The 72,089-nt window shown below is 34.6% G+C and overlaps 5 protein-coding genes and 1 long non-coding RNA gene across 6 annotated transcripts; 2 read left to right on the forward strand and 4 right to left on the reverse strand.

The window, feature by feature from the left end:
- The first annotated feature begins 7,951 nt into the window (after positions 1-7,951).
- LOC123545459 (uncharacterized) lies at positions 7,952-9,369 on the forward strand. The gene is made up of 2 exons (XM_045331778.2): positions 7,952-8,200; positions 8,847-9,369. Exons 1-2 carry the CDS (start codon positions 8,133-8,135, stop codon positions 9,220-9,222), a joined length of 444 nt encoding a protein of 147 aa, XP_045187713.2. The 5' UTR covers positions 7,952-8,132; the 3' UTR covers positions 9,223-9,369.
- A 14,557-nt stretch (positions 9,370-23,926) lies between these two features.
- LOC123545458 (uncharacterized) lies at positions 23,927-28,478 on the reverse strand. Its single transcript, XR_006685357.2, has 3 exons — positions 27,617-28,478; positions 26,828-26,926; positions 23,927-25,224 (listed from the first exon to the last, which is right to left on the reverse strand). It is a non-coding gene; the product is annotated as an uncharacterized LOC123545458 (long non-coding RNA).
- Positions 28,479-29,037: 559 nt separating this feature from the next.
- On the reverse strand, positions 29,038-30,390 carry LOC123545457 (uncharacterized). The gene is made up of 2 exons (XM_045331777.2): positions 30,205-30,390; positions 29,038-29,536 (listed from the first exon to the last, which is right to left on the reverse strand). The coding sequence occupies exons 1-2, from the start codon at positions 30,270-30,272 to the stop codon at positions 29,161-29,163; spliced, it is 444 nt and encodes a 147-aa protein (XP_045187712.2). The 5' UTR covers positions 30,273-30,390; the 3' UTR covers positions 29,038-29,160.
- Positions 30,391-35,084: 4,694 nt separating this feature from the next.
- LOC123545455 (uncharacterized) lies at positions 35,085-38,538 on the forward strand. Its single transcript, XM_045331776.2, has 2 exons — positions 35,085-35,452; positions 38,031-38,538. The coding sequence occupies exons 1-2, from the start codon at positions 35,382-35,384 to the stop codon at positions 38,404-38,406; spliced, it is 447 nt and encodes a 148-aa protein (XP_045187711.2). The 5' UTR covers positions 35,085-35,381; the 3' UTR covers positions 38,407-38,538.
- An 8,843-nt stretch (positions 38,539-47,381) lies between these two features.
- Positions 47,382-52,103, reverse strand: LOC123545454 (uncharacterized). The gene is made up of 3 exons (XM_045331775.2): positions 51,775-52,103; positions 50,498-51,180; positions 47,382-49,877 (listed from the first exon to the last, which is right to left on the reverse strand). The coding sequence occupies exons 1-3, from the start codon at positions 51,860-51,862 to the stop codon at positions 49,506-49,508; spliced, it is 1,143 nt and encodes a 380-aa protein (XP_045187710.2). The 5' UTR covers positions 51,863-52,103; the 3' UTR covers positions 47,382-49,505.
- Positions 52,104-56,505: 4,402 nt separating this feature from the next.
- LOC123533168 (uncharacterized) lies at positions 56,506-66,321 on the reverse strand. The gene is made up of 3 exons (XM_045314805.2): positions 66,207-66,321; positions 57,607-57,791; positions 56,506-57,065 (listed from the first exon to the last, which is right to left on the reverse strand). Exons 1-3 carry the CDS (start codon positions 66,258-66,260, stop codon positions 56,576-56,578), a joined length of 729 nt encoding a protein of 242 aa, XP_045170740.2. The 5' UTR covers positions 66,261-66,321; the 3' UTR covers positions 56,506-56,575.
- Positions 66,322-72,089: the final 5,768 nt, after the last annotated feature.

Consider the following 72,089-nt stretch of genomic DNA (forward strand, 5'->3'; position numbering starts at 1 on the left):
GATTTTCTATATAGAAATAAGAAGGGCATGTACACATTTTACTTAATAACAAAATTACTAAAAATAAGAAACCTTAGGTGCAAACATATTACCAAAGTTCAACATTTGATTCATCACAAGATTTTTTTTAATTAAATTTTATCTTAATTTTTGATTCGTTCTTCGCATGAAGTTTGATGCCATCATTTCGTCATTTTTTCCCTTCTTTGTTTCCATATAAAATGTGCAAAAATCTCATACATGCGTTTCTTCAAAGCATTTTTTTTTGTATAAAACCATTGATATGAAAGCTTAGGTGCAAGAACTTTCCTACTCTCATTGAATTTTTCTTTTGAATGATATTTATTTCATTTGTGAAATAAAATTTGATTTCGTTCGCAGACGGTTTATTTCCACTAATTTCGAAGAAAATTAACTTCAGCGCGAAGTTGTTGTTGTAGCGTCATAAGCAGACGATATTATAGTATGCCCCGTGAACATGCGGTATTGTGATCAAAAGGTTAAAGTAATGATTTAATCATTTAATGTAATTTTACTTCGCGAGTAATTCATTTTGTGTTAATATCACAAAACAATATAAGATAAATATTGCATTTTAATATTTCGGTTCTAAAAGAAAGAGATGCGCATTTCTTCTTATGTTGTTGTTCTCACCTTATTTCATATACATTTAAATATCAAGTGTCAATTATGCCAATTATGTCAATTAAACATTAAAAGAGATAGCTTTCCCATCGACCCTTGGATCACAAATGCAACTGTCGTAAAAAGTAAAATACCCGAATTTTTGTACATATTTTACTTAATAAATTTGAGTAAATAAATTAAAGCTGGAAAATATGTCCGGAGCATTTTTTTTGTGTACAAGAATGTTTTGCAATGCGAATAATATCTGCATTTAAAACAGAATTGAATTTTACTTCAGTAACTTAATGATATATTTTTGTTTCGTGAACATTTTACCTGGTTTCATGATCTTTTCAGTTATCATAAATGTCGTCGTGATTAACTTACTTTCATAATTTATTGTACATGTTCAATTCAAGATAATTTTACATGAAACAAATTTCTATATAGAAGTAATAAAATGCTGTATGCATCACGCATTTAATACTTTTTATTGGACTTGTAATAAAACTTGCCAATTACCTCTAATAAGGAACGTTAAAACAACACAGACGATTATAATACTGATAAGGCTATAATTGCGTTTGAATTTAATACGGGTATTTGTTTTGTAATTACAAGGTAAAATTATCATGCGATTTTAATCTTTTGCATATTTTTATTTTGCAAACAGTTTTCATATATGGTGGAATATGTGTAGTTATATTAAAATGAATAATGTCTGCCTGGATACGGCAAAATACCTGTACCACGCTGATTGCCACTATCTTTTTTTTTTTTTTTAAATTTTACAAACATACCATAATTTTCGATTCATTAAACTTCCTATTTTGTCTATATGTTAAGAATTACTGAATTGATATACGTGTGATGTTCAACCATTTCAGATTAAAATAATTCAAAACCTACACCTGTGTAATTATAAATTGTAAACAGCTGTTTAAAAAAAACAACAACAACAAAATAACTTACGTATGTATTTTTGTGACATAAGAATGGACGTAGTAGTGGCAGCAGGTATAATACATATCAATCAGACAATTTTAAAATATATTCGTCAAGTTTATTAGTATTTTATGACTTCCCTGTTTGATATTTGTCTTTGTTTTCCTTTTTTTGGACAAGAATGTGTTATGGCCGTAAAAGTTTTAAAATCGGATAAAACATGGTTCGATCTTCTTTTTTTTGTTGTGTGTGGATGGGGGGGGGGGGGGGGTGAAGGGGCGGGTGGGTACCTAGGTCTTTTACACAATTATACTTAAAGACAGCGTTATTTAAAACAATGTAAAATCAGATCATATTTCTTAAATATATATGTCAGATTTTATTTTTCAACGACAGCATATTTTATATATGGGAGACGCCGTAAAAATATCAATGCTAGTGCTATATAAATATAAATATGTCTATGGGTACGAACCTCCTTTTTTCTAGAGATTAAGGGTCATTTACATTTCAGATTGGTTGAAAATGAAAAAAAATAAATAAATAAAAGGACTCATCGATATTTTGCCTTTAACTTGAATCTAAATGGTTTACCAGTAGCAATGTTCAGCCGATTTGTTACATTGTTTTTCGAAAACATGTTAAAATATACATTCTTCTTATAAAAGAATATGTATGAAAATAATTTTATATGAAAATATGGTTTTTATTGCTGATAGATATGATCTATTGATATAAAAATAAATTTAATTATTATAAAATAACATGTTAAAAATGCTATGGTTCAGAAAATTACATATTAAATTCTTATGTATTTTAATTCTAGGTATTTTATTAACATTGTGTTAATAGTTTTAAATTGACTGATAGGTTTTAATTATGCATTGTCTCTTGTAGCTCTGTATAGAGCGGCTGTGTACTTTTTATTTGTTAAATAATTGTCTATGTTATATGTATATGATGTATACAGATGAGACGTAAATAAAAGAATAAATAAATATTAAACATTCATTTGATAAAAATGACTTCTTTTATTTCTAATGAAAAATCCCTTTTCCATAATTTGTAGGAAGTGTCTAGGGGTACGGATCCGTACCTCTAGAATCTGATTCTAGAGGTACGGATCCGTACCTCTAGACAAGCCTGTTGGGGGTTTTCTAGGGGTACGGACCTCCGATTTTCTAGAGATTAAGGGACATTTACATTTAAAATTTTGTTAAAATGAAATAACAATTAAGGATTCATCAGAATTCACCTTAAACTTGGATCTAAATGGTTTACAGATAACAACGTTCACCCGATTTGTTACATTTTCTTTCGAAACGTAAATAACCGAGGAGCACCGATTAAATCATGAGGATTCGAACTGGCAGAAAAAAAAAGATATAAAGATTAAACAAAAAAAAATGTTAAATATCTTGGGGAAAAGAACTATTTTTAATGATAATTAACCCTTATGGTATTTATGTTTTCCACACATTTGCTAGCCGTTACGAGATACAAGGGACGTTTTCACAAACAGCTTCTTTCACTTAATGTTGGTTAATTGATTATTAAACAATCAGTTCCGTGCCGATTATCATTATATCTTGTTAAATAACAAAATAAATAGGTGCATATTATTATGCTTAATTTATTTTTTTTCTGCTGAATTTCAAATAGAATTCATTTAAGGGTTACAAGCACTCATTTATCTGTTATCAACAGTTTATTTTACAACAAACTTATCGGCACGGAACAGTTTATTCATTTGGAGTTCCTCGGTTATTTAGGTTTTGAAAGAGAAGGTAAACAATCTGGTGAACACTGGTATCTGTAAACCATTTAGATCCAAGTTTTAAGTGAACACTGGTTAAGTCTAATTTTATATTTCATTTTCAACAAAATTTAAGATATATATAACCCTACATACCTAGAAAAGGGAGGTCCGTACCCCTAGAAAACCCCTAACAGGTTTGTCTAGAGGTACGGATCCGTACCTCTAGAATCAGATTCTAGAGGTACGGATCCGTACCCCTAGACACTTCCTAATTTGTAACTCCAGTGATAATTGAAGCTTGTTTAATTATCTTATGAAAAACCTTCCCTTTTATTACACTTGATATTGAAATAAACATCCAGGTGACAATACCCGGAGGCAGTAGATGTCGACATCGCAATACCGGTCACCTGTTACCAATACCAAATAGCTGTTGTCTCCCCTGATATCGATTTTCTGCAATATCGGTCATGAGGTCAATTCTTCCTCATGAGATGGCAATAAATAGTATTTTGTTACATTTCAAAAATATTTCAATGCAAGGAACTCTAACAATTTCCTAGTTTCCGTCTCTGTTTGTTTTGGGTTTAACGCCTTCGTTTTTAACAGTATTTCAGTTATGTAACGGCGGGCAGTTAACCTAACCAGTGTTGCTACCCGCCCGTTTAGCTCAATAGGGAGAGCGCCGATCTACGGATCGCGGGATCGTGATTTCGATCCTCGGGCGGGCCGTATTTTCTCAGTGACCAGTGTTCATGGATTCAGTACCCCTACAAACCTGTTCTCTGCAAGTCACTGCCAACTTCCCACATGAATTGGAGGTGGATGACGAATGACTTCAGACACAATGTCTTTTATCAAGTTGTCACGGAGAACATGCGCCTCGACCGAGGATGGAACTCATGATCCTGCGATCTGTAGATTTGCGCTCTTCCTATTGACTTAAACGGGATGTCTCTGTAGCCTTACAATAGAACAGGATGTCGTGGGTTGTTCCCTGGCCACGTTATATCAAAAGGCGCTCAGCATCGGGATGATGTAGGTTCGCTCCACGACTGCTTTAAAATTATTATACAGACATGGAAATGGCGTGCAGCTTTACAAGAAAATTTTTCTTCTTTTCTCTTTCCTCGTAGCGATGTATACCAACAGGAATGTGGTGTCGATTGTGATAAATTTAAGTTTCATAATCGATATCTTATTTATACTATAACAAGCACTTTTCCGCAAGTTTGTTTCAATGTATGGAACTCTTTTATTTCTCGGTTGTGACTCGATATTGTGGGAAGGCTGCCTGGATACGTTATACCAAAAACGTGAAAATTGCAATAACAACAACAACAACAATAACAACAATTACTTATTATATTTATTTGCAATCAGGTTACATAATAGTAACAACATGATTAAATACATTCTTCAGACTGTAGGGGTGTATTACAACAGACATATAATATTCAAAAAATATTTCGGACAGACAAAGGTGTTATACAATATTTAAAATACAATACACACACACATATATATATATGGGGACAGTGGTGTTCTTTTAGCTCATCTACATAGAGGAAAAATAACTAAAGCAACGAAGTTAATCAAATTTGGTTGTAAGGTAACATTGTCAAGTATATTTATTTAGTTTTATTTCTTTCTTTTTTTTCATAAGCTAGCTATTTATTGAGTACTAGTAATGAAAGTTCCAAGCCATATTAATGATTGGACGTTAATAGATAGCGGAATTTAAATCACCAAAGGGTCTTCAGAAAACAGCATATCAGTATCTAGCACTTCAAAATTTGTGAAATATTTAAAACAATTCCCTGTAGCTGCAATATAATCTATAGTGTAGAGGTATCTCTAAATGTAAATTTTCCAATTATACAATCTATTGCATTTGCATAATTCTAAAAATTTAAGACCCAGCGCATTTGTCTTGGTATCTTTAGGTGTTCTTTTTAATGGAATATTCTCACTAATCAGGTAATCAATCTGTAGAATTAATATCGCTCATAAACTCCTCGTCTAAATCAAAATGTTTTTCAAGAAAATCATCAAAAACTACAAAATCAGGAAAATTTGTAGTATGTCCATTGGCATCGCCGAGTATAATACAATATTTATAACTACTACATTTAACAGAAACTTCAATTTCAAAATTAAAAAATTCATCCTCAATATAAAAACGTGATTGTTGCAGGGGATATATATAGCCCCGAGAATCAAATCGTCACCAAAGTTACTCAAGACAGATTTTCCAAGTTTCATCCAAAAAACAAATTCGCAGTCAGTTTTTAAGATTTCTACAAATTCTTTGATTGAGTTTTTAACAAAATATCCAATACCACCAGATTTACATATATATGCCTCATTGCGTGGTTTTGAATAAAATGTATAACCGGGGATTTGTATAACGTCATAAAGAATCAACTTTAGTTTCGTAAATACAAAAAAATAAAATGTCGTAGTTCTGTATCAATTCAATGAATTTTGGGTAATTACATTTACTTTTGAGACCGCATACATTTAAACTTCCAATATTTAAAACATTTTTACCTGCATGTTTCCCAGTATTAATCTTAATACCTGCAGATTCGCCAATATCACTGTTATTACAGGTAGGATTCCAAGTATCAGTATTGTTGCCAATAGAATTGACAATATCAGTATTATTGCAAGTAGAGTTGACTATTATAGTATTATTACCAGAAAAATTGCCAATATCAATATTATTACCCGTAGAATTGTCAATATCAATATTATTACCCGTAGAATTGCCAATATCAATAGTACTGTAGCAGTTCAAATCTACATGACATGTTTTGCTTTTACATAGCTTTTCATCATTCATAGAGCTTGGTAAATCAATGCAGGTTGCTGTAGAATAGTTGATACAAGTAGTATTTCTTATTTTGTCTTTCCCGAGTTGATATGAATAATAGTCACACATTACATTTCTAAAAGAACAAGGCTTATTTAAACACATTTAACATAGAAACACATCTCTGGTGTATGTACTGTTTTCAGCGCTAAAATTTCCATTAAAAACATTATTGACAATAACTGTGCTCGCGTCGGTTAACGAATCAGTGCAAGTAGGCACTGTCCCCGTCACGTACTAGTCAAATGGACTCCTATCATCTTGCCTGGGTTCTATAGCCTCTGTGGCTACTACTGGATCCAAATTGTTCAAAAGTGGATTCGAGGGCACGATCTCGGAGGACCCGGTCTTATTTGGTACGGGACCCTTGTCGCGGGCTGATGTAGAGGTTGTCGTTACCATGGGTGCTTGTCCGACAGGTTGATCGTCTGTCAAGCATGGCAGTGATCCACTACCAAGAGGGGATGGTGGTGTGTTGCGCATAGAGTGCGGATGTGTAGGGCTAGAGCCCGGATGAAGGGTGGTCATGCTGGTAGTAGCCTCCTCTTCTAGAGAAAGATCATTCGAATCACTGCACATACTATTACAAGGAACACTGGCTTTTTTTCTCTTTTAACCTTGTGGCGATTGAGACCGTCGAGAGTGATCTATTTATTTTATAATCGATTTGATCTAAACTGTATCAATTAATCTCCATCATTTTTATTTTAATACATGGGACTATTATCATATTTCCTTTAATGTTTTCCTCTTGCCATTGTCATAGTTTGAATTTTCGATATGCAAGAACGAATTTTTTTTAAAAATACAAATTTATTCCTATACCTGAAGTAACTTCATTGATAAAAACGGAAAGAAATGTTCATTAATTACATAATTTTATATGTTTTATTTTCAACATTATAATTCTTTGAACATGTGTAAATAATATTTTGTTTTAATTTTAGGTTGTTACAAATATTTACGTATCAACTAATGCTCAGGAAGCCATCCAGCTGTGTTACAGAAGGCCGATGGTTCTATCCAGACGCCCGCCAATGGAGACGTAATGCATGGAGGGCACCTGGGATCTTCCTCCGCCGTCAAAGGCTAGAAAGTCAGCATATGACCACATGTCGATGTGACGTTAAACAGAAAACAGACAGAAAAACTGTTGCCCATTCTAGAAAACAAGACTTGCTCAACTAGTATAAACTAACATTTTATGTAACTTATTAAAAAATACTTAGAATAAATATATTTATAAAAACACAGATATTGTTGCTGTTGAAAATAGGTTATCTTGGTCATCATTCTAATGTTAATTGATTGCTTGTCCAAACAAGAACATATTTGGGGTCTGTGAAACACAATGAATGTATGTTTATCAAGTTTAGATTTTCTAATATTAGGGGCAAAGTGAAAGACTTCGAGTACACGTATGGTTTCTGACGTCAATCTAAAAAATAAAAATATAATTTAGAACAGGTCATATTTACATATATTTACAAAGTCCACTATATACTTAAAAGCATAGTGTGAAAATCCAATAAAAGTAACCGCAAACAAATAAAAAAAATCCATAAAAACAAACATACCATAACTAAAACACGCCTGTATGACCTATAAAGCCAATATTTTTATTCGTTAATTAGATACACTCCATCATTTTCTACATGAGTGAATCCCGTAAAGAGGAAAGTAAGGCGATAATTGTTGATGATATTGCGGTTGACTTTCGATCTATTTAAATTTTAAAGGAGTAGATTTAGTCAGTACGTTACCAAAATCCGGAATTATGTCCGTATTTTTTACGTATTGTTACGCTGCGTCGTTGAAGTTAATTGGTTACAAAGTATATAAAATGTAAATGAAATCTCTCAGAAAACATTGAATTTCAGACCTCTCTCAAACGCAACTACCGTCAAATTGCGAAAAAGAAAAATGAAATACATATTAGTGATCGCCATTTTCTGTGCTGTTCTTAGTTTTTCTGCTGCTGATAGGAAAAGGTAGGCATCTTATTTATGTTTTATGTGAAATGAACCTGCAAGATGATTATTTCGATACTTTATTTTTTAAATTTATCAAAATACTAATTATTTTCTATAAGAAAAAAGTATATATTTCCAAGCGCATATAAAGACTTATGCTTTTTAAAGTAGAAATGGAATAATTATGAATATCCAAACATTGTAAGAAAATTCATGGACTCGATTTAATTTTTTGTTTCATAGTGGAACACTTTCAATGCCCTGTTTTGCCGTCTTCTTAGACGAGAGTTAGATTGTTAATTTTCTAAACTTTCAACATTTCATCGTTGATTAAATTGATTTTTTCCTGAATTAATTGTTTTATATGTAATCAAACATATTATGACAATGATCAGTATTAAAATATTAATATAGATCTACGTATCACTCACCGGAATAAAACACTGCCACGGTTCTGTATGAAGCATATTCCAAAAAAAAAAACATTGGATAATTTTATTTTATAACAATGTTGTTTACACATGTAATATTTCTGTCCCGCTTATTAACTGAATGTCATAATTACTTAATACAAGCACAGTCTACGTGGATGATTTGAAACATTTTACTTTTATTACTATTTTTGAAGTTCTTGACTTTTATATTTTTTCTTGTCTACTTCCAGATGTTTTTGCAAGGCTGTTGCAGCCGACAATCACAACAACGTCATCCATGATTTTAGCACCATTGCTGAGCATCGTAACTGGTTAACTGTTGGATGCAGACGACTTCACGGCTGTTCTAGTAAATGTGACCAGAAAGTGAAAGAATGGGTGTGTAACCACCAAGCAGAGTGCAAAGCAAAGGCTATGGGCAAGCATGTTGTTCCTTACTATACAGCCAGTGTATGTGGACATGGAGCAGGGAATAATCCCCGACCATGTGGATGTAACGAAGGCGGATTTAACAAAACAAGGAGGTGTCAGCTACAATGCATTAATAAAATATTCTCTCAAGGACACATTGCATTTCTGGACTGTTTGAATAAATGCATCGCATAATAAATCCATGTTGTAATAAATTGTCAAACTGTTACTTTTTAAACGAATGAAATGTTACTTATTTTGTTGATAAATTGTCCATTGTCGATGAATAAATTCTATTTTTGTGAAAAAATTTAGTCCCTTCTCAATCAAGGATTATTCCGAGCCCCGAAATTAGAATTATCCGATTTAGTACTATTATTAATGGTAGAAGTTTAGGTCGGAGAACTATCCCATTCTGACCCTTACAGTATGTATGTTATAAGTTATAAAATTAGATTCAAAATCAATACAAATAAATGATACTTAAAATGTTATATCATAGCCTTTAAGACCATAACTTTGTACAAAATATTATAATACACAAATCTCAAGTACAAAGAATGTTGCGTTCCAGCAGTTTCCATCGCCTGTTCTAAAAAAATAATTTGGTTCTTTATCAATACGGTTTTACGTAAGCACGGAGGTTTGCAGTTACACTCGGCTGTTTCAAAAAGGTGTCATATATGGAAATGAACTATTTCATATAAGTTTTTTAGTCATTTTTAGAGCTTAGCCGTTTTGAATGAAATACGTTCTTGTCCCAAGGGATATGTTTTGTAGTTACAAAAAGGACATATGCTCTTCAGTGTTGAACTCTTGCGGTATGCATCCTTCTTGCAAAGTATACGTGTTGTCAGGGACAACAGTGGGGCCTATTCTGATGATACTTTAGATTTCTACATCCTGAGGACGGCCGTCCAGCAAAGAAACAGAATAGATGAGAATAACACATCATGAAATATTTTTCAGTAACTTATATTCTAATTGCGCTGAAGGAATGGATTGTGACTCTAGTAAGCTTGCACTCATGTGTGAAAACTCGTGATTTTTATAAGTACTTTATTTGTTAATGAATAGTGGAAATTAGGTCTTGAATTTCTGAACTAGCTGAACTTTTTTCCTAAACTGGCAAAATGCCTTTTATAAAAGTACCAGAATGTGTGTTCAAATCTGTTTTATTTGTTTTATGATTGACAAGATGGCAATGATATCGCTTGAGTACGAAGATTGGGTCAAATCATGTTACATGATGGGTGAAAATGTTGACTTGTGGGGTAAAGTGTTGATTCTTGTGATGCTCGAACCCTCTACTTCCGGGATGAACGGCCGACACCTTAACCGCAAGACAACCGCTCCATTTACCTATATTTTCTTGACGAGTAACTTCCTCACAACAAAAATGTTCTAACACTCGAAGGCTCTGGCTTCGTATGTGAACAGGATTAACATAAAAGTATCACAGCAGAAGACTTTTGTTTGGTGATTTGACCATGTGCGGTCAAAGCTTTCAGTTGCAACTGAAGTAATAATTGTTTAGAGGTAACTAGTTGTTCATGCAAAAGATGATACATATTTGTGATCATGTAACATCTCTAAATAATGAAGTATAGCAAGAAACCAGTAAATAAAGATATAATAATTAAATAGAACATTTTAACTTTTCATCACAATAAAGCTTTTCAAGAAATATGGATTGACCATACTGATACTTAACTATATCAAAATAAAACAATTTGGATGCAATGTTTTTTCTTGAGTTTTTCACATACAAAGAAAAACAAAAGAACAAAGCTTATTTTTTTATTTTAAATATGAAAAATAGAACCATAAAGTCCCCCAATACAGCTTTATTTCAACTGAAGGATAAATGGAGTTGCGATTTGCATGTCGTCTTAGAGCAAACATTTGTACCAAATAACGAGTGGGCATGAAATGCTGCCTTTATATCATTTGATCTGAAGACAATGTACAACCATACATGTGAACCGAAATGACTGAATGTTGCATTCCACATGTGGTCTCATAATGACTAAACATTTGTGGCAAGTTATTTTATAATCCTTCTAGGGGATAAAACTATACAGAGCGGACACGATTTTGCGACAGACGGACGGACGACAGGAACAAAAAAAAAACATATCTCCCATAAAAATTTAGTCAGACATACTCATCACCTCTAGGTCAATAAAGAATGAAGATCAAACAGAACATTACATGGTTTATAATGTATGTACGCAAAAGTGTACTGTTTAAAAAAGGAAGACATTTTTGACATAAGTCCAGACGGATGTACAGACAGACCGATATGTAACGTTACATAACTCAATGCAAATGCATCACTTGACCCTGTGAGTAAGCATGAATCAGTTTACACATAAACATGTTTCTCGAATGAAATAAAGAATAAGTTCTAACTAAAATAGCTATTTGTCTTAATGGCGGCCAGTTTAACTGCTCTAAATAAAGAATTCCAAATAGCTGTGACCTTGGCCTTTACAGCCAAAAGTTTTATATTGTCCCAAGCTACTGTTGTACAAAACTTGATACTTTGGTCCAGCCTGTCTAGATCTTTCGAATTTTGTACTCTACTAAATTGGTTTTATGAGCATTTACTCGTCACAAGATAAAACAGAGTTATATACAGACTAAACGGCATATAGCATTTAACTACAAATACCAACATTTTAAAAACAACTCTCCATAGTTATTTGATTTTACGTTGTTGTAAATCATCCCACCCTGTCTGTCACTGGGTTGGTTATTACCACGAGTGTCATTGTACGAATTACCACCATTTATTTAGTTAAAGCCTCCACGCCTGTCACTGTTTCCCCGAACACTACACTATTAGAATCACTTTTTTTAAACACGCGCGAACCCCTTATCACCAAATTATTCTGATTTAAGACAATTAGAATGGTCCGGAAATCGTCTAACATTCTTCGCTCAGACAAAGACACATCATGGTTAATAAAAACATTGCTATACTGCCGACTTTCTTCCAACCTCTTCTTCCGCTGCATAACCTTGCGTTTGTCACTATGCAATTTGAACCGTGCGATTACCACACCTGGTTTCCTTGAGTCCCGGTTCTTTATCCGCTCCGCTTTCTCACATTCAATCCCTATTACCTTCAAGCCACCTTTAAATATAGCATTGACTTTGTTGACAGTGTTTTCAGAAGCAGCTGATTTGAGCTCCCGGAAGACAGCATTCAAAGAAATGTCCTCCTGGTCATTAGATTTAGCAGATACACTTGAAATTTTGTCATCATTATTGGTCAATTCTGCTGCTACCTCAGCATGAATATCACGCTCGCTTAACATTGTGTGTATGTCGTGAATATAAAGTGTTTATCTTTAGTGAAAAAATATGCAAGCAAACAAGACGGATGTCTAGATAATTTTATTTTGCAAATGTTTAAAATGTTAATCAAAACACTTCACAATGAGTTCAGTAACAACACCTATTTAACATTCTCGCATACCAGGGGTCTATCATGGTTCCCTACTTCGTCTCGGGATTTTGACGAACCTGATGGATGGCAATGATATTTAAATAATGCTTTGACATTTTTTAAGAGATGATAAATGATTTACTTTCAACTTATTGCGAAATCTTTATGAAGCGAATGCAAGGCTGTGTGCCATGTTCCGAAATAATTAATAAAGGATATTTGTTTATTTTATTATAAGATCAAAATATATATTCACTGTGTAAATAAAACCTGTTGAATGAATATGATGTCGTCTTCACGAGTGAAAGACATTGCCGTCTTACATGTACACTAGACCGATTTTCTTTTTATAACATATATTTTAATGGTTTACAGAGTTACCCCTTATTGTCACATGTATTTTCCAGTACTGCCTCGGAACAGGATGCTGTGGGTTGGCTCCCTAACAATGTTATACCAAAGACATAAATATGGAGTTCAGCATCTCTGTTGACCTAGTAGTGACGGATACCACCAGGAATGAGGTGTCGAGTTTCATAATTGATCTAATTTACAGATTATACTGTATCAACTTTCTTCCAGCATTTTTACTTCAGTGCATGATGAATTCCAGTTATTTCCTGTATGATTCCCCTTTTGCAGTTGTCATAGATATATTATACTTATATTTGATTTAGATTCATAGATAAAACGAAATGAAAATGGGTAGTTAATTCTTATTATTTTTATAGATTTATTTTTCCACTTTATAAATCTAAATTATAAATAAATTGAACGTGTGTAAATATATCTTGTATCTTAGAAAAAAAAATTAACTCGTTTAAACAAACATTTCTTATGTACGTTATGATGTAAATCATATTAGATAAATCTCAGAATATAAATATTTCATATTTACATTATAAGAAAACAGCTTTCATTATTTATTGATGTAAAAGTGATCTTTATTTTTAGCGAATATTGATCTTCTATGCAAACATGGACAACTTTTGGGTTTGTGGAACACACTGAAATTATAATTATATACAAAATTATAAAATTATTGTATTAAAACAAATATTTTTCATATGACCAGAATTCCTTGTAATCAATTATGAAATATTATATATCCATTGTTATACCGATATTGACCACATGGTTTTAGACTACAATCTAAAAAATGTCATGACATAGGATAGGTAATAGCTGATAATACAATTTGGAAAGTTCACTATTATATTGAGGAAACATAGTGTGTAAATCCGTTAAAACAATTACAGACAAATAAAAACATTTCATAAGAAACAAAATAAACCATAACAAAAACACACCTATATGAACTGTGAAGTAAACAGTTTTGTTGATTAATTAAAACACTCCATCATTCTCTACATGAGTGAATCCCGAAAAGAGGACAGAAGGCGGTACTTGTTGATGATAACTTGTTTATATCCGGCATTACACCGCATTTTAACGTATTGATACGTTGCGTGCTCCTTTAAATTCAATTTGGTATTAATGTATATAAGATGTATATAAAAGCTCTCAGGAAACACTGAATTTCAAGCCTCCCTCAAATGAAACAACGGCCATCAAACTAGATATCATGAAAACTTATTAGAGATCGCCCTTTTCTGTGCAGTTCTAACTATTTCTGCTGCTGACAGAAAATGTAGGTTTTGTTGGTGGTTTATTTGCTACATTTATTTCAAATTTGCAATTCGTTCTGTAAAACCAATCCTGCAAAATTGTTATTTGGACAATATAGCTTTCTAATTCATCAAAATATTTATCATTTAATTAAGGAATTAAACATATTGCCTGAAATGTTTCACTCATTAGATGTTTTTTCTATGCGATAAGTCTATAAAACTAGAAAAACAGATTAATTTCAATGCCCTGTTTTTCTGTGTTTAGGTGAATCTTAGATTGTTAATCAAATTTTCTACATTTCGTTGGGGATTAAAACAATTTGTTCATGAACTAGATTTTTCCATATGTTAGCAGTTATGCCTGGCAATTATTCAGTACTGGGAAAAATAACACTGCTATCACATCGTGCTGAAGTATTTATAAATATGGCCACATTCACAAATTGTTCTCTTTCATTGCCATTTTTCGATTAAGATTTAAAAAATTACGTTTTAACTTATTTTCAGAATTTTGTGACAAGTATCTGGTAACAAAAGAATATTACGTTATTGTCAGAAATATATGTTTAATCGGAAATGAACTTAAAACCTAACATTAACTAAAAGATGTCAAAAATTTTAAGACTATTTTCCTTTTAAATTGCAATGTTTTGGCATTGCAATGTTTTGGCGATGAAAATTTTTGAAAGTTACGTTTTTAACTTATTTTCATTTTTTTAGCATACCCTCATTTTTTTCAGGTGACAACAGAATACAGTTTTTTTTAGGAAATTTATTTTGAAATTATAACAAATTGAATTAAATTACTGAAAAGAGGATCTTATATTTGTTTCAGTTAAAAGAGTTGTACCGAATATTCATTTATAAAACAATAAATGTGCAGACAACTTTTCACACTCTTAGTCATGGTGCAAACTGCCGAATATGCAGCTGTTCCGTATAAAACATACTTCAAAATAGGTATTTTCATACTATTATTCTATCGACGATTTTGTTGAAATAAATAATATTTCGATGTAAATACGAAGATAGACACCTTTCGTTATTGAATGTCATAATTACATAATTGAAGCACACATGTTTTTAAAGAGGTCATTGAATTTTATATTTCAAATTTTCGTCCTTTTGCAGGTGCTCCTGCAAGGCTGTAGCAGCCGACAATCACAATAACGCACTCCACGATTATAGCACCATCGCAGAACATCGTCACCGTTGGTTAACTGTTGGATGCAGACGACTTCACGGCTGTTCTAGTAAAAGTGATCAGAAAGTGAAAGAATGGGTGTGTAACCACCAAGCGGAGTGCAAAGCAAAAGCTAGGGGCAAGCATGTTGTTCCTTACTACACTGCCAGTGTATGTGGACATGGTGCCGGCAATAATACCCGACCATGTGGATGTAACTAGGACGGATTCAACAAAACAAGGAGGTGTCAGCTGCAATGTATTAGTAAAATATTCAGTCATGGACATGTTGCATTTTTAGAGTGTTTAAATAAATGCATCGCAAAGTAAATCAATATTGTAATGAATTGTCAAACTATTATTTCTTATACAAATGAATGTTATTTATTTTTATGAAAATGTGTCCATTGTCGTTGAATAAATTTTATTTCTGTGAAAAAGAATTCGTTCCTTCTTATTACTAAATTTTTTTCAGCCCCGAAATTAGGGTTATCCTATTTATTATCATTATTAGTGGTAGTAGAATTATTGGTCGGAGAACTACCCCATGTCGACCCTTACACTTTGTATGATTTAAAGTATAGAAATAGATTCAAAATACATACGAATGAATAATAGTCAAACTGATATATCGTAGGCTCATAATGCTTTTGTTTAAAATAGGCCGTGTGTGTGTGTTCGGGTTTAACGTCTTTTTCAACAATTTTTCAGTCATATAAATTGTAGCAGTGAGCACAATGTCCAACTTTATAGTGCTGCCACGCCATAGACACGTGATACCCAACCCAGTCACATTATACTGACACCGGGCTGACCAGTACTAGTACTATCCTCTTAGCTCCATATTTACGTCTTTGGTATAACATTGTTAGGGAGCCAACCCACGGCATCCTGTTCCGAGGCAGTACTGGAAAATACATGAGACAAGAAGGGGTAAATCTGTAAACCATTAAAAATATATGTTATAAAAAGAAAATTGGTTTAGTGTACATGTAAAAAACAAAGACAAATATCAAACAGGGAATGCCACGCAGTCTCCTCAAAACGAAACCCTCAGCACGCAGACGCGTGCACCACACACACACACACACGCACACGCACACGCACACGCACACGCACACGCGCACACACACACACACACACACACACACACAGCCAACACATTAGGACAAAACGAACAAACAAAGGAACACACACACCCACACGAAGCCAACACATCAGGACAAAACGAACAAACAAAGGAACACAGTGGGGCACCGCCTTGGAACGGTCAGTGGCCAAAACACCACTGGGGAGCTTAAACCGGTTTATGGTGCGCACCCAAGGACGGCAATGTCTTTCACTCGTAAAGACGACATCAAATTCACTCAACATGTTTTATTTACACAGTGAAATATATTTTGATCTTATAATAAAATAAACAAATATTCGTTATCAATTATTTCGGAACATGGCACAAAGCCTTGCATTCGCTTCGTAAAGATTCCGCAATAAGTTGAAAGTAAATCATTCATCATCTCTTAAAAAATGTCTAAGCATTATTTAAATATCATTGCCATCCATCAGGTTCGTCAAAATCCCGAGACGAAGTAGGGAATCATGATAGACCCTTGGTATGCAAGAATGTTAAATATGTGTTGTTACTGAACTCATTGTGAAGTACTCTGTTTTGATTAACATTTTAAACATTTGCAAAATAAAATTATCTAGACATCCGTCTTGTTTGCTTGCATATTTTTTCACTCAAGATAAACACTTTATATTCACGACATACACACAATGTTAAGCGTGATATTCATGCTGAGATAACAGCAGAATTGACCAATAATGATGACAAAATTTCAAGTGTATCTGCTAAATCTAATGACCAGGAGGACATTTCTTTGAATGCTGTCTTCCGGGAGCTCAAATCAGCTGCTTCTGAAAACACTGTCAACAAAGTCAATGCTATATTTAAAGGAGGCTTGAAGGTAATAGGGATTGAATGTGAGAAAGCGGAGCGGATAAAGAACCGGGACTCAAGGAAACCAGGTGTGGTCATCGCACGGTTCAAATTGCATAGTGACAAACGCAAGATTATGCAGCGGAAGAAGAGGTTGGAAGAAAGTCGGCAGTATAGCAATGTTTTTATTAACCATGATGTGTCTTTGTCTGAGCGAAGAATGTCAGACAATTTTCGGACCATTCTAATTGTCTTAAATCAGAATGATTTGGCGATAAAGGGTTCGCGCGTGTTTAAAAAAAGTGATTCTAATAGTGTAGTGTTTGTGGGAACAGTGACAGGCGTGGAGGCTTTAACTAAATGAATGGTGGTAATTCGTACAATGACACCCGTGGTGATAACCAACCAAGTGACAGACAGGGTGGGATGATTTACCACAACGTAAAATCAAATAGCTATGGAGAGTTGTTTTTAAAATGTTGGTATTTGTAGTTAAATGCTATATGCCGATTAGTCTGTATATAACTCTGTTTTATCTTGTGACGAGTAAATGCTCATAAAACCGATTTAGTAGAGTACAAAATTCGAAAGATCTAGACAGGCTGGACCAAAGTATCAAATTTTGTACAACAGTAGCTTGGGACAATATAAGACTTTTGGCTGTAAAGGCCAAGGTCACAGCTATTTGGAATTCTTTATTTAGAGCAGTTAAACTGGCCGCCATTAAGACAAATAGCTATTTTAGTTAGAACTTATTCTTTATTTCATTCGAGATACATGTTTATGTGTAAACTGATTCATGCTTACTCCCAGGGTCAAGTGATGCGTTTGCATTGAGTTATGTAACGTTACATATCGGTCTGTCTGTACATCCGTCTGTACTTATGTCAAAAATGTCTTCTTTTTTTAAACAGTACACTTTTGCGTACATACATTATAAACCATGTAATGTTCTGCTTGATCTTCATTCTTTATTGACCTAGAGGTGATTGGTATGTCTGACTAAATTTTTATGGGAGATATGTTTTTTTTTGTTTCTGTCGTCCGTCCGTCTGTCGCAAAGTCGTGTCCGCTCTGTATAGTTTTATCCCCTAGAAGGGTTATAAAATATCTTGCCACAAATGTTTAGTCATAATGAGACCACATGTGGAATGCAACATGCAGTCATTTCGGTTCACATGTATGGTTGTACATTGTCTTCAGATCAAATGATATAAAGGCAGCTTTTCATGCCCACTCGTTACCTGGTACAAATGTTTGCTCTAAGGCGACATGCAAATCGCAACTCCATTTATCCTTCAGTTGAAATAAAGCTGTATTGGGGGACTTTATGGTTCTTTTTTTCATATTTAAAATAAATTATAAGCTTTGTTCTTTTGTTTTTCTTTGTATGTGAAAAGCTCAAGAAAAAATATTGCATCCAAATAGTTTGATTTAGTTAAGTATCAATATGGTCAATCTATATTTCTTGAAAAGCTTTATTGTGATGAAAAGTTAAAATGTTCTATTTAATAATTATATCTTTATTTACTGGTTTCTTGCTATACTTCATTATTTAGAGATGTTACAGGATGACAAATATGTGCACGCTCACATCATCTTTTGCATGAACAACTAATCACCAAACAAAAGTCTTTTGCTGTAATACTTTTTATGTTTATCCTGTTCACATATCAAGCCAGAGCCTTCTAGTGTTAGAGCATTTTTGTTGTGATAAGTTACTCGTCAAGAAAATATAGGTAAATGGAGCGGTTGTCTTGCGGTTAAGGTGTTGGCCGTTCATCCCGGAGGTAGAGGGTTCGAGCATCACAAGGATCACGACGAAGCCTTCTCATATGACATTTTCCAGGAAGTTGACTCGAGAGTGGTTCAGATAAGCTTCAAGCTTTCATCACAATCGTGCTAAAAATAAATTTGTATAAACTAAAAAGCTAAAGTTATTCCTACAGCCAAGAGAGGAAATTTATGTATGCACATTTTTTTATTTAAAAAACTCTTAGTTTATGATAGATTACCGACTCTCAAATATTCATTACTAAAATCTCCCACGTATGCTATTTATGACAACTCTGTTCAACCGGTAATGCATAAACTTTTAGTAATTTTGTAATATAGGAACTGCGTGAGCATTACAAATACTGTCTTCTGTATGTACAAAAGGGTTCGAGCGACGCCGACGTTGAAAAATAAATACGAAGTATCAGTTTTCTGTGAATGTTGTAGTATGTTACATTCCACATCAGAACTCTTTCATGTGGCTTCACCTTCATGCAAGTAATGGTTTTGACGCTGAAAAAGCACTGCTTTTTTATTGTTAATGTATTTAATCAATATCTTAATGATAAAGTGACTAACATTGAGACGGTCTTACATAGCTCTGTTATGTAAAGTAGGTATCAAACTTTTGCTAATACAATTGTATTAACTGAAATAATGTATGGCCATACTAACATAATAGGGGCATGTCGAACAAAACAGAAACCTATATGTTTTTCTAGGGTTTATTTTTCTCTCGGTGTATATCTTTTTAATATGCGATTTTGGCTCATTTACGCTTCCGTAGAATCAACACTTTACCCTCACAAGTCAACATTTTCACCCATCATGTAGCATGATTTGACTCAATCTTCGTACTCAAGCGATATCATTGCCATCTTGTCAATCATAAAACAAATAAAACAGATTTGAACACACATTCAGGTACTTTTATAAAAGGCATTTTGCCAGTTTAGGAAAAATGTTCATCTAGTTCAGAAATTCAAGACCTAATTTCAACTGTTCATTAACAAAGTACTTATAAAAATCACATGAGTGCAAGCTTACTAGAGTCACAATCGAATCCTCCAGCGCAATTAGAATATAAGTTACTGAAGAATATTTCATGATGTGTTTTTCTCATCTATTCTGTTTCTTTGCTGGACGGCCGTCCTCAGGATGTAGAAATTTAAAGTATCATCATAATATATGGAACAATATTAAGGCAAAAATTGTATGTTGCTTTCGTACTCATGTAAGCCATTATTTTACACAGTGGCATCAACATTTTGACATTTGAAAATGCATCTTGCATTCTTATATGCCCATATCTCTATATCATACTAGTATAGTTACATGTGACCTTCTGCATAAGTCTACAATATTTATCTTGTTTTTGGACATGATGTAATGTGACATGCAGCATTCGATGCATTGGCAGGTGGTAAACTTACATCGTGCATTATGCATGCATTTGTGTTGTATATTTGCAAACGATAAGAAATAAATTGGTTCCTGCATTGTGTGGATGAAACATTTTAACTTTGGCGGATGCGCTTACGTATTGCGATTTTTTCTACCTTTGCACTTCACATGTCACTAAGCCGAATACAACATAGCATAACGCAGCATGCAATGTAGCATGTCACGTTCTCGCACCAGAGGGCGCTTCGTGCTCGGGAGCTTCCGCTAAACCACGGAAAAATACGACACTGCGTATCGTGGCTACGTGTCCGGTAACCGGACCTTTAAACCTGTTTGATTTGTCGAGGCGTCCATTAATCAAGTTTGAAAAGTTCGGTGTATCATCAAGCCTGTACACATGTTATTTTATTGCATAAAATAAAGATTCTTGTATGTTATAAGTCTTATACCGTTCTCTAAAAGTAGAATTAAAAGCTATAACAGATCCATCAACTTTTTTTTCATCATTGAAAGCCGCCCTTTAAATTGTTAATCATGTTATATATCTTTATTTCGCGATTTATAAATAGCTTTTACGTCATGGTGTAGTGGATGCAATGCCCGCCTTGTAAGCTATATATTGCGAGTTCGAACCGAGCTGACGACTCATTATTTTTTTTTTAGTTTTTTTTTTTTTAGTTTTTTTCCCGGTTTCTTTTTAGTTCTAAAACAAGATAAACATTATGGAAAATGAACATAAGGATTAAACATCTGGTAATGAACTATTGAAGGCTTGTTGGCGTTTGTCACATCTAAAAAGAGCGAAGATTTAGTTATTTGGTTCACATTACAGGTATACGTTAACATTAACTTAGGTTTGTAAATGGTTAATATTAAATATGAAACCGTCATTAAAATGTACATGTATAGTCTATTGTCTCAAAAATTGAAAGGTCTTGATGATAAATGGGCTATATATGGAATGGAAATGCTTGTGTCTACATACAATTTCTCTCTATACATAAATCAATGGCCTCATAACATTGTATGTTCGAGACCCACTCGGATCGTCATATGAGGTAGCCGTCCAGATTACCTAAGACTGGTAAGCGACCGCCCGTGCTCGAGATATTGCCTGGCGGGGCACCTGCAGTGTGGTATTCCCCACCACTAGAAAGTAGTTGTCATATGGCATTAAAATAAAAGTTTAGTGATTTTACGGGACAGGGGAGGGGAGTAATCATTTTGAAACTATTCAAGCTAGGGTCTTTAACTCTGTAAATTTCTTTTTTCACTATTTATCAGTGTGTAAGGAGTCTTGTTATTATTTATTCAACAAATGAAAAATTATGTAAAAGTACAGCGACGGGATATGATTCAAGAATGTTATGGCTTCAGCGGAATGTTAAAACGTATTTTTCACATTAGTTGAAAAATAACTAGAGTACAATAAGGGAGATAATTCAAAACTAATAAGAGATTAGTTCTTACGCTTTGTACTTCCTCACGTACTTTCTTGAATGCCCTTTAGATGTCGAAAGTATTAAACGGGAAACAAGGACAAAATTCACACATTATTCAAGAGAGTTCTGGTTCTCGTGGTTAGACTTTCCCTCATTACATGTACTTTCTTTAAATTCCCTATATTTGTTGCAAATTAATCGTTCAGACAAACAGCTAATATGTATGAAGTTTCTAAAACTATTTAAGACGAATTTATGGTTTTTGAGGTAACATTATCTGAGGGACTGGAATTCGATATCTCCTTCCCGCTTTTCATTGAAGCAGTCTGAAAGACAGTTATATCCCCCACCGCTGCTAGGGGTAGTGAAAAGGTTGATAGTATTGAATTATCAAGTATATTTTATAATAACCTTGACCTTGAACATGAATGGTTGACCCATGGGTTTTTGCGAATTATCTCAATAAGGTGAACACTTGGCTACATTGCAAGAAAATCCTTCAAGTGGCTTAGCAGAAAAGGAAGGGACAGGATATTGAACATTTTTAGTTGTGACCTTGACCTTGAGCTGGCACTGTTGAATTTTGAATTCTGCACATCGTATTGATAAGGTGAATATTACAGCCAAGTCATATTAAAATCCTTCAAGTTGTTAAGTAGATACAGAGCGGACACAAAACGGAAGGCTCAAAACTTGATCTTAAGAGTTGTGACCTTGATCTTGAGCCGACATTGCTGACATGAGTTCTGCACATCGTCTTGATGAGGTGATCAATTGACCCAAATTTCATGAAAATCCTTCAAAGGGTTTAAGTAATAATGAGCGGACACGATTGTTACGGACGGACTGACGGACGGAGATCATTCCTATAGCCCGCACAGCCCCCAAACCCCCGCCACCACCCATGGTGGGGTATTAAAAATGTCACTAGCAAGGGGCTGCGTAGCTCTAGTGAGCAGTTTTGGAACCTACAAACAAAATAACTTAAAAGACATCGTGAAGGCGTTATTGCACAAAGCTTCATTCACTTGATAATGTTTCCACTTTTGTACATGTATCTGGGAACTTTAAGTACACATTTAAGATTAAAGAATCTGGAGTTTCAATTGTCTTTTCCTTGTAATTCATCTATTCAGAAGGTAAAGTTTGTTCTCGATTACTTCATACTGCCAGATTCTAGATTTGATAACACAAAATGTTAAGGAAATACGTCATCTTTATATTTTTATATTCATAATTGTTTATTATGCCAACAAAAACAGATAGTTAACAAATAAAAGGAAACACATATAAATTCTCTTTGAAAATGACATAGCATAAATCTATTATTATACAGTATGATATAAATGAATAACTTCTTAAAATCTATCTTTTATTTGCAGACTGTTAAAGATATGCATGCTCATTTAAGCAACATTGCAGAACCTTTTTCGCGTATCATATACTTTGTCCGAGATAAAAAGGTCCATCACATAAAGTTAGATCCCGACAGAAATGTGTGTTGAATTGTCTTTTATAAAATTGAAGGCACTGACCTCCAAAAATACTTTTCTTTACCTTGAGTAAAGCGTAACAAACGCTTTTCGATTTTCATCGTAAAATTAGTAAAAACAACTATTTCTCACATGTTTTCATGATAGTCTGTCAGAATTAAGTTTCAAAGCATTTTTCAGAAACATAGCATTAATTTCCAGATATCTAGCAAAAACAAGAGGGCCATGGCCCTATATATCGCTCAAAAGAATTTATCTGGCCTACTGACCTAGTTTTTGACCCCACATGACCAGGAGTTGAACTTGACCTAAAGATCGTCACAAACATTTTGATTAAATTTCATTAAGATTTGGTTACAACTGTGGCCTCTAGAGATTTCACAAGCTTTTCCTTTGATTTGACCGGGTGACCTAGTTTTTGACCCCACATGACCCAGATTCGACCTTGACCTAGAAATGTTAAGACAAACATTCGACCCAGTTTCATAAAGATTAAGTTACAACTGTGGCCTACCGCCTCGGTAGCCTAGGGGTAGAGCGTCCGCTTTGAGTGCGGGAGGTCGTGGTTCAATCCCCAGCCGCGTCATACCAAAGACGTAAAAATAGTACTCGAAGCTTTCTCGCTAGGCGTTCAGCATTAAGAGGATAGTGCTAGGACTGGTCAGCCCGGTGTCAGTATAATGTGACTGGGTGGGGTATCATGCCACGTGTATACGATGTGATATTCCAGTGAGGCAGCACTATAAAGTTAGGCATTGTGCTCCCTACTACAAGTAGACACTGTCGTTTATAGTTTTTGACCCCACATGACCTAGATTCAAATTTGACCTAGAAATCATCAGGTCAAACTTTCTGACTATGTTTCATAAATATTGGGACACAACTGTGGCCTTTAGAGTGTTCACAAACTTTTCATTTGATTTGACCAGGTGACCTAGTTTATGATCCAACATGATCTTGACCGAAATTGGCCTAGAGATCATCAAGACTAACATTCTAACAAAGTTTCATAAAGATTGGGTCATAAATGTGGTCTCTAGAGTGTTCACAAGGTTTTCCATTGATCTGACATACTGACCTATTTTTTTATCTAACATGACCCAGATTCAATCTTGACCTAAAGATAATCAACACTAACATTCTGACCAGTTTCAAAAACATTGGTACACAAATGTTGCTTTTCCTTTGATCTGACCTGGTGATCTAGTTTTTGATCCCACATGATTCAGTTTCAAACTTGACCTAGAGATCATCAAGACTAACATTCTGACCAAGTTTTATAAAAAAATTGGGTTAAAAATGTGGTCTCTAGAGTGTTAACAAGCGTTTTATTTGATCTAACCTACTGACCTAGGTTTTAACTCCACATGACCCAGTTTCAACCTTGACCTAGAGATTATCAAGACTAACATTCTGACAAATTTTCATAAAGATTGGGTCAAAAGTGTGGTCTCTAGAGTGTTCACAAGCATTTTCTTTGATCTAACCTACTGACACAGTTTTTGACCCCACATAACCCACTTTCAAACTTGACCTAGAGATCATCAAGACTAACATTCTGACCAAGTTTCATAAAGATTGGGTCATAAACGTGGCCTCTAGAGTGTTCACAAGGCAAATGTTTACGCAAGACGCACGCCGACGGACGCCGGTCATTCACAATAGCTCACCTTAAGCACTTTGTGCTCTGGTGAGCTAAAAAAATCCTTTTTTTTTCGTTGTTGTCGAACGGTCTGGAACCCAGGGCCATGATTCAATATAATTTCACGTTGTTTTTATTTCATTTGTTTTTCATAGCTTTTTTTGTTGTTTCTTGTACTCCTCAACATCTTTAGATTTGGGTAACCTCCAATTCTGTTGCCGTCTGCTCTGAAGAAAATAACAGGAAGGAGAGTTAATCAGAAAGCGACAACACCAAGTTTAAAAAACTAACATGTCTTCATACTGAAAAAGGACAAACTTAAAAGTCTCCCTCACATTGGCAATAACTCCAGAATAAATAACCGGACATAGAAGTCTCGATAATATGCAAATGTCCACTTCATGCTGATGGTGTATATGAAGATTCATTTCATTGGAGGAATAAAAAGAATAAATGGGACATGGTAATACGGAACTCATATCATAAAGAAACATGTTTTGCCGAACTGATTCCTTTATACCTGATATAAGTGACTTCGGTGTGTTCGTATCACATATAGTCATTAAGCCTCTACCTTTAATTCAGTTATGTTAGGAGCAGAGAACATTAAGTACCGGTACAGAACCCAGAAACACCGTTGAGTGAATAAATTTAATACAGACCCCTAGCTTTATTCTATTTTTTCGAAAGTTAGAAAATGCATGCGGGCTCTTCTAATACAGTTCATGTTAAGAAACGAAGAACAGCAAGAACCGGTACAGAAGCAAGAAATAGTAATTAAAGTTACATGCCTCCAGCTTTATTTCATTTTTTTTCGAAAGTTAGAAAATGATTTCATTAAAAAACACTTCCACAGTGACGCCGTTCATATTTCAGAAGATTTTGTTTCACAAAAACACTCTTTAGTGAATAAAATATATAGAAACTTGTGGCGCTAGAACTGAAATGTGATACAAATAGAAGAAATTAAGCTGTACTTTTTTTTTCATTAACATTAAAATGTTTCATTGGTTAATCATTTTTATTTTCTCAATACTAGTTTTAAAAATGAGAGCCAAACTGTCACAATATACACCCGTCACAAAACATTACTTTTGACTTTTTGAGTACTATTCCTATTCAGCAGACTAGTTGTCAGTTTTCTAAATGTTGACGGATTCCAGAGCCTCGAGGACTATTCTGTTTGTTATTGAACTTGGCCAATATAACATGCCCATAAACATTATGCCTAAGTTTGATTAAGATTGGATATGATAAACGAGGGACACTGCCAATATTGCGATTTTCTTGTTAAAGGGCTATTATTCCAGAGTGCCTTAGAGTATTATTAGGTTATCGAATTTGTCTGAGATTTTATGCTCATTAACATTGTGGCAAGGTTGGTGAACATTGGATAAAAAGTACCTAAGTAACAGTTTACACTCAGTCTGTCAGATTTTTTTTTTAGTTTAGTTTAATTAAGTAAACCATCGGCCGTGATACAACAGACACTGGGATAATCCAGCTGACTGTCAAACTTTACCGAGTTATGATACCAAGATACACTGTAACGTTGGATAAGAACTGCTCAAGTTAGAAAGCGGACAACTTTAGTGATCACATAATACGTCCCGTTTCGAAGCGGGGGTATAAAATGATATTTTGATGTTATTCATCCTTCAGTACGGCCATTTTTAGTTTTTTTCTCCATAATAAAACTAAATGCTGTTAAAAATGTCCATTAAAGCAATATTTAACAAACGCATACTTAACGAATGCAAAATGCTTAGAACGTTCGTTCTTTTAAGAATTATCTAAAGGCTTTAACATATTTATATAAAACATACACACCTTGTAGATATCAAAACACCAGCACTTTGTGATGAACTTTCAGGTACAATATCCAAATGTCTCCACAGTTCACGTGAGACAAATGCTGACTACAGTGCTCTGAAGAAGAAAAAAATCCTGTAAAATACATAGGCTATCAGGTACTGCAAAACACCAAAATTCAAAGGCACAAAGAAAATTTGACAGATATTCATGGCAGGTTTCAGATAAGAAAAAGTCATATTCTTTCAAATCAAGCAGTTTCTCCCCAAAACTCACTCATTTAGTTCAATACTTATAGTAGGGATCATAGCACAAATCTACTGATTTTGGGTTTTTGAGTTCGATCCCCAGGCGGGGCGTATGTTCTCCGTGACGATTTGATAAATGACGTGTCTGATATCATTCGTCCCCCATTTCTGATTCATGTGGGGAAGTTGGCAGTTACTTGTGGAGAACAGGTTTGTACTGGTACAGAATCCAGGAACTGGTTAGGTTAACTGTCCGCTGTTACTCTGAAAAATGGCGTTGCAAACGAACATACACTTAAATATTTTGCACAAATCTTTTTCGGAATTTCGTCTGAAACTCTGCAACCAAGTGGAGGAAGGTGATGGGAGAGGGAAGGAGGTAGGACACGGGTTATCTAGCACTGGATCGGGCTTGCCACGCCTCCCCTACGTAAACTCTCCAGAAAATGTAATGAATATTTGTGTTTAATCAGCCCCATATCATGACAATAGGTTGGGTGAGGTCAAACGTTTGTTTACATTTGAAATTAACTGAATTATAAGCTAAAAGTGTACTCACATTTCTCAAAATGTTCAATATCATGTCTCCTTTGAATAAGCAACGGAGGTCCAACTAATTTGACGCGATCCTAGGAAATACTGTGATATTTTTCATATGGGCAATATCCCAATTTAGATTGCCCGTCAGCGTCACAAATATAAAACAATATACATGTATGAACGTGTAATTATTTTGACTAGTACTCAGATGATGACATAATTCTGTTCTGTAGGCTATTTATAGCGCGCTATTTATATATCCGATTAAAGGTAGAGTCTCGAAAAATATACTCATTTTACTTGGATTCAAATAGAAATATATGGTGTTTAGTGCGGTTACCGGACGTGTAGTCTTAACACTCTCGGTACAGTTCGTGTGTTTCCGTAAAAGGGGTTATCTCCACCTGAACAAGAATTTAAGAATGCACTGAAATTATTTCATAACCCAGCTCCTTGCAATCACATAGTTAAGGAACCGCTTAAGTTGTTTTCACCAAGAAGTATACACCATTGACGCTCGAAGAAGGCACGATGTAAGTAACCACTAGTTGAGTATGATGAAGTAGTATGTCAGATTACAGCATGTCCGATAGCTAGATGTTATCTTCGTCAATAAGTATACAACATTGACGGTCCAAGAAGGCAAGATGTACGGAACCACTAGTCAGTATGATGAAGTAGTATATCAGATTACAGCATGTCCGAAAGCGAGACGAATATATGAAGCAGGCAAAATCAAATCAAACTGAATATCAAATAAAGGCATGTACATGTAAGAATGCAAGATGGGATTCCGAATGTCAAAATCAAGCAGTCAACTTGTCAGACAGAGACACGTGTACGCAAGAAGGCAATATGCAATTTTTGCCTTAATATTGTTCCATAATAATAGGCCCTACTGTTGTCCCTGACAACACGTTTACTTTGCAAGAAGGATGCATACCGCAAGAGTTCAACACTGAAGAGCATATGTCCTTTTTTAACTATAAAACATATCCCGTGGAACAAGAACGTATTTCATTCGAAACGGCTAAGCTGTCAAAAAAACTAAAGAACTTATATGAAATAGTTCATTTCCATATATGACACCTTTTTAAAACAGTGGAGTGTAACTGCAAACCCCCGTGCTTACGTAAAACCGAATTGATACTGAACCAAATTATTTTATTAGAACAGGCGATGGAAACTAGTGGAACGCAACATTCTTTGTACTTTAGATTTGTGTATTATAATATTTTGTACAAAGTTATAGTCTTAAAGGCTATAATATAACAATTTAAGTATTACTTGTTTTGATTTTGAATCTAATTTTATAATTTATAACATACATACTGTAAGAGTCAGCATGGGATAGTTCTCCGACCTAAACTTCTACTATTAATAATAGTAATAAATGGGATAATCCTAATTTCGGGGCTCGGAATAATCCTTGATTGAGAAGGGACTAAATTTTTTCACAAAAATAGAATTTATTCATCGACAATGGACAACATATCAACAAAATAAGTAACATTCATTCGTATAAAAAGTAACAGTTTGACAATTTATTACAATATCGATTTATTATGCGATGCATTTATTCAAACAGTCCAGAAATGCAATGTGTCCTTGAGAGAATATTTTATTAATGCATTGTAGCTGACACCTCCTTGTTTTGTTAAATCCGCCCTCGTTACATCCACATGGTCGGGGATTATTCCCTGCTCCATGTCCACATACACTGGCTGTATAGTAAGGAACAACATGCTTGCCCATAGCCTTTGCTTTGCACTCTGCTTGGTGGTTACACACCCATTCTTTCACTTTCTGGTCACATTTACTAGAACAGCCGTGAAGTCGTCTGCATCCAACAGTTAACCAGTTACGATGTTCTGCGATGGTGCTAAAATCGTGGAGGACGTTGTTGTGATTGTCGGCTGCAACAGCCTTGCAAAAGCACCTGAAAGTGGACAAGAAAATATATATAAGTCAGGAACTTCAAAATAGTAATAAAAGTAAAATATTTCAAATCATCCACATAGACTGTGCTTGTATTAAGTAATTATGGCATTCAGTTAATAAGCGGGACAGAAATATTGCATATGCAAACAACATAGTCTATAGAATAAAATTATCCAATGTTTTTTTTTTTTTGTTGTTTTTTTTTTTTTTGAATATGCTTCATACAGAACCGTACGTGGCAGTGTTTTATTCCGGTGACTAATACGTAGATCTGTATTAATATTTTAATACTGATCATTTTCATTATATGTTTGATTACATATAAAAACAATTAATTCAGGAAAAATCAATTTAATCAACGATGAAATGTTGAAAGTTTAGAAAATTAACAATCTAGTTCTCTTCTATAAAGACAGCAAAACAGGGCATTGAAAGTGTTTCATGGTATGAAACAAAAATTAAATCGAGTCCGTGAATTTTCTTACAATGTTTGGATATTCATAATTATTCCATTTCTACTTTAAAAAGCATAAGTCTTTATACGCGCTTGGAAATATATATATATTTTAAAGAAAATAATTAGCATTTTGATAAATTAGAAAAATAAAGTATCGAAATAATCTTCTTGCAGGTTCATTTCACATAAAACATAAATAAGAGACCTACCTTTTCCTATCAGCAGCAGAAAAACTAAGAACAGCACAGAAAATGGCGATCACTAATATGTATTTCATTTTTCTTTTTCGCAATTTGACGGTAGTTGCGTTTGAGAGAGGTTTGAAATTCAATGTTTTCTGAGAGCTTTCATTTACATTTTATATACCTTTGTAACCAATTAATTTCAACGACGCAGCGTAACAATACGTAAAAAATACGGACATTATTCCGGATTTTGGTAACATACTGACTAAATCTACTCCTTTAAAATTTAAATGGATCGAAACCCAACCGCATGATCAACAACAAGTACCGCCTTTCTGCCCTCTTTGCGGGATTCACTCATGTAGAAAATGATGGAGTGTATCTAATTAAAGAATACAAATATTGGCCTCATAGCGCATACAGGCGTGTTTTAGTTATGGTATGTTTGCTTTTATGGAATGTTTTATTTGTTTGTGATTACTTTTTACTAGATTTTCACACTATATGCGTTTCAGTATAATAGTGGACTTTGTAAATATATGTAAATATTACCTGTCCTAAATTATATATTTATTTTTTAGATTGACGTCAGAAACCATGTGGTCAATACATGTACTCAAAGTCTTTCACTTGCAGTGCCACTAATATTAGAAAATTTTAACTTGGTAAACATACATTCATTAAATTTTGTGTTTCACAAACCCCAAACATGTTCTTGTTGGAGAAGCAATCCATTATCATTAGAATGGTGACCAAGTTAACCTATTTTCAACAGCAAAAATACCTTATTAAAGCTGTGTTTACATAATGTAAGTAATGAAATTTATTTATTCTGAGTATTTTTTTGTAAGTTTAACATTATGACGTACATAAAAATGTTACTTTAAACCAGTGTAACAAGTTTTGTTTTCTTTTCTGTCTGTTTTGGGTTTAACGTCACATTGACATTTGGTCATATGTTGACTTTCTAGCTTTTGGCAGCGGAGGAAGATTATTTGTTTGTTTGTTTGTTTGTTTTTGGTTTTAACGCCGATTTTCAACAGTATTTCAGTTATGTAACGGCGGGCAGTTAACCTAACCAGTGTTCCTGGATTCTGTACCAGTACAAACCCGTTATCCGCAAGTAACTGCCAACTTCCCCACATGAATCAGAGGTGGAGGACGCATGATTTCAGACACAATGTCTTTTATCAAATCGTCACGGAGAAAATACGGCCCGCCCGAGAATCGAACTCACGACCCCGCGATCCGTAGATCGGTGCTCTCCCTACTGGTTAGGTTAACTGCCCGCCGTTATATAATTGAAATACTGTTGAAAAACGGCGTTAACCCAAAACAAACAAGCAGAGACGGAAACTAGAAAATGACATTGAAATATTTTGAAATGTAACAAAATACTATTTACTGCCATATGCCGAACACTTCCGGTTTCATGAACATTTCTTCAGTATTCTTCGTTACAGGCGCTTTAGTTTTGTGGATTATTGTTGTGATCCTTGCCATTGCTTGTACATTTTTTTTAATTTACAAAAGCAAAAGCACTTTCTTATCTCATTACTGCTTTCTAGTTGCATAGCTTCCGCGAGCATTTTTGTTGTTGCCGAAAGACTTCCCAAATGGACGGACTGATGGAATGCAAACCTAAAAATCAATCTGTAAATTAGAAAAAAATAAAAAATTTCTTTATAAAATGCGTGTGTTCTTAAGTTAGCGTAAAGTTATGAATGATTTGATAACTACTTTTGAAGAACCATTGCTATACTTTGTGAAAATGTATCTCTATTTAATTAAATTATAACATACATGTCTTTAAAAAAAACCAACAACATAAGTTATTGTTAAATTGCCATAGTATTATAAGGTTGGTTGGGCCTAAATAATATCAGTAGATGTCATAATGAACTAATCCAAAAAATTATTGCTTTTCCCGCATTTCTTGTGGAAAGCATGTATAATTACTTTGGCTGGATTTTAGTTTTTCGTTCTTTGTTTTAACTCGTATACACTTATTGAATGGCTTGCCGATTAACAGTAAAACCTTTTGCCCAAGTACCGAGAGCCAATAGTCTTGGCTGTTGACCTGCAATAAGTGTTTTATTACATGGCATCAGGAATTAATTTTTACAGATATATTTTTCATTTTTATTTTAAAATTACTTATTAGCCCAATAAACTTGTATTGATATAGACTTGTCATTTAACACAGACTCTGGACCAGCGAATTACGTAAGGAGCCATGTGGTAATTCAGCACACTCCTCGAACGGTAAAAGTTCGGTTACATACTGAGTTGCTTCGAGGGTCGGTTCTGGGAATTGTTGAGGTAACTGATGAAAATTAAGTATTACATTGACAACAGTACAACCCTACTCATTTTAAGGGCAGGATATAACGTAAAGAAATATTGTCGGAATAATGGAATTCCTGAACCTTTAACAGTACTTGTCTTTCAAAGAATATTTATTAACAAGATGAACGTACAATTGACCATTTCTCTATTGACGTTGTTTAATATTATTACTTTAGAAGCAATCTTAAAATCCCTTATTCATGCTTTCTTCTTCTTCGCCCTCTACAATAATTCTATCATGTCAGTTTGTAATATTGATAAGACCAAAATGACGATCCATTTTTGTCGATAAATGGAAACTCTCGGAAGCTTTTTGTCAATAAATGAAAGCATTCTGAAGCTTGCATGCAACAATGTTCCATTTCGTATGATTTATAAATTGTATGGAACTTGCCGGGTAGTCGATGACAAAGAAATAAACCTTATTCTAATATGCTTGTCTCTGTTAAAACACTCTTACGCTAGAATGACGTCACATTAACTTGGGTAACGTCAACGTTTTTGTTGCGACCAAGAAAGAGCGCTTCTATATTTCATCTACTGTTTTAGATTAAAGGCATATTAGAATCGAAATAATTTATAGCACAACCGTGTTTTAACACTATCTATACACTCGGGTGGTAATACGTCGGCTGCGCCCTCGTGAAATTATTACGCCCGACGTATAATCGCCCATCGTGCATAAATAGTGATAAAGTACTCTTTTGCTATAAATTATTTCTTAATTTGCTAATGGTTGTCCACATAAGTTTGTTACCTTTTTAAAATTGATCAGATGATGGAAGGTGCAAGTTTACGTATAAAATTGGAGAAAAAAAATCTCGTGATATGCCCGTATTTTCCCAGAACACGAAAAAAGCTTTAGGACTGGTATGCATTTGATTAAGATTTTAATGATTATACGGCTAACATTGAGTCAGACGGGACATAGATTGTTTTATAAAGTAGGCCTGTGTTAATACAATTTATACAGACTTACTGAAATAATGTATGATCATAATAACTGCATGTAGAACAAAACAGAAATCTTATTTTTTTTTCAAACATTGGAGGTTTCAGTTTTTTCTTAGCGTATATCATTTAACACGGATACGCATTTATGCGTAAATACAATTTTGGCACATCCATTCAATTTCTTTTCTGGAGGGCCATCCTAAGGATGTACAGAATTTTAAAGCATCTTCCCGCGGAAGTACACATACATATGCCCCACTGTTGCCCCTAGCAACACGTATACTTTGCAAGAAGCATGAATACCGCACAAGTTCAACACTGGAGAGCATGTCCTCATTTAACTACAAAATATATCCCGAGGGACAGGAAACATATTTCATTCCTATGTCACATCAAAATAACCAAGTTTTCAAAATAAATAAAGAACTTATACGAAACAGTTCATTTCCATATATGATACTGTTTAAAAGTACATAATGCTTACATTTTTATCTTAAAAACAGATGAAACAGCTTTTCAAATAGATGTTATACGTACTTACATGGTTAGAAAAGCACTACTTTTAATATTGTACATGAACTGTTATAGTTAGAGCTACAAAGGGCGGTAATAAACCAATAGATTTAATAAAACATTCTAGTATATTCAGTAATATTCAAACCTTCGACAAATGTTAATGAAAGTAATTAACAGAAATAGAACAAGAAATTAATGTATCTTATGTTCATTACGGAAAATGTAGCAGCCATATTTTAATACTATAATAGCTTCCTCGCTTGGCGCTCAGCATTAATAAGCATCTCTGTTGACCTAGTAGTAATGGATACCATCAGGAATCGATCTAATCTACAGTGTATACTGTATCATTTTTATTTCAGTGCATGATGAATTCCAGTTATTTCCTGTACGATTCTACTTTTGCAATTGTCATAGATATATTATACTTATATTTGAATTTAGATTCATAGCTAAAACGAAATGAAAATTGGTAGTTAATTCTTGTATTTTCATAGATTTATTTTTCCACTTTATAAATCTTTGCTCGTGTGTAAATATATCTTGTATCTTAAAAAAAGACTTAACTCGTTTAAACGAACATTTTATGTACGTTATAATGTAAATCATATTAGATAAAACTCAGAATATAAATATTTCATATTTACATTATAAGAAAACAGCTTTCATAAGTTATTGGTGTAAATAGGTTAAAGTGATCTTCTTTTTTAACAATTTTTGATTTTCTGTCCAGACATGGACAACTTTGGGGTTTGTAGAACACACTGAAATTATATATACAAAATTATGAAATTATTGTATTAAAGCAAATATTTTTCCTATGACCAAAATTCCTTGTAATCAACTATGAAATATTATATATCCATGGTTATGCCGGTATTGACCACCGTGATGGTTCCAGACGACAATTAAAAAAAAACAGAATATGTCATAATATAGGATAGGTAATAGCTGATAATACAATTTGAAAAGTCCACTATTACAATGAAGTAAATAGTGTGTAAATCCGGTAAAAACAATTACAGGCAAATAAAAACATTCCATAAAAAACAAAAAACAAAAACAACGTAACTTAAACACACCTATATGACCTATGAAGCAAGCAATTTTAATGGTTAATTAAAAACACTCCATCATTATCTACATGAGTGAATCCCGTAAAAAGGACAGAAGGCGGTACTTGTTGATGGTAACTTGCTGAGTTACTAATATCCGGAATTATACCGTATTTTGAACGTATTGATACGTTGCGTGCTCCTTAGAATTTAATTGGTTATTAAGGTATATAAGATATATATAAAATCTCTCAGGAAACATTGAATTTCAAACCTCTCGAACGTAACAACTCCCCGCATGTACCGGCCATCAAACTAGGAAAAGATATGATGAAACAAGTATTAGTGATCGCCATTTTCTGCGCTGTTCTAACAATTTCTGCTGCTGACAGAAAAAGGTAGGGTTTGATTTTTGAAATTGTACGCCCTGAAATTGTTTCACTCAGTAGTTTTATCTTTTTCCTATGCGATAAGACTACAAAACTAGAAAAACAGATACATTTCAATGCTCAGTTTTTCTGAGTTTAAGTGAATCTTAGATTGTTAGATTGTTAATCTAATTTTCTGCATTTCATTAGGGATTAAATCTTTTTTTTTTATTTATTAGACTTTTTCATATGTTAGCAAACATGCCTGGAAATTATTCATTATTGGGAAAAACAGAACATTTTCAGTTCTTCCGGAATAATATAAACCACTATTATCATATAGTTTGCTTTTTCTTTATCGTGCTCTAGAAATCTAAAGTATTTACAAATATGGCCACATTCACAGTTTTTCCCTTTCATTTTTCGATAAAGTTTTAGAAAATTACGTTTTCAAACATTTTCAACATTTTGTGATAAGTATCTGGTAACAGAAGAATAATACATTATTGTTTTAACTAAAAATGAACTGAAAACGTAACATTAACTAAACATGTAAAAAATCTTAAAATGACTGAAATACTGTTGAAAAACGGCGTTGAACCCAAAACAAACAAACAAAAAAAACTATTTTCCTTATATTTGCAATGTTTCGATGAAAATTTTGAAAGTTACGTTTTTAACTTATTTTCATTATTTTTATCATTCTCTTATTTTTTTCTGGTGACAACAGAATGCAATATTTTCAGTATTTATTTTCAAATCAAAACTGAAACTGAAACTGAATAATTTGATTAAACGCCGATTTCTATACAATGACATATTCAATGGCTTTTACAACATAATAATAATAATAATAATAATAACGACACTAATGATAATAATAACAATAATAACAGCCTTATTTAAACAAAAAGTCATGACCGCACCATTCTCCTGAGGTCATTTTACCCCTATTGCGAATACCAGTGCTTAAAGCCTTACATGGTACGCCCAGACGGGCTGCATGTATATTTTAAAAACCCCTGGTTAGTGGTGCCATCACAGATTTTTTGGGGAAAAAAGAAATACTACACAGTACCATACCCATATAGCCTGTAACAACAAGTACGTTTTATTAAACAAACCTTTTACAAAAAATTTACTATCAGCTGCTGTTATCGCATATAAAACAGATCAAAAAAATTTAAAACAATGACACGAAGTCTCTGAAACACAGTATCTTTAGATTTTTTTAATGTGTCAAGTGGTTTACTTTTGCGTAGTTCTAACGGCAGTTCATTCCACGGTTTTGGACCAGTAGTACAGAAACTTCTATCATTGAATGTTTTGCACTTGTTGTATGGAACAATTTAACGACATTCAGAATTTTCTGACAATCTCAAACCTTGTTTACTAGCAATATACTCTGTAAACAATTCTGTTAAATACATAGGTGCTCTGCCAATGTGACAGCTTTACATGAAAGAAAGCATCTTGAACTCGTTCCTTGCTTTTACCTGCAGCCAATGTAGGTCATACAATGCTTGTTTAGAACCTGTTAAGGACAAGTTTTGCGCACATGTTTTGAATACGTTGCATCTTACGCACCTAAGCGTTAGCTACACTGCAGTAGTCCAGATGTGAAATAACTAGAGATAAAACTAAGATTTCAGTGACTGCTTTTGTTAAATATGTCCGGATGTTCAGCAAATCGAAAACCTTACATTAAATTGTGTCAATATTTTCAAACTTGAGGAAGATCTTTCATTTGTTTAGTTGCTATAGAACAATAATTCTTGCATACCAGACGGGGACTTCCGGTATTTTTACCGGTGCTGGAAAAATCCATCTTACACTCGTGCTGTAAATGACGTGTTACGAACTACATATATGTAGAAGATTTATGTAGTAATTTATATTTTATTTCATAAAACGGAATAAAAATCCAATACCTTGACAGTTCCTCTTTGTTCCTGATAGTATATTTCTCGATTCAAAAAACGTTATTTTATCAAAAAATCATAACGTTACTCTGCAACTGATAAAACAAAACCGGAACTAAGCTTTGCCATTTGTCTTTGAAACGTTATGACGTCTTTCCTGTTTACGGACGTTGGTTTCCCGCGCTTTGTTTAAATGCGCTGTTATAAAAGAAATAGTTCTAAAAAGAAAGACGTTCGATTGATTTTATTTTGTACAAGAATTTCTTGAATATGGTATGCAAGAAAAAGATTCGATCACTGGCTATGGGTGCAGATAGGAATATCTGGCTCTCTGGGAAACTGTTTACGCAGGAGCCTCGTTACCGCCTAAACAGTTACCCTCAAGCCAGATATTCCCATCTGTACCTACAACTAGTGAAAGAATCTTATAAGGTGCAAACCGCTTTTCACTCTCTTAGTCACGGTGTAAAAAGCCGAATAAGCAGCTGTTCTCTGTGAAACATACTTCAAAATAGGCAGTTAGATATTAGTATATCGACGATGGTGTTGAAATAAACTATATTTGGATGTAAATACGAAAATACTAACCTTTTGTTATTGAATGTTATAATTACTTAATTGATGCACACAAATGTTTTTAAAGAAGTCATTTAATTTTTTTAATTTAAAATTTCGTTCTCTTCTAGGTGCTTCTGCAAGGCTGTAGCAGCCGACAATCACAACAACGTCCTCCACGATTTCAGCACAATCGCTGAACACCGTAACTGGTTAACTGTCGGTTGCAGACGACTTCATGGCTGTTCTAGTAAATGTGATCAGAAAGTGAAAGAATGGGTGTGTAACCACCAAGCGGAGTGCAAAGCAAAGGCTAAGGGCAAGCATGTTGTTCCTTACTACACTGCCAGTGTATGTGGACATGGAGCAGGGAATAATCCCCGACCATGCGGATGTAACGAGGGCGGATTCGACAAAACAAGGAGATGTCAACTGCAATGCATTAGTAAAATATTCAGTCAAGGACAGTTCGCATTTCTAAATTGTTTGAATAAATGTATCGCATAATAAATCAATGATTAATTTATTGCCCAACTGTTATTTTTGATATGAAGAAATACAATTTTAATGAGATATGTTAATTTTATATGAATAAATGTTATTTTTGTAAAAAATATTGTTTTAGTTTTAAGATAGCAATAAAGGGATTTTGACAAATTGTGTTTTCCTGCTGTTATGGTTTAAGCCCTTACCTTACATGCAATATACCTTTACACATTAATAGTTTATTTAAAGTCGCCACCGGTAATGCATATGGGGGACCCCATCCAGAAGACTGTTAGTAATCTTAGTGGTTAGTGGGAGGATAGTGTAAGATACAAAAGACGCTCCAAATCCAGAAGCTTCCCTGGTTCTTTAGCGTGCCAGGTGTAAAGCACCCATACACGGGACTCTTATCCCAATTTTAGTAATGTTTTAATTGGAGAAACAGGGGCTCGAACTCACGAACCCTGGTTTCGTAGTCAAACAGTGTTGCCACTGGACCACTGAATCCGCTCTATTTACACATTAATCTGCCTCTTATATCATTTATATATGCTTGTAATTTTAGGTGTGACAGGTATCAACTGTAATAGCCTCAAAACTTTTAAGGTTGTACACGCGTTTTTTTTTCCTCCAGGATATCCACCATTTTGAAAAAAAATGTTTCTTCGAAATTTATGCCAAAGGTTAATGCCAAATAATTAAAATATGGCTAATAATGTACCATTTAACCAAACAGGTTCTACTTGTAGCACTTTATATTAAATAGGAAGTATAAATTAAAACAAAAACAAAAACAACAAAAAAAACCACTAAAAATATTTTAAAAAAATCCCCAGTTTTTAAAGTATTTTTTTCTAAATATCTTTCTTAGATGCACGGTGACTACAACATGTTTTCTTTCCATTTTAAGCATTTTTGTATGTCATTACAGTAGGAAAATATTTGCAGGATTTTTGTAGATTTAGATACAAGTGGTGGGGGTAATTATGCCAACATGTGAAAATGAAAGAGATTTGTTGAAGAAATTTATGCTTATATAATACTGATATTACCTTGTATTCATAGTAACATGTAATACCTGAAATCCCTATAATATTAAGTGGGATATTATATGTTTAATAAAGTATCCCTTTTTTTCAATTTTAGTTATTTCAGAAATGCCTAAACAGTGGGAGAAGAAAATGCCCTATAAAATAAAAACGAGTGCGGTGACCTGTGCTTTTTCTGCCCTTATTTGTCTTAGAAACTAATGTTCTTCAAACTCACAGAGTATGAAAAATTCTTAACTGGAGATAAAATTTGATCCTACACCCTGAAAAAAAATATGTACGGAAATGTACTAATACATTCTGATAAGATCATGGCAATTTAATTATGAGACATAAAATAGAAACAGTTGTTCTTCTAAGTCGAAACTTTATTTTGTTGAAAAGCGACGAGGATATACTTGCAAGTGTGGAAGTACACAATTACAATTGCGAAACTTGTCCTGATACTGTTAATGTGTACCAAACCTGATCAAAATCGGATAAAAGTGATGCCTTGGATTTAATAATACATTTGTTGATAATGATACCATGTTCAAAATCATAATATAAGCAGGAAGGTCTAATACGGGCCGTATAGTCATTCCAGATATAAGTATGTATAAACCTGTCTCATTAGTGAATCTGATAAGTGGACCCTTAACGAAACTCGGTAATTTCCGTGTCGCGGCATCCTACTTGACCGCACACGAGTTTTTCGTGTTACTGCTTTGAAATGCTGACATCGCAGACGAATAGCCCAGATAGCAGGCAGACATTGGCCCAACGTTGGGCCAACTGCAGACTCTTCGTTGGCCCAACGAAGATTGGCAACGTTGGCCCAACGCCATTTTGCTAATTGGCGCAACGTTGGCCCAATGGTTGGAACACCGTTGGCCCAACGATGGGTATCCGACACTTATCGTTGGCCCTCCATTGGGCCAACAACTGGTACCCTACACTTATCGTTGGCCCTCCATTGGGCCAACAGCATTTTTTCGTCTATATTATGGTTGGTCCAACGTTGGGTCTACTCTATTTCTTTGTTGGCCAAAAGAAGGATGCCAACGCTATAAATAAACTAACACTAATATTATTATGTACATGTTTTATTTTCAAATGATTGTGATTTTGTTTAACATTTAACAAGAAGAAATCTAACATTTATTTAAAGTTTGATTGCAAGTTTCCTGAAAAAAAATAATCGAATATTTGAACATCACTACAACACGTCAAATATTGATTCCAGCCTTTTAAAAGTCTAACTGAAAAAATATGTCATTTTTCTTTCTCCAGTCAATGGTTACATCCAATTAAAATGAATTACTGTCTGTATTTTAACTCATTATATATCCAAGTTCTGTCAGCACAAGTCTGATTGTTTTCTTTTCTCACTGAAATTGCAGCTTTCTGTCTTTTCTTTTTTCCTGTGCACTACATTATTACTCTCTTGAACAGCACCCTGTAAAAAATTGAAAATCATAATGTTGATTAAACCATCCACGTCAAATTTATAACAATAACTATACAGATGCAAATAAACCTCTGGACATAAACTTGCGTAAAGTGTATGAAATTAATTTTTGCCTGTATATAACCGAGAAAAAATGTGTTAAAATTAATGAGAATATGAGTTATCTTATTTACAGAATTAAATACTCAACACTAGTGCCATCCACGAGTTTTAGATAAAAATATTTAGCATAGATTCAAGTCACATGGATACTAAATACATATACAGGCTATAAAAAGAGATTCTCTATAAGAGTCCACAACTTTATCAAAAATATTCAAAAACTTCTCATGTACTTACAGTTTATAGCTAGTAGACCGGATTTTTGTTAAATCTAGATCTATCACATGTATAATAGTTTCCTTTACTTCACTGTCTATGCATCGATAAATCTCGCTCAGAGAGTAAAATTAACCACATTTTCTGGGATTTTTTACATAACCCAAGTTAACGAGAGTTCATGCATGTTCTGGAATATTCAACAGGTTTATTGTAAACATTTTATGATTGTACAAGATTAAGTATTTGTTATAGCAGCATTTTTTTTCAATTTTTTTTTCACAAATTAGATTCTCCAGGTAGTAGATTTGAAATAGTTAAAAATACCATTACGGCTGCAGATAAGTATTAAGTTTAATTTGTCCAAACTATGATTTCGAATTGATGCAGAAAAGTATTTAATTAAATACTGCATGTTTCACATACACAGCCTGTTTACCTGTAGGGGCTTGTAATAAAACAGTGAATTATAAAATATATAATCATTATATTATTACTTCTGATGGGCCAACGTTGGGCCAACGATGTTTTCTATGTGTAAGTCTTTCCCTGAAAATCAATATTGGGCCAATGCAGAGATATCTCTGACTGAAATTTAAAGTTGGTTCAACGTTGGCCCAAGAGCTGAATTTACAATGCTTATTAATCATTGTTGGGCCAACAGTGGCCCAACAACGATTATCCTTTGACGGTTTTTCGTCGTTGGCCCAATGACTTCATGTTTACAGGGAGGAATAGGAATCAAACGGAAATCATATTGCCGTTACGGCCACACTACCTTAAAACCAGTCTTGAAACATTTTATACTTCAGAAAAAATATATCGTTTAGATTGAAGGCTTGCAAATTAGAAAAAAATAATACAGCAACCTTTCTTTTCTGTCATCACCAGAAACACGAAGGATATCAGAGAAAATTCTGATCATTAATATATGTTTCATCATTAATATTTATGACATTTTCATCCATCAGAGGTTCCTCGATGTCAAAATCCCGAGTCGACACGTACCTTGATGTTAAAGACGGTCATACCGGATGACGTAACGATAAAGATTTGAACACTGTGAGGAAAACAGCCATCATCTTATCAGAATCATCATCATCATCATCATCATTATCATCATCATCAACAACAACATCAACAACAACGACAACAAAAATATTATCATCATCATCAACAACAACAACAACTGTCCTTCATGTCTTCTTTACAAAAATAATGGAGTGTTTTGACTGAACCAATAAACATGTCAGCTCATTAGGTCATACTACAGGTGTGTTCTATTTGACGTATGCTATGGCTTTTTTTTAATGTTGTTTTTGTGTGTTTTAGTACGGCTGTAATTTACTCTTCCTTTTTCGGTACAATGATTATTTGAAAGATATTTGACTAATTTTTATACAAGCCGAAGGGAAATTACGAAAACATGGCATTTATTTATTTTATATCCCGTTTTACTTTAGTTGTAATTCGTCACAAACTGACATCGTATATATGTGAAAAGAGAGACTTTTGAAAGATTTTTACTATTCTGATTACTGTTAAATCTAAATCTGTCAAGAAATAAAATGAAGAATTATTTTTATCCGTACTAGTAAAACAATATTTTTTTATTCAAACATACATTATTGTTTATTGTTTCTTTGATTTGTTTCATGCTCGTCAGTGCATGTGTAATGAACGTACACGATTAATAAGAGCCGTTTGTAAAACACATGTCATCCCATGTCCGCGGCATCCTATCCCATTTTCAGTTCTAAGATCACTACTATGACCTTGCTCCTTTTAACTTCTGTCTTGAAACTGACCAAGGTTGCATAGTCATAGATGATCACCAGCTGGTTTAAGCTAAAACCATTTAAGGGGACGCATACTTTGAAATTAGAAAAAAGTGGGTGGGGTATTATAAAATTTACCTGCAAAAAAGTACAAGGTTTTGGTAAATGAAATGAATACTGTTTCAACTGTTATAAGTAAACAAAGGATTGCTCACTAAAATAAAAATGAGAAAAACTGAAACAAGAAAGTTATTGTTGAATTACGTAAGACTTCTTGTGTACATTCAAAGTCAACAATTAAGACTTTTTGGTGCGAAAATAATAGTGCTTCACTTTGTCTAAACATTTATCAATGTCCTACAGATTCTAATTTAAAGAAAGAATGTGAAATAAGTTCACTGTCTTGCTTTTCATTTCGCATATGTGAGCTAAAACACATTATTTAGTTTGTTTACAAAGTAGTGCATAAGAAAAGATACGGTGGTCAAGGAATGCCACATTACAAAACTAAAAGAGTATATTCCCCTTAATACATTAAACATTTATCGTTACAGAAGTCTAGTGGCTTACAATAAAGGCCTAGAAATGTTGCCATTATTAATTTTTAACTTGGTATTCATGAACTACAATGCACTTAAATATCAAAACACATTCAACAAACTTTTGAAAATGTATTGTCTTAAAAATCCCTAAAATAAGGTATGAAATTTGGTTGAGAGGTCTAATCAATGTGTATATGTGCAAAAGCAACATTCTAATCTTGTTCACAAAAGTTACTAATAAACAGCAGGAATGTCAATGATCAAAATGGACGAATATACAGTTATCCTCACTTTAATGTCATTTATAATTTGTCCTTGAATTCTCCACCATACTTTTCATAACTCTGTTTGCACGAGTTGCACGAGAATGCTGTCATTCACGTAAAAAACGGGGTCAAATAAGTTGTAAATGCAGTATCATCTAAACGTAATTAATGGATTATGCAGTTCAAGATAAACTTTATCTCATATCGTAACGAACATGTATAATGTTGTTACAACAACTTTACTTACACTGATTTAAGTAGCAGTCGGTTTATACTAATAAGCTTTGATAATGTGGCAGTTGAGTCCAATAAATCCAGGGGTGTTCAAAGATAATCCGTCACATATCTATTATTAAGCAATTATTGGATTTACCTGTATTGGAAAATAAACAGTGTCGATTGTATTGAGGTCAACTGCCACATTATCAAAGTTTATTAGTAAGTGACTTTATTGATTCATTTTGTGTTTTGTTATTGTTGTCAAAAAGTATAACGGAAGTGCCTCACAACTGAAGCGGAAACCAGTTTGATGCGCAAAGTAGTCCACTGTAGGTAATATTATTTGACAAATGTCCACAGAAATTAATAATTTTCTAATATTAAAGACGAATATCTGAATAGGATTCATTATTTGATAAGAACTTATAATCATCGACATGTTTTTTTAAAAATCGTACACGTGCTGACACCTAAGTTGTCTCCCGTTGTTTATTAGAGTTACCTTTCGTCCGGCGCAGTAATACATTTGCAGTGAATCGCCGAGAAGTCGTGGGAAAATTAAAAACCATGTAATCAAACTAAAATTAACCACCTTTTCAAGATGAATTTCAAGTGATCGACATTATGCATTTAACCCGCCTGACCTGTGTAGCATCTTAGATATCTGTTCTAAGGTATTCATTGTGTAAAATGTCATGTTATGCCCTTGCAATGCTAATCCCACTCTGATTTTTTTGTTTACATTTTTTATCAATGAGAAATATGGCGTCCATCCCGAGATGACCAGACGTGGCGTTAAATTTTTACATGTTTAAGCAAACCTGGTGTGTTAGAAAGAAAATCTCATCCCTTCAACATTATTTGGAATACTGTTATTGTAAAAAACCTGTATTTTCCTTATACAAAAGCTTAATATTTTGTGTTGAATGTACTTTCACAAAGACCTCTGTTTTCCTATTACATTCATAGTACCACATCCTTATCCACAAAATACTGAATATTACAGGTGTCCATCAGTATTATATCAGTTTAGGAATATGTTTTTTATTTTCCCACCATCGATTTCTTGAATATGCACCCCTTCCGCATTGCTGTATGAACTGTGAATGTAGCAATATGCGTCCCCTTAACATGCTCTAGGAAGCAGTCATTAGAAGACAGTAATGGGCCAGGGTAAACGACTGCACATGCGACATGAACATGTTAATCAATTGGTTTTTCAATCGTTATTTAGGTTCGGAAACCGAAAATTAATTTACGGAAACAGAAGGAATATTCATGAGTGCCGGACAATGTAGCTGTTCTCTGTATTGTTGATAAGTATGTTTAAAGACCCGCCACAACCTAGAGACCGACTTTTCCTCCCACATGAAGTTCGTGAAAATCATTCTGAAATTACTATTGTTATAATACAGCTATACTCCCGCATGACAGGTGGACAATTCAGGCCCTCCCAGAATGTAAGTGAACAAAAAAGGGATCTGCCAAATAAAAACAAGAACACCGCAATGCAGGTATCAGAAAATGATCAAACTTGTTATATGCAGTAGGATGCTGGCCAAGACTAACCTGACCCGACCCGGGGAGCCATGAGAATTGCTCCAATGGTGTCATTTGACTCACTGAAGGTATTGCTTGGGTTTTTAGGACTGTCTTGACTGCTCTGACAAGTTCATATTTTGAGAATATTAGCGGAATTTGACCTTGAACCCTAGCCGATCGGGTTCGAACCTGACGTGGCCTCTTTTCTCTAGGTACTGGCTTGCCCTTTGCAACAAGGTATCATTTATTAAAATCGGACATCAGGTTATGAAGATATGGCTCCTAAGACAAGGACCAGCCCTCTATTTAATATAGGAAGAAGTATGCATATTTTCACGAAAAATGATACATTTTGAGACGGTCCTCCGACGAAACCGTAGGCGGTAAAATTATACAAGTTACATATCTGTTTAGACAATGTTTGAATTTAATTTATAAAAGTTATTTTTATTAAAATATCTTGTGTTTGGAACATTCTACAATTATTTGAATTTAATGAAAAGCATGGACATTTTACGTACGGAAATACAGCCTTTTATATTACCCTTTCACCGGTAATGTCGTTTCGAATTGTCGAGTGTCACTTCGCGTGTCGTGTATCGTTTGGAATTGTCGCGCGTCGACCCTCACCCAAAGCCGCGACACGCGACATACGATACGACATTTGGAAAATGTCGCTTCGCGTTGTCGAGCGTCTTTTGTGGTTTCTGCATGTCGTTTGATAATGTCGCCGTCGCGTTTGCAGGGTCGACACATGACAACGGGAAGTGACATCGCGACATTACGAAGTGACATAGCAACAATGCGATACGACACTCGACAACGCGAAGTGACATCGTGATATATCGTGCTTTTGAAAGGCGGCATTTCAAAGTGGATATCGCGACATTGTCGTTTGGGATTGTCGCCGTCGTCTGCGATTGTCGGGATACTTCGTAATGTCGCTATGTCACTTCGCGTTGTCGTGTGTCGACTCCACAAATGCGACGGCGACATTATAAATGGCCCCAACAGTATTACGTAGTCGACAGACTTAATGACCCTTCTACAGGTAAGGCCATAAGAAACGAATTAACTATTTGAAGGGCCACTGGATATAAAATTATATTAGAAATCAAAATAAACAAAGGGGCATAACTCACTCAAAAATTGTTGAACCAGTCTGATTTTCAGGGGGACATAACTAGAGTACAAATACATCATTCTGACAAAGTTTGGTTAAATCCCCCAGTAGTTTCTGAGGAGATGCGATAACCTAGATATTTTCAAAAAAAATTTCACATAAACATAATGGTGAATTCTGTGCGTGATTTAGGGGTCTTAGATAACTATTTACTTATGAGCGTTTGTAAAACATGTCCCAAGGACATGCGAATGACACATCAAATAATTGTGGTGGACAGTTGTGTCAAGTTCCTTCAACATCTCTCGATGTACGTCAAAGTGACCACTCTCACGTGTGTTCCAATGGTCCTGCTTGACTGAATCTAGGGCCGTTATATTTTCAAGGTCAAAAAGGTCAAGGTCGGATGAGCGACTAAGTTCCATCATGACTCTCTTTGAAAAAAAAAATGTCCATTCGTCACAAAATATTCTTTTGTAAATCATGAGATTATTATTAATACCGTTTTGCGTTGGATGTGTACATATCCAACGCATTTTGGTTCTACATTTTTGTAAACTACCAAACTGCGTTGAGTGTAACGCATTTTAGTAGTGACTACCAAAACTTGACCGAATCTTGGTAGTGACTTCCAAAATGCATTGCTACCATTTTGAGGTGCAACATAGCCGGAAGATCAGACCAACAAAAACAAGAGAGAACAACTTGATGATTATATATAACGAATGTTTTATGCTTTATTCTATGCTTCCAAAAGATCTTTTTTACAGATTTTATTATACAACGAGCAAATATTATTTATCAGGATACAGAGCTGTATAATATCAAATTTTCACAGATAAATGGAGAAATATCAAAATAAATTGTGCCCAAAATATGACAGGATAAAGAAGTTATTTTGTTTTGTGATTGTTTTCTTGCCTTGTTATGAAATTCGTTGTTTTTTTTCTTAATTTAGACATTTATTTAGTTGCTCGACTTTTTAAATTTTGGTCGAGTCAAGACACTGGTATGAAACGTTGCCTGCGGCACAAAATCACGGTGCCGCACTGATATTAAGGCATCGCGCCTCCGACGGCGCAGGCATTGCGCAGGATGTTTACAAAAATAACGAGCAAGGTGAGTAAAATTGAATGTTTTTGGTTATTGTCTTTTTACAGTAAAAACGTTTTAGAATTCGGGGAAAGCAGTTGTGTCTTGCCGACAAATCCATGCCCAGTTTGTGAAGAAATATTTAATATAGTTATTTTGATGTGCGTGAATTTAGCCAAAGCAGCCAGGGTAGCCAGAGTTCAGCCAGAGTTTAGCCAGAGTAGCCAGAGAAGTCAGAACTCTGGTTACTCTGGCTAGCCAGAGTAGCCAGAGTTCAGCCAGAGTAGCCAGAGTTCAGCCAGTATCCAGACCTCTGGTTACTCTGGCTGGCCAGAGTAGCCAGAGTTCAGCAAGAGTAGCCAGAACTCTTATTACTCTGGCTGACCAGAGCAGCCAGAATTCAACCAGAGTAGGCAGAGTTTCTAGATTTTTAACATGTTCTTGCTACTCTGGTCAGCCAGAGTAGCCAGAGTTCAGCCCGAGTAGCCGGAACTCTGGTTACTCTGGCTGGCCAGAGTAGCCAGAATTCAGCCAGTATCCAGAACTCTGGCCAGAGTAGCCAGAGTTCAGCAAGAGTAGCCAGAACTCTGGTTACTTTGGCTGGCCAGAGCAGCCAGAATTCAACCAGAGTAGGCAGAGTTTCTAGATTTTTAACATGTTCTGGCTACTCTGGTCAGCCAGAGTAGCCAGAGTAACCAAGTCCCGTGTTCGCAAAACATTTTCAGTCTTAGCTTTGATTATGAAACTTAATATGTCATTTCTATCTAAATAGCATGTTTAAACGGAATTTCAAGTTAATTACTATTTTCAAGTGGCTATTTAGAGTAGCCAGAACTCTGGTTACTCTGGCTGGCCAGAGAAGTCAGAGTTCAGCCATAGTAGCAAGAGTTTCTATGATTTCTAAAAATAGACTATTTCTTGGAATTTAAGGGGAAGTAACTCAGTACAAAAGTTAACAAGAGAGATGACAGCATTTATGAGTTATGTTTTTTTTTTCTTATTACGGAAACAGAGAATGCACATAATTATAAAATAATTAAACCCATACCCTAAACAAGAGAGATGACATCATTAATGATGCAATTATTATTTTTTTCTTATTATGGAAACAAAGAATGCACATATAATTATTTATATCATAATTAATAATTAAACCCAGAAAGTTCAGTACTAAACAGTACTAAACAAATTAATCATCAATCTACTAGGGTATTCCATTCACTGCTGAGTTGTTATTGGAAAATAATGGACAATAATGGACAACTTGAATCATTATCTCATTAGTGTCTGCAGACTTTATGACCCTTCTACAGGTAAGGCCATAAAAAACAATTAACTACCTGGAGAGCCACTGGATATAAAATTATATTAGAAATCAAAATAAACAAAGGGCCTTAACTTGTTAAAGAATTGTTGAACCAGTCTGATTTTCAGGGGGGACACAACTAGGGTACCAATACATCATTCTGACAAAGTTTGGTCAAAATCCACCCAGTAGTTTCTGAGGATATGCAATAACGAGAAATTGTTAACCGACGGACGGACGACGGACGCAGAGTGATCTGAATAGCCCACCATCTGATGATGGTGGGCTAAAATGCAGTATGTGTGAATATAGTCTGAATATTTTCATATTTTATCATTGATGAGGTTTTCTCGTAGTCTACTGGTCATTCTCTTTCGAAACTTATATCTAGCATACAGAAAAAAGAACACATTCAAGCATAATCTCCCCTACTCCTCACAGAAATGGCAGAGTCAGACAAGGAGCTGATGCTAGCTTGGGATTGGCTCGGTAGACATGTAACAGTCTTTCAGTGATACTGAAAACTGCAGTTGCCACCGTTTTCACATGCGGTGCATAGTGTGAAGCACAAGGCATGCGATAAACTGGTTCTACGCCATCTTCTGTATCACCAAGAATAGCTTTGACGTCATCAACAGTTTCCGGTTCAGGCATTTCGCTGGTTCTCTTGTCTCGGAGCTTTGATCCAGTGCAAGGTCCAGTTTCTTCAGCAGCTATGTGTTTATAATGATTTTGATGAAAGAAGTAACACTGTTCGTCCACATCTCCCTCGAGAGGAACGTTTCTGACCTTGACCTCGGTCTTTCCCTAAAAACAACATATAGATACCCACATTGCTGCACTTCAATAGCAAACATAACAAGTAGTAAAAAAGTGTGACTTTAACAGTAGTTTGAAAGACCACACTGAAATTTACATTACTGGCTGGCCTTAACCAAAGGTTCAGGGCAAGCTGAAAAGCATGGTAGGGATGTCCTGCGTCAATCGTCCATAATATAAATTAGAAATCTACTTCAAACTACAGGTAAGAAGTATATCAAACTTGACCTGTAGCGTCATGACATGGACCTGTCTTGTTTGATCAAATAGTTCCGTTTGACAGCGTATATCAGTCAGCAATAAAACTTGCAAAACCTTTAAACAACTTCTTCAGTGGATATTTCACTTACATTGTACTTGGTCTGTAACGTCCTTGGAAATGCCTTTCACGAGATTGTTCCATGCAGCTGTTTCGCTTGACAGCGCTTAGGGACCAAAAGGCATAAACATGAAATGACCCTTAAACGAATTCTTATTATGAATTGATGGATGTCCACCAGTAGTGGAAAGAAGCATTCTTGTACCAACCTTTCATCATCATCATCATCATCATCATCATCATCATCTTCATCTGTTTTATTATTTATAAGTAGATCTATTATTATTACCTGCAGTGGATATACTTCCATCGAGCACATGTTGGTTCCATTAATAGCGGCAATATTTATATTCATCCCGTAAGCACATCCATACGGTTTACTTTCCATGGCAGAAGAACATTCTTCAATGGTATTACACGCGAGTAGTGAACGCAGCAGTATTGCCAAGGGAACTCCTGTCCTATTTGCTTTCTTTGGTGATAATGAGTTCAGGCTTATTACCAGAGATTTATTCATTCCAAAGCAAAATCCTGTTAAATAACCCGGGTAACTGAAAGATACAAACTGCTCAATCACGCGCTCTTTCTCGTCTGCTATAGTCACGTGCACAATATAAACGCGGGAAGACACGTCTTCTGTCCAGTCGTCGTTATGTCCGATAATCCTGCATTGTTTTCTATTAACCAGAACATCAGTGCATCCTTTCTCACCATTTTCTTTGTCATCCGTTCTTCTAAACATTTCTTTCAAGTGACAAAATTTTAGTTCTGATGAAATCTGCAACAGAAAAAGCTCTTCGAACTTCACTTCCGCCCCATCCGCCATGCCCTGGATTTCTGACATAATATTCGAATGGGACGTACGGCCGGTTGACATGTACTGATCGACTAACCTTTGTCCTTCCTTTCCATTGTAAAACGTTCTATACTGCTTAAATTCGTTTGAAGTGTCCATATAGTCCTGAATCCATCCTGGAAAAATTAATTGAAATGGAATAAATAATATAAAGTATATAAATAAAAAGCCTCAATATGAATGTGAAATTCATAAAAACTACAGGCTCGCTTTCGGTCATGCTGTATGAATGAAACTTACATTTAACAAATCTAAAACATCTCTCATTTCTTTTATTGGCGCAAATAAACTCGGTATAAAATTTCCTTATTCATTATTTTTGCCTTTTATTTTGCCGCTTCATTATCACTTTGCAGTGTCCTTGTCCAGTCGCAAAGTGCACTCTTATATCTACTTTTTATCGACGACAAGTATTACGAAAACAAAACGACATAGAGAATATTTATGCCGGGTTTGTCAATGTGCAATCTTTGTTTTTCCTAAATCATAAACAAATGCCACAATGGTTTCCTGCCGTGGCCTTCGGCAGAGCTATAAGTTTTATCAAGGAATATTGAAGCAGCATATTTATGATGTGCCATGTAATTACTTTCACACCTCCCCCACCCCAACTCCCAAATCCCAACACACACTCAAACGCTCTCGCGTTTCCATCCTAGAAAAGAAAATAGGAAAATGACACTAAAATAATACAAAACGTTAAAGCTCACCTTTGAAGGTAATGCCAATAGAAAAGCCTACATCGTAGTGACTTCTGGCTCGAATATACAGAACTGGAAGGCTCTCAGTTTGATCCATAGCAAAATGTTTTCAACGCAAAAAGAAAACTTTTGTATGTCCTGATAAAATGTTTGATACGTCTGCGATAAGATTAAGATAGTCACGCACACACATATATTAACATAAAGTTTACTAGTTTACTATGTGTACATGATGACCGTACGCTATAAAATTGATCAACTGTAGCTGATACAAACATTGTCCTTGCGCGTGTTTTTCATCGGATACAGTAACGTGAAAATTACAAAAGCAGTGAATATTCCCAGTCATTTCACCTCCTGCTGAAAAAGGAATGATGTATTTCTGTAGTATATCATAAAAAGACATGATATCTGATTGATTGATATGAAGTACATGCCTAGGAAAAGGCATATCTCCTCGTTCTGCCGACTTTTCAGTCCAGTGCCGCAGGCATCTCGATGGTGCCGCAGACATCGTGAGAGACGCAGTCATCTTGAATACTATTGTAGTCAGTAGTACGTGTAATTTCGACCTTCTAACATGTATTGAAGTACAAAAATATCAATAACAATATTGTTCCTCCAGTTATTATGTAAGACAAAGCTGCTTAATCCGAACTTTGTAATATTAATAGCTATTTTAAGAAGTTTGCAATATTTTTTCTTGCTCTTTAGGGGATGGGACCAGGTGCCTCCCAGTTGAGAAAATCACGTCATTTTGTATCGAATTTGGATTATTTTCTCCTAAAAAACAATATTCAATTACCAAACATGCTCATTTGTAACAATTATTGATGCTTAGTTCAAAGCAAGGTATGAATAGCAGCATTGGAGCACAATAACTGTCATAACTTTTGTCATTTTTCAACCAATTTTGATGTTTTTGTTTCAGCATCAAGTTTTGTTGTTGTTTTTTTTCTTTACAGTTTGGGCGTACTAATTTGATAAGCGATGTGGTGAATTTCGCCCCCCCCCCCCCCCCCCCCCCCCCCCCCCCCCCCCCACCCCGGAAAAAAAATTGCGAAAAATCACTGTTTTGGCTTTCCGAAGAAAAGGAACGCAAAAAAAAGACAAAAAAAAAACCGTAAAAACATGAAACTTCCCTTAAAATGATACCGTTCCCAAGTTTTGTGTGGAAAAAGAAGCAATGAAGTTATTGATAGTTAAATATCTTGTTTATATTTTCAGATGGATGTACATGCATTCAGTGTATATTAAAATAAATAAAAATCATTTCTCCTTATAAACAGACGAAAACTTTATGTGTACAGTCAGTGCACAGACCTAAATCATAGTTGAACGACAAAGAGTGAGTAAAATACGTTAACATGTTTGTAGAATTTCAGAAATAATTAGAACAAGTTAAGCCCCATTTTGGACAATTTTTTCATTAGTTCTTTTCTACACAAAACTTGGGAACAGTATAAATATTCTTCGTTTGTATCTAAATATCTTGACTTAACAGTGAAATTTGTGCTAATATACTGTTACAGAAAAACATGGCGCGAGTTGAGTGAGAGAATTTTTCTGTTTTTCTGTGTGTGTATGTGTGTTGTTGTTTTTTTCGGAACGCCGAAACTGCGAATCTCACCATTTATCTATTTATTCTTATTTTTAATTTTTTAGAGGGGGGAGGGTAGGAAAGGGGTGGGGGTGAAATTCAGCTCGCCGCTAATAAAAAAAAGTACGCCCAAACTGTAAAGAAAAAAAAACTCGAAGCTGAAACAAAAACATTAAAATTGGTTGAAAAAAGACAAAAGTTATGACAGTTTTTGTGCTCCGATGCTGGTTTTCATACCTTGCTTTGAACTATAAGCATCAATAATTGTTACAAATGGGATGTTTAGTAATTGAATATTGCTATTTTACGTGAGAAAATGAATCCCAAATCGATACAAAACGACGTGATTTTCCCTGGCCCCATTCCCAAAAACAGCGAGAAAAAATACTGCAAACTTCTTAAAATAGCTTTTTATATTACAAAGTTCAGATTGAGAAGATTTGTCTTACTACTTCACTGGAGGAACAACATTGTTATTGTTATTTCTGTACTTCAATACATGCTTGAAGGTCGAAATCACACGTACTACTGACTACAATAGTATTCAAGATGACTGCGTCTCTCACGATGTCTGCGGCACTGGACTGAGAAGTCGGCAGAACGAGGGGATATGCCTTTTCCTAGGCATGTATTTTATCTCAATCGATCAGATATCATGTCTTTATATGATATACTACAGAAATACATCATTCCTTTTTCAGCAGGAGGTGAAATGACTGGGAATATTCACTGCTTTTGTAATTTTCACGTTACTGTATCCGATGAAAAACACGCGCAAAATAACAATATTACATAATTATTTCTTCACAAACTGGGCATGGATTTGTCGGCAAGACACAACTACATCCCGCTGCTTTCCCCGATTTCTAAAAAGTTTTTACTGTAAAAAGACAATAACCAAAAACATTTAATTTTACTCACCTTGCTCGTTATTTTTGTAAACATCCTGCGCCGTCGGAGGCGCGATGCCTTCATTTCAGTGCGGCACATTTTGCGCCGCAGGCAACGTTTCATACCCGTGCAAGATGATATTATAGCATCACTGGATTTTGTTGAAATTTCAATATACCATAACCAACACCGTTTTAACTGTGTGAAATTATTTAACATTTAGAAATATGAAAGATATTGTCAAACTTATCGGGGGCGCGTTAGAAGATTCCTTAAGTGTAGCTTTAACTATGATGAACAACAAAATAAAGTCTTGTATCACTTAAGCTATATTTGCATATAATAAAAGAAGACATGTAAAATATACCCTGACTATATGATTTAAAGCGTATATGAGACGCGCCATGAGAAAACCAACATAGTGGCTTTGCGACCAGCATGGATCTTGACCAGCCTGCGCATCCGCGCAGTCTGGTCAAGATCCATGCTGTTCGCTTTCCAAATCTATTGGAATTAGCGAAACTGTTAGCGAACAGCATGGATCCTGACAAGACTGCGGGAATACGCAAGCTGGTCTGGATCCATGCTGGTCGCAAAGCCACTATGTTGGTTTTCTCATGGCGCGGCTCATACCGGTATATGGAATATAGAGCAACTAAAAGTCAGCTATCAAAATATTAGTATATAATGAGTACACTGAGTTCATAGTAAAGTGTTGCACTTGGCCCCATCATTGTCATTCAGCAATATACCTGTAGGTTAAAGCTGTGAAAACCAACATAGTGTCTTTGCGACCAGCATGGATCCAGACCAGCCTGTGCATCCGCGCAGTCTGGTCAGGATCCATGCCGTTCGCTTTCAAAGCCTATTGCAATGAGAGAAGCCAATAGCGAACAGCATGGATCCTGACCAGACTGCGCTGATGCGCAGGCTGGTCTGGATCTATGCTGGTCGCAAAGCCACTACTGGTTTGAGTCGTAAATTCGGCCACTTTTTGCGGTTTTTCATAAATATTTCTTTATTTATACAATTGATTTGAACAAAATTTCTAACATTTGTGCTTTAATACAAGCAACATTGATTGTTATCATTAACGGCCGTTTACAGTATGGTAAACATTAAAATAGCGCTTTAAATAACGGACGTGTTTAGCCTCCATATTTTACCTTCTAGAGGTCGTAAATATTCGGCCACTTTTTAAACATATTAAAAGTTGGTTATATTTTCAACATTGTTTTGGAAAAAAATCATTGCTACAGCCAAAATCGTTCTTTTTCAACAAACTGCAATCAATTTTCAGTAGCATTCCTCGTGGGAAATATTTGCCATCAGAAATTAAAAAAGTTCCTGTCATCCTTCTTACCGCAGCGTGACGTATTTCAATTTTTACGTCACTTTTTTGTCACACATTCTAGCATAAAACTGCTATTCTTGTCACTTTTTGGGGGTGTTTTAACAGGAGAGTAAAGAGTTCTCGCGCTCATGTGCGGTTATAACACCTTTTTATATATCGTGTTCCGTGGCAAAGCATAAACGTATTACGGCCCTGAAATGGATAATTCAAAAGGAAATGACGTCAACGTGAAAAACAACGTAGACATGGAAATTCAATGACGTTGAGGGACTGTATATTCATTTATTTTGTTTTAAACGCGTTTTATGCTAGTTAGCGCATGTTCTTTTCGTGTTATAAAGTTTAGATTTGAATTAACCCTTGTCGGGCCTCAGCATAAACGTGCGATGACGTCACGCGACCCACGAGACAAAATATTTGCTATTTACAGTACACAACTTTAGGGAAGGACAACTTTTTTCTACTCGTCTCAACTTGTTGTTTTTTGCCAACTTTGTTCCTAACGCAATTGCTTGTGATGACACAGATGCATTGTCGAGCAGTTGGCTCGAAAAAAAAGCTTTAAAGTGGATGGCCGAATATTTACGACCAGGCCGAATTTACGACTCGAACCAGTATGTTGGTTTTCTCATGGCGCGGCTCTTGAATACACTTTCTCGTTTATATACATGGTTTTCGCTTCTATCCAATAGATTCCTCTTACCCGTGCAATATGTATATGGATTTCGATCAAACTAAAATATGCTTTTAACAGAGGGTCTTAATTTTATCCTTTACCAACTTCTCTAGAAAACACTAACCGGTTAAACATGAAAGGCCTACATACTAACCAGTAAAACATGATGCACACTGGTTTCTTACATTTTCTAAATACATGAAATAAGCAACTAATATATGGTGAACTTCAATGGATTTTACTTATTGATGTTAGACATATATGTAACGAGTCTTCAGTTGTCCATGACTCACTCCTTGGACGAAATTTTCACGCCGTAAAATCTTAAAGAGGTATTCGGTCCCGTGTTCTGAATCGGTTTAACACCATCCACCACAAAATTGTCGAATGGTTCTTCATGTAACAATTCAAATTTTGCATTTGAATGCTCGTACACCAGCTTGGAAAAGACATTTGAGCCCTCTCCTTTGATGAACAATGGATCAATTCCTAAAAACCTTCCGAATTCTACTGCTGCATTTAACATTCGGGTTGCCAGGTGTTTTCGTCTGTATTTATCATTTGTGCCAAGCCCGAAGAAATGAATACATTCCTTGGCTCCGAAACGACCAAAGAAATCCGCCTTAGCTTCGCCTATATGACAAAACTGCATCACGAATCTTAACTCCCGCGTTTTGATAGCGTCATTGTCTGACGTTTCATCATACGTCAAGAACTGAGAAATCCGAATCGCCATGACGTCACCATTTTCGGCCAGCAACATAATAGATATATTCCACCTGTGTAGAAGATAATTATGGATAGTGGTGTAAATAAACCATATTCTGACGTAGCTTCAGTCAGTTTATTACATGTATCAGTAAAGATATTCTTTATAAATTACTCCCATACTCATCACAGGAGCTCGAGGTCGAGAACGCAGATTTTTCTGGCTTATCCGGCCTTTATGTATTGACAGAGCTTACGGCCTTTACGAATATGATCCAAATTTTCCATTAATCTCAACTATCAAAAATTACTCACAAACTCGGGTAAACCAGAAAAAATCTGCGTTCCCGACCTCGAGCTCCTGTGATAGTCATAAAAGCCAAAAAGCCGTTGTGAAGGTATTGGCGGTGCAAATTTCAAAGAAATTTAAAAGAGACCAATGTATTCTAGAAATTTCTACCTGTGACACTATTCTAATGGTATTCAATGTATACACATTCCTGCTTACATATAATGGGCGAACCCTAAATTAATTAAAATGCGCTTATATAACATTAAATTAATTCAAATAGTTCTATGTTTTAAATTTCGATCTGAATAACACTGTCCTACCTTAAAAATGTCAACCAAAACTCTTCGACTTCATGATTCCACTGTAAACCCAGAGCCTTCTCGATTGGTTCTTGGCGAATAAAGTTTGTTCGGATGTATTCTAAAGCTTTAGGGTAATGTTCTTCTGTAACGAGCACAAGCTCACCCTCTGTAAATGTCTCCTTGATTCCAGACTTTTTAAATGCCTAGAATAAATGTTTTGAGTGATATAGAAAGACAGAAAACTGTACAGTTTCAAATTATTTAAACATTTCATCGCTTGCAAAAGGCAACTATTCATTTGATATTGATTCAAGTTTTTTAAAAGTGCATTTATCACACAGTTTTGTCTTTGGAATGAAATAATGACATGTCATATTTTGGTATTACACATTGTCAAGTGAAACCATTTCAAGACGAGAAGATGTTGGTAGAATTTACCTTGCCAATAATCGGCATTTCACTTATAATTATATTGTTTTATTCAATTCGTGTAATAAATTCAATATGTAGGAACACTTCTGTAAGATTTTCTATTTACTACACTCAGCAAAAGACCGTTCCAAACACTACAACCATTATTTGTGCCTAAGTCAGTATAATAGAGACCACGGCCAGATTTGATGTCACAGCCCACGGGCTATGAATTAGACCCAGAGTCCAGTAAGAACGGTAGGAGTGAGAGCTAGATCTAGTATGGGGTCTAGATAGAATCATTATCACACTAACAGAGTATTACACAGACCTGACATGGCCAGATTTGATGTCGCAGCCCTCGGGCCATGAGTTAGACCCAGAGTCCAGTAAGAACGGTAGGAGTTTGTGTTAGTATGGGGTCTAGATAGAATCACGCTAACAGAGTATTACACAGACCTGGTACGGCCAGATTTTATGTCACAGCCCTCGGGCTATGAATTAAACCCAGTATCCAGTAAGAACGGTAGGAGTGAGAGTTAGTATGAGGTCTAGATATAATCACGCTAACAGAGTATTACAGAGATCCGGCACGGCCAGATTTGATGTCGCAGCCCTAGGTCTATGAATTAGACCCAGAGTCCAGTTAGAACGGTAGGAGTGAGAATTAGTATGGGGTCTAGATAGAATCATGCTAACAGTGTATTACACAGACCTGGCACGGTCAGATTTGATGTTGCAGCCCTCGGGCTATGAATTAGACCCAGAGTCTAGTTAGAACGGTAGGAGTGAGAGTTAGATGTAGGTCTAGATAGAATCACACTAACAGAGTATTACACAGACCTGGCATGGCCAGATTTGATGTCGCAGCCCTCGGGCTATGAATTAGACCCAGAGTCCAGTAAGAATGGTAGGGGTGAGAATTAGTATGGGGTCTAGATAGAATCACGCTAACAGAGTATTATAGAGACTACAACCAGATTTGATGTCGCAGCCCTCGGGCTATGAATTCGACCCAGAGTCCAGTAAGAACAGTAGGAGTGAGAGTTAGTATGAGGTCTAGATAGAATCACGCTAACAGAGTATTACAGAGACCTGGCACGGCCAGATTTGATGTTGTGGTCCTCGGGCTATGAATTAAACCCAGTATCCAGTAAGAACGGTAGGAGTGAGAGTTAGTATGAGGTCTAGATAGAATCACGCTAACAGAGTATTACAGAGACCTGGCACGTTGCAGCCCTCGGGCTATGAATTAGACCCAGAGTCCAGTAAGAACGGTAGGAGTGAGAATTAGTATGGGGTCTAGATAGAATCACGCTAACAGTGTATTACACAGACCTGGCATGGCCAGATTTGATGTCGCAGCCCTCGGGCTATGAATTAGACCCTGAGCCCAGTGGGGACGGTATGAGTGAGAGTTAGTATGGGATCTAGATAGAATCAGGCTAACCGAGTTAACTGTTGTCACATGAGAATCAATGCTAAATTGCACTGATTTCTATGGTATGTTTATGTATATTATCCCTTTTAAAGATGTTCATATTGTCTCATTTTATCAAAGCTTTGCGGCAGTAACAAAATACTTGCTACTGTATGTTTATATTCCCTTAATCTTGCAAAAACTGAAGCTCATGCATTAGTAACATTACACTTATAATAAATACAGATCTGGGACAGGACGTGAAGTGGAATGCAACCAAGTGTAAGCGAGCGTAATGCATAAAACCTGACAAAATGACAGGGGAAAAAAGCAGGTACGTGACCACATGTTTTGTGTAAAACGTTAGTGGGCATTATTTTGAAATATGTTAGAATAAGCGGTTGGAGGTGGGGAAGGGGATACACTTTATTCGCGTTTCATTTTGACAAAGCATGTCAACGTATGCGAAGACAAGTCGACAAACAAGCTTTAAGCAGGTGCAACGTTGTAAACTGACCCCCATAGAATAATGACCCCCGGTCATAATATTATAACCCCCCGGTCATTATTTTTATAGAATAGTGACTCCCCGGTCATAATAATTGTATCACGCAATGACGTAACATGTCTGCATGATATAAAATGCATCTTCATAATAGCACTAAAACATATAATAAAAGTAAAACTACACAACGTATAATATAATGACACATGCATATGTAAACAAATATATATAGAAACATAAATGTGTCTGCACACTTTGTAAAGAACTTATTAGATATCTATATCTTTTAATAAAAACTACAAAATACTAGTCTCATGATTACAGAAGGCAGTGCCGGCGTGTTATAGTTTTCTTTTTCGCGACTGTGTCAATGTTCATGTAATTTACTTTAATTTCTCTACACATTCTAAATTCCTTCTCATTTACATCATTTTCTATGTTTACATATTCTGCAGCCCAGCTGTGTTACAACCCGTTTTGTAATAAAGTTGCAAATTGTAATAATTATAACAAAACGGGTTGGAGTGCTTATTACAATTTGAAATGGACATCATAACCCGTTTTGTAATAAAGTTGCAAAATGTAATAAATTTCTCAAAGTGTGTGTAAACGTATTTGTGTCATAGTTCTAGTGCAAAATGTAAAAAATTTCTGAGTTAGTAGAAACGCATTTGTGTCATAGTTCTAAGGTTCACTATGTGAATAAAACTGAAGGATATGAAGAAAAAATGTGCCATACTTATGACAATTTGGCTTTAACTTTTTACATAAAAGTAGAAAAAACAAGTGTTTACAACATTTATGTGGATACTCAAATTGTAATAATTATTACAAAACGGGCTAATCGCTGTATTACAATGTGAAATGGACATCCAACCCGTTTTGTAATAAAGTTGCAAAATGTAATAAATTTTGAGACTTTTATTAAAGATTATGCCCATGTTCTGAGTTACACTAATGTGACATCAAAGTGAAGTGTTGAATGATGTTAAGTGTGTCCAAACTTACGACACAATTGCATTATATTTACATAAAAGTAAAATAAAGCAACAAGTACTTACAAAATCAATGTTAATACTCAAATTGTAATAAATATTACAAAACGGGTTAGAAAGCTTATTACAAAGTGAAATGGACATCACAACCCGTTTTGTAATAAAGTGGCAAAATGTAATAAATGTCCGAGTTAGTTGAAACGCATTTGCGTCATAGTTCTAAGGTTCACTATGTGAATAAGTGTGAAGGATGTGAAAATATAATGTGTCATACTTATGGCAATTTGGCATTATGTACTTACATAAATGTAAAAGAAAAAACAAGAACTTACAAAATCAATGGGGATACTCAAGTTGTAATAATTATTACAAAACGGGTTTGAATGCTTATTACAGTGTGAAATGGACATCGCAACCCGTTTTGTAATAAAGTTTCAAAATGTAATAAAATTAGTTTTTTTACTTTTATGTAAATAGTTAATGCCAAATTGTCATAAGTATGACACATTACATCTTCACATTCTTCACTTTTATTTTAATAGTGAACCATAGAACTATGACACAAATGCGTTTCTACTAATAAATTTATTACATTTTGCTACTTTATTACAAAACGGGTTGTGCTATCCATTTCACAGTGCTATAAGCACTGTAACACGTTTGGTAATAATCATTACAATTTGAGTATCCTCATTGATTTTGTAAGTATTTTTTTTTTTTTTTTTTTTTACTTTTATGTAAATAGTTAATGCCAAATTGTCATAAGTATGACACATTACATCTTCACATCCTTCACTTTTATTCACATAGTGAACCTAAGAACTATGACACAAATGCGTATCAACTAACTCAGAAATTTATTACATTTTGAAACTTTATTACAAAATATGTCCATTTCACATTGTAATAAGCTTTCTTACCCGTTTTGTAATAATTATTACAATTTGAGTATCCCCATTGATTTTGTAAGTACTTGTTTTGTTTTACTTTTATGTAAATAGTTAATGCCAAATTGTCACTTTTATTCACATAGTGAACCTTAGAATTATGACAAAATTGCGTTTCAAGTAACTCAAAAATTTATTACCTTTTGAACCTTTATTACAAAACGGGTTGCGATGTCAATTTCACATTGTAATAAGCTTTCCAACCCGTTTTGTAATAATTACTACAATTTGAGTATCCACATTCATTTTGTAAGCACCTGTTGTTTTACTTTTATGTAAATAGTCAATGCCAAATTGTCATAAGTATGACACATTACATCTTCACATCCTTCACTTTTATTCAAATAGTGAACAAAATTGCGTTTCCACTATCTCAGAAATTTATTACATTTTGCAACTTTATTACAAAACGGGTTGGGATGTCCATTTCACATTGTAATAAGCTTTCCAACCCGTTTTGTAATAATTATTACAATTTGAGTATCCGCAATAATATTGTAAGTACTTGTTTTTTTTTTTTTTTACTTTTATGTAAATACTAAATGCCAAATTGTCATAAGTATGCATATGACACATTACATCTTCACATCCTTCACTTTTATTCACATAGTGAATCTTAGAACTATGACATAAATGCGTTACAACTGTCTCAGAAATTTATTACATTTTGCAACTTGGCGGGTTGCGATGTCAATTTCACATTGTAATAAGCTTTCTAACCCGTTTTGTAAAATTATTACAATTTGAGTGTCAACACTGATTTTGTAAGTACTTGTTTGTTTTTACTTTTATGTAAATAGTTAATGCTTAATTGTCACTAGTATGACACATTACATCTTCACATCCTTCACTTTTATTTACATAACGAACCTTAGAACTATGAAACAAATGCGTTTCAACTAACTCAGAAATTTATTACATTTTGCAGCTGTATTACAAAACGGGTTGTGATGTCCATTTCACATTGTAATAAGCTTTCTAACACGTTTTATAATGATTATTTCAATTTCACTGATTTTATGAAGATCCAATTTCATTTTCTAACTACTTGCGTATATTATAGGTACAAAGTAAAATCTGGAAAGTAGGTCCCTCGAAAGCACCGAGAACAAGGCAAACAGTGAAAATTGCAGACTCGGTTGGCCATATTATCAAAAGATCTTCATCTCCTTCACATTACTCCCTTAAGTGAGCCTTAGAAATATGACACAAATGCTTTTCAACTAGCTCAGAAATTTATTACATTTTGCAATTTTATTACAAAACGGGATGCTTTGTTTAGTTTCACTTTGTAATAAGCACTCTTAACCATTTTGTAGAAACTTCCTCGATGTTATGCTCACCAATAACCTTCTTTTACAATTAATGAGTAAAATTAAATGCTAAAAGTATGCCACCTGACATCTTCGCCACATTCAATTTTATTCACATAGTGAACCTTAGAACTATGACACAAATACGTTTACACACACTCTGAAAAAAATAATTATTACATTTTGCAACTTTATTACAAAACGGGCTGTGATGTCCATTTCAAATTGTAATAAGCACTCAACCCGTTTTGTTATAATTATTACAATTTGCAACTTTATTACATAACGGGTTATAACAAAGCATCCCATTTTGTAATAAAGTTGCAAAATGTAATACATTTATCAGTTAGTTGATACGCATTTATGTCATAGTTATAAGGTTCACTCTGTAAATAAAGGTGAAGGATGTGAAGATGTAATGTGTCATACTTATGACAATTTGGCATTAACTTTTTGCATCAAGGTAAAAAAACAAGTACTTACAAATCAAAGCGGTTACTCAAATCGTAATAATTATTACAAAACGGGTTAGAAAGCTTATTACAATGTGAAATGGACATAGCAACCCGTTTTGTAATAAAGTTGCAAAATGTAATAAATTTCTGAGTTACTAGTAGTTGAGAAACATTTATGTCATAGTTCTAAGGTTCGCTATGTGAGTAGAAGTGAAGGATTTGAAGATGTAATGTGTTATACTTACGACAATTTGGCACTAAATTTTTACATAAAAGTAAGAAAGAAATACTTACAAAATCAATGAGGATATTCCCATTGTTAAAATTATTACAAAACGGGTTAGAAAGCTAATTAAAATGTAAAATGGACATCGCAACCCGTTTTGTAATAAAGTATGAAACATTACATCTTCACATCCTTCACTTTTATTCACTAAGAGAGAGACCTAACCATGAGTCTGTTAGGGTAACTGCATCTAAACTCTTACCTAATCCAAACTGCTACACATGTGAACAAATCGCATATTTGAATCATGTGCAACTAGTTTTTTGTTGTTATCGTTTTTGAATCTTCTTCAATGTTTCACATGACTTGTGCATCTGCATTTTGACAGGTTTTTTTTTTATTTCAAGTTTGCTCACACGAAACGAAACTTTGTAGTAAACGTAAATAACATCTAATATTGGCAAATGCAAATTCAAACTGCGTAATTTGCTAAATGGTTTTTAGGTATCCAGATTTGGATATAAATTAATAAATTAAATTGCAGCCATTAAAAATCTTTATTATCACTCCAAGAGTATTATATTTAGCGTAACTTTTTTTTGTTACCCGGGATATTGTTCTCTTGATGCTCTCTTGATTTACCAATAAACTTGAACAGCAGAGTGAGACAGGTGTCCTGTTTTTGTGCAAACAAAATTCTCTGACCTGCCCAAATTGAGTACATGGTGTTTTGTTGGTATGTTTGTAGAAAACGAGCGGTCGTTGCCGTAGAAACTTGCATGCACAAAAGATTTGTTGGGTATAACTATGCACCGATACAGATTTATGTTAATATGGGAACTTCCTAGCTTTCCAGCTTTGAAGGTGGAGAAAGACTCCAATTGCCCTTCCATGCATTATATTATCACGGGCAGAACCACCAGTCAGCTGGATGGCTTCCTCTTATGATGTTCACAATAGAATATCTTTTGTGACAGAGAATCGCAGCAAAATGATTCCTCTGAAGTGGTGCACTAAATCTAAAACATCCAATAAGTATACGTGTATTAAATGTAAATCATTAGCTAGACTTCTTGTACTATTACTAAATATTTACACTGTTTAGCTAGACATGCATTTTTTCTTATTTTAAACCTATTGCCTAGTACTGTTAACTGTCTGTTTACATAACCTATATGTAGTAACATATATGTAGTAATTGTTCATATTTTCAAATATAAAATTCGGATCAAATGGTACATGTCTGTAGCTTGTATCCACTCGTACCTTTGTATGTTCAAAACATCGAACGAGGTGTCTATTTTTTAATAAGAGTAAGCCATCAAGCTGGCTTTGTGAACAATACATGGCTATATCCAGGTATAAGTTCATCCGGGGTCGTCCTCTGTTAAAAGCTGGATAGTTATTTTGAGACATAAAAACAAACTTGTAAAATATTGTAAATTTACTTTAAATGATCATCTTATACTTTATTTCCTATAAGCGTCTCAGGGTTTACCTACATAATACACTTGCTTCACTTACATGTTTTCGAATATTTCTACTTAAGTTTGCCACTTAAGCACTTTTTGGTTCTTGTGAGACATACCTATGTGAATTTTTTCTATAGAAAACTTTAACCAAAGGATGCCCAATATGAATATACATATACCAGTTTGTTTACATTTGAGCTAATTGTTACAATAATATTGATTTCACTGAAAAAAATTGATTATAATGAGAACTGCAAACTGCAAATATGATAAACAGGAAAAACACTGTCAGTAAGACCATCTTTCATCAGTAAAATTGCTTCTTTTTAAGCAGTTTATGACTTAGAAAGAAGAAAGATATAAATAGATGTATCATTCGATTTAGTTGCCACTGGCTCTTCATTGACAGTGCATAGTGTGTTTCTTTTTATCCGTTCGTTTTGGTCTCGCTGTCAGTTTGTGTACTTGTGCGTGCGTGCGTGTTTTAATTTATGACATGCCTTTTTTGGCGATCTGTGTCTCTTGTTGTGTTTGCTATGCTTCCAGGAAATCTGCACTTACTTTTTATGTTGTTTTTTTTGTATTTACGATTATTAAAAAATACAAAGAATGTCCAATAATTAAAAAACGAACTAGATAATCACATTTAGATGATATTGTTCGAATGAAGAACTTTAAATAGCCACCTAAACTCCTTTAGCTTTCAATTTGATTGCATTTTTAGCATATTGAGCCTTTAAATGTTCACGTTGCCGAATTTGAATTGTACGCACAGGCGTATAGGCGTATGCCCAGGTACGTCCCTGCTAACGGCAAATACAGATACCATTACTCAAATCATACACCAGTTGTACAAGAATATAAAAGTCCCTACCTCTCGTATTTGGTCTAATGTCAGGGCTTTAAGCTGAGATTTGAATGCCACCATTATCACAAACGCAGAGCAAATTCACAGTGTATAACCGTTTCTACATTAGACGGATGTGTTAAGTTTACGATATGACGTGGACGTAACTCACCGATAGTTACAAAGTATATGTGTGCCTTTCCATGTAGTCTATCGTGACAGTTTTATGGCTATTTTTTCCTAATTCATTTTTTTTTCAGGATACTAAATGATTCAAATTTACATCAAAGTTTGCTATTTATATTTCATACTTAAATTTCAAACAAGAGCTAAGGAATATAAAACTTGTTGGTGTTTTCTTCTCAGAAATAACAGTATGTAATATTTAACATTTTTGTAAATTTTTGTAACTATTATTATTGCAACAGATTTTCCTTGAAACTGCTATTTTGCCTTACGTGTACTTAAAGGGTTATGTAATGACTTACTTCTGTCAAACTGAATCTCATTCGGAGCCTCTAATGAAAGAAGTATTTTCTTCAAAAGCGTTTTTGTTGTTCGAAAGTACTACTAATAATTGTTAATGAGACTAAATCCACTGGGGAATACAGAAAGAAAGGAATGCAATGCAATTTAATAGCAGTCACAGGCAAGACGGACTTTCAGACAGACTCGCAAACATGTTTGATAACTTATCATTAGCTCTAACACACGATGCAGCTTTTCAATACATATCATATAGTATTTAAAAAAAGACCATCTATAGTTTTACACAGTAGCTTCTGCTTAAATGTCACTATATTCACAGAATCAAATGTTTTCATATAACCTATAAACGAACATTCTAATATGCTTGTTTCTGTTAAAACACGCTTACGCTAAAATGACGTCACGTTAACGTGCGACGACGTCAATGTTTTTTGCTGCGAATAAGAAAGAGCGCTTCTGTAGTTTATCTACTGTTTTAGATTAAGGGCATATTAGAATCGGAATATTGTATATTGTAAAATCGTGTTTTACCTAAATTAATACACTCAAAATCGGTTATACGTCGCTAGAATAATTCACTCGGGCTATGCCCTCGTGAAATTATTCTGCGGACGTATAACCTCTTTCCTTGTATTAATAACGTTAAAACACGGTTTTTCTTTACATTATTTCTTAAATAGAACTACTTGTTCTGAGCTACGGATGTGTAAATTAACATTTTCAGTGAAAATATATTGTCAGCTGTACTGTATTTTTTAAAGCAGCCAGTTCTTCACAAAGGATGATATATCTTAATCAAAGGCCTGAAGGGCCTGAGTCGGCTAATGATTGATGTACTGACAGTATAGTCTACCAGTTTCAGTTTGTTTTTAGTTTTTTCCCCAGCTAAAGAGAGATTTTGTTACAATAAATGAAATGAACATTCGGTCGGTGCCTAGTAAAACTTTGATTGACATTATACAAGTATTTAAACCTAATATATTTCTCTAAAATTGAAGAGTGGTTCGCAGAAATAAAAATGTTGAAAGTACAAACTACAATTTGACAGCTGACACTAAGATACTGCCCATGACTATATATATTTTTCCAGTAAACATTTGCCTCCGGCATTGTCAAAAGAGGCAATTATCGGCTGGTATATATTCGCACATGATAAATTTGAATATGAAAATTTATATATTAAAATTTTACAGCGCGGATTGCCACATACAACTTGTAACGGATGGACGAAAGAACTGATATTTTACAGATATTATAATGGGCCTGGCGATAGCCTTCTCATATGTTAGGTGTTGTTCAATCATATTATAAGTGATGTCAATTTAAAGTATACGTACTTTTGCGTTTAGAGACACATGTATGTAAATGTTGCTGAGTGTCAATATATAGTGTAACCGATATTGATAAATGCAGTTCTTTTTTAGTTAAAACTATCATTTATTCTATTTCAGACCTGTTAACCCCTTAAAAATCATGTCTGTAATCCCGAAGTCCATGCACTTTCAATTATCCATTTTGATTCATGTAGAAAGACAGGCCCAGACTGGGCAGAAAAATGTTTGAGCCATTTTTACGTGGTCGGCAGCAGGGTGGGTGTGGGGAGGGGTGTTTCTTTCCGCTTTCAATTGCAGTCAGATTTTGAAACGGGCATTGCGGCAGGTGGTAAAAGGGCAAATATATGAAACTGTAAAGTGGCAATATGGGGGTAGGGTGTGGGAGGATACCCCCTCCTGCAAGTAGGGTTTGGGGTATTACCACAAAATTTTTTTTGAATATGTAGACCCTTGATACAGCCTTTGGTGCGATTTTAACTGAAAATCTTATGTTTCAATTTCTAAATATTACCTACATTCTTTCAAGTATTACAATATCCAAAGTATGACTATCACTTCATCTTTTTACTTTCAGATCATGCCTCAGGACTAGAATATGAGTCTGATATAGATTATATGTAGGTGTTATAAAAATAAATTCTAGAATCATTTCTGTTACAATAATATCTATCATGTATGTTACTTGAATGTTAAAATTTCATAACACAGCTCGATATTTACCCAAAATATTATATCCCGATACGATTACACTTTTCTCCAGTTTCAACAATATGTTTTACAAATTGTGATGATACGAAGACATTTAGCAGCAATTGGCAGTATCTGACATTGAAGTTTACGGTTAAATTACCTCTTATTTAAATCTTTTCATAAAAAAGTTGTTTCGTTTCGTCAAAGCAGCCAAACATAGACGATCTACTTTCGATTTCAAAAACTACAAGAAAATACAATTTAATGTTTCGCCGATTTGTTTATTTCTCGAAAAATGAGAAATGAAATCATTTTTAATATCAGTAGTAACTAAACAAACCAGTAAGAGCTTCTTCTTCCGATAATTTATCCGTTTACTGACTGCAAAATTCAACCCACGCAAAGTCGTAGAAGCGTTGTTATAAACAGGTCACGCGTGTTCGCCGACAAGTGTCCAGAATGTAGTTAGGATTCATCTGCGAAGTCTCGCGGAAGAATTAACGTACTGCACGTATCTTATTCGGGTCATTTTAAATGAAGCTGTCATAATTTAATTTCATCGATGTGGTAAACTCTTTGATAAGAGACATTCCAATGCTTTCAGAGGTACCCACTCAATAAAATACTAGCAGTATGTTCGGGAACTATATTTTGTCTTTCGCCGGATGTTACGCAAGCTTGGTAAGCCTGCGCAATTCATAAAATGCACAGCGCAATAAATTTGTTATTTGCGCAATGATTTTAAAGGTTATTTTTTTTTGAAACGGACAGGGTAACAAATGGATAATTTGGCTAATAAGTTAATATGCAGTTTTTATTTGAATTTGTGAACATCATATTTGCTATTTTGTGACAAAAGGGCATAAAATTCGTCACCATAATCATATGCGCAAATGTATTTTCAAATCCCGCAGAATCGTTATGCGTGTTTATGCTTAATGAGTTACCGCGGAAGAAAATACGTGGCTTTATTCGAGTATTGCACAATTACAAGTCATAAATATGACAGATTACATCGTATATTGGTCATAGCAAGTAGGATTGACATAAATGAACTTCATTCGATCAATGAACTCTTTGAAATTAGAGACAATCTAGTGGAACTACATCACTTCGCTGTGTTTTGAGGCCATTTAAGAATGAGAAATCGGGCGATAGCAAGGACTCGTCAAACGCTTGACAGCGTTTAGCCGACTCAAAAATCCATTTAACTCAATATTTAGCAAATTCGACAAATAAATAATTTGCCAAAACAGCTAAGAAAAGCTGGGGGGGGGGGCAACCTGGGGTGGGTTCGGGGGGGGTACCCCCTCCCGATTGTGATTTTTTTTTTAATATGGCACATGAATAGATGCATTTTCCTGCTACCTGAAACACCTTTAAGGATGCATGAATGTATTATATATTTAAGGAAAAGTCTACTTTTTAATCATTTCATCAAGCCTTTTCAATATATGTATGGTGTATGGACTTATTTTTCTGTATGATACCCAGATGAAAAAAATGTTAAAGTTTTAAGATGATTATTAAGTAGACTAGCTCCTAGACTATGATGATTTTTTTCACATTTTTATGATTTCATGTAGTGAACTGAGCCAGTCTATATACTATGTCCAATATTACAATTTTAACATCAGTCCTCTTAGAAAATCTCTAGAATAGACTGGCTTTTGTCTCTATGAACATAAAAAAGAAAAAAATCATAGAAATATCGTAATTATCAGTCTAGTGGCTAGTCTAATTATTAAGGGTATCCTATTTGCAAAATGGCCAAATGTTTTTAGATTTCCAACAAAACAAACGAAGTATTATGACAATTACTATTTACATCACAGATTTCCAACGACAATGAACTCTTAACTGTACCAAAGATCTATAAAAATAAATAGATGTGTATTATATACTTCTTTGACTGTACAAACTATAACATCACAGCACATATTAAATGATATTTTTATGTATAAAACCCCTCATAAGTAACGAGTTTTAGATGCGTTTTGTAAGATTTACTGAGAAACTACTTTTAAAACTATGAGATTTTTTAAGTAAGGTTATTGGACCCAAAAGTACGGTGCCCCTAAAGTGACATGTTACACACATTTTTTCCAATTAGGTAATGTGAGACATTTTTTATTTCGTTTAAACGAAATGATTTCGTTTAAACGAAATGATTTCGTTTAAACGAAATAAAAAAAGTCTCACATTACCTAATTGGAAAAAAAGTGTGTAACATGTCACTTTAGGGGCACCGTACAAAAGAGTAAAATTGATACAGTAGTTTCAAATTCACAATTGTTGTAAAATAAAAAGATAGGATAAATATCTATCAATTTAATAAATTTGGGGAATGTGCCTTAATGTAAAAACAAAATACAACCATCATAATGTTTCAATTTTCAGATTCATTTTATGATTTACTTAACAAAACCAACAATGTAATGATCATTTTATAACACTTCCAAAGAATAAAAAACATAATAGTTTTTCCACTACCCAATCAAGTACCGATCAAGCGATCAATGAAGCATGCACAGATAAACTTTTACCTGTGACATGTCTGGGGCTAATTTCCACTACCGGACACGGTTTTATGCCTCTTTAGCCTGTGTATTGCTGTCAAATCAAGCCAGTTGCGCTGGTGTATAAATTTGTTAATTGAGGGGCACATAGTAATAAAAATCGTAACTAGCCAGCCAGCTGGGGGGGGGGGGGGGGCGGGCCCCCTGGCCCCCCACCTGGACACGTGCCTGTCATATATCGTCACCATAGAATGGTAAAATAATTCCTCTGTTCCAAACTTAAGGGAAAGTATCAGCATCTTATAGTATTTCACAAAACTTACAAAACACAAGTTACATAGACATTATATAAGTATCATATGGCAGCGTGTGTGACATTGATATTGTCACCCCGAGGGCAGAATGTCACCCGAGGCGAAAGCCGAGTTGTGACATTCTGTTTCGAGGGATGACAATATTAATGTCACACACGCTCCCATATGATATTTATTTTATTATACCGAATAAAAAGTAGTACATAAAAGAGCTAAAAGAATGTTTTAAATTTATTTAATTAAACAGTTTCATCTTTAGCGCGGTGATCGCCTGTGTACACATTGAATAGTGACCTCACTACTGTACGTGTACAAAGGAGGCAATCATTTGGCTAAAAAAATCAAGCAGTTAATTGCCAAAATATCAGCGCAGTCATGTGACCTGACAGTCACTTTCGCTTGGTCACATGTCAAAAAGGTTGAAAATGTTTTTGATAGTCAAAATATCTCTTTCTCGGGTAATGGGATTTTATCATTGTAGACAAAAGTGAGGTATAATAAATAAGAATGTTTTATCAAAGAAGTATAAACTTTTATAGCTCTTTGGTTTTATGTACTCGTTCC

Source organism: Mercenaria mercenaria, chromosome 1 (assembly GCF_021730395.1).
Source record: "Mercenaria mercenaria strain notata chromosome 1, MADL_Memer_1, whole genome shotgun sequence".
Taxonomy (NCBI): domain Eukaryota; kingdom Metazoa; phylum Mollusca; class Bivalvia; order Venerida; family Veneridae; genus Mercenaria; species Mercenaria mercenaria.

Excerpts from the sequence above, each read along its gene's own strand:
- LOC123545459 (XM_045331778.2), top strand. The coding sequence starts at position 8,133 with ATGAAATACATATTAGTGATCGCCATTTTCTGTGCTGTTCTTAGTTTT. Across the intron at positions 8,201-8,846 it reads TCTGCTGCTGATAGGAAAAG|ATGTTTTTGCAAGGCTGTTG; the intron begins GTAGGCATCTTA and ends GTCTACTTCCAG.
- LOC123545457 (XM_045331777.2), bottom strand. The coding sequence starts at position 30,272 with ATGAAATACATATTAGTGATCGCCATTTTCTGTGCTGTTCTTAGTTTT. Across the intron at positions 29,537-30,204 it reads TCTGCTGCTGATAGGAAAAG|GTGCTTTTGCAAGGCTGTTG; the intron begins GTAGGTCTCTTA and ends GTCCACTTTCAG.
- LOC123545455 (XM_045331776.2), top strand. The coding sequence starts at position 35,382 with ATGATGAAACAAGTATTAGTGATCGCCATTTTCTGCGCTGTTCTAACA. Across the intron at positions 35,453-38,030 it reads TCTGCTGCTGACAGAAAAAG|GTGCTTCTGCAAGGCTGTAG; the intron begins GTAGGGTTTGAT and ends GTTCTCTTCTAG.
- LOC123545454 (XM_045331775.2), bottom strand. The coding sequence starts at position 51,862 with ATGGATCAAACTGAGAGCCTTCCAGTTCTGTATATTCGAGCCAGAAGT. Across the intron at positions 51,181-51,774 it reads TATTGGCATTACCTTCAAAG|GATGGATTCAGGACTATATG; the intron begins GTGAGCTTTAAC and ends TAATTTTTCCAG. Across the intron at positions 49,878-50,497 it reads TGGAAGTATATCCACTGCAG|GGAAAGACCGAGGTCAAGGT; the intron begins GTAATAATAATA and ends TGTTGTTTTTAG.
- LOC123533168 (XM_045314805.2), bottom strand. The coding sequence starts at position 66,260 with ATGGTGGCATTCAAATCTCAGCTTAAAGCCCTGACATTAGACCAAATA. Across the intron at positions 57,792-66,206 it reads CATTAGACCAAATACGAGAG|GCATTTAAAAAGTCTGGAAT; the intron begins GTAGGGACTTTT and ends CATTTATTCTAG. Across the intron at positions 57,066-57,606 it reads TTTTGGTTGACATTTTTAAG|GTGGAATATATCTATTATGT; the intron begins GTAGGACAGTGT and ends TCTTCTACACAG.